General features: G+C 41.1%; 1 long non-coding RNA gene across 1 annotated transcript; it reads right to left on the bottom strand.

The window, feature by feature from the left end:
- Positions 1 to 26,690: 26,690 nt before the first annotated feature.
- Positions 26,691 to 64,677, bottom strand: LOC115609024. Its single transcript, XR_003991715.1, has 3 exons — positions 64,607 to 64,677; positions 61,334 to 61,424; positions 26,691 to 26,746 (listed from the first exon to the last, which is right to left on the bottom strand). It is a non-coding gene; the product is annotated as an uncharacterized LOC115609024 (long non-coding RNA).
- Between the last annotated feature and the right edge of the window lie 827 nt (positions 64,678 to 65,504).

Raw genomic sequence — 65,504 nt, 5'->3', positions numbered from 1 at the left:
TTCATCTTGTCAGACAGAATTTAGGAAAAATTAGCAAAGATTTTTTTTAGGCTTTTTGCTAGGTTTGTGTTTGCTTAAGAAAAGAAAAATTGCTTTACACCAAGGAAATGATGATTTACATTTCTGCAAAAGTTTTTCCTTCTTATTCATGCAAGGTGAACTGCAATTGAAATGCTAAGAAAGGTGGAAGAAGAAAGAATTTAAATGGGCAGAATGAAAATAGTGGAAGAAGAAAGAGTTTAAATGGGCAGAACGAAAATAGGATTGAGCTGTAGTGTATGTTTTAAGCTTACTCATCAATTAGTTTTTTAGAGCCAGAATATATCAAATAGGAAGTTTTCTCATTAAAAATTTGCAAAGCAGTATGCATTACATCAAAGTCAGATATTTTTTGGGTGTTTCAGTATCTCGATTCCTTTTTACCTAAAAATGGACCTGATCTGAATGCAATAGAAACTGACTTCCCTATTGCAAGAAGCTGGTGTATTCATTTCAACCCAATGCAAAATGAATGCAAATCACTGCTGTTGTGAGAAAACAGATTTTCAGCATGTTTTAGAAGAAAAACTCGTCTGGAAGGGATCCTGAGTTGTCATCTGGTTCTTTCTACCTTAGATCAACGCTACTTGAATTATTCCTTGCTGATGTTTGTCCTACTTAAAAGTGTTCTTAATAAAACTCCAGTGATGGAGTCAGTCAGTAGCAATGGCAAAATGATTGGGAAAGTTTACTAGTTTTCATTATGGCTTAATTGTTTTGAAAGACAAAGTTTGTATTGCCTATAATCTTGACAGAAAATACACACCTGGGGAATTGCTAGAGAATATTAATTGTGTTGTCATTCCACTGTTGCACTGATTTGCAGAAAGAGTCTCACAATTAAAATGCTGAAAACCTGATCTATTTCCTGATTAATCCTGATGCCTCCCAGTGATATCAAAAGCACAGTGACAGGCCACTCCTTCCCAAGACACTCACTCTTGCAATCAGCCTCAAGTCAAGGGAGTAAGAAAGGAACATGCTCACCCACAAAGGTCTGAGCCCTAAGAAACTGCCACAATAACGTCCTACAAATGCTACAAAAGACAGTAATACCATTCTCTCCCTGCAAAGCTTGTGTTTTCCCGCATTCCTTGTACACATTGGCAGCCTCGTTCACATCAATTGGGGTACACAATCAATGGCACAACAAAATATCTTTTAAGGTATCTTGTCAGCAAGAAAGCAATGTTTAACCCTTCTCTCATTCCGTAGGATAATGCAATGAGTATTTTCTTTCATGGCATTCACTAGGGCATTCAGGGTGTGATGTTTCCAGGGCCAGATAGATAATTTTATCTTAACTAAGAATCAATATTTGCAACTTAAAAGTGTACGATTTGCTGTCAGCTAGTAAGAATAGAAGATTGAACACAAAAATTGACAGAGAGGCTGATTGCACTGATGTAGTTGTAAGTTATATAGATTCGTTGACAAAGGTCTAGGGTGATACTTGCATCTTACAAGATTTCATGAGTGTCTTAGGCTTCACATGCAGGTGACAAGAAGGCATGTGGTAAGGATAGAAATAATTCTTGGTGGTAGAACAAAAGACAGTGCAGTGCCAAGTCATTGTTCTAGTTATTACATGCTATAAGATTGTAAAACAGGCAGTTGGTAGCCCTGGTTTCATTGCAGTGTAAAATTAGCCATATGAGTCAAAAATGAATGCTATGAATGGAGCAAGTACCACTCTCCTCAACTCAGACTAAAAAAGCATTGTTGAGGGGCAAATGTTAGGTAAGCAAGAATGTGCTCAAACACACTATAGAGATGTAGTTAGACGTTCCCCATAGTCTTTAACAATACTGCAGTCGTAGGTGGGAGCACTGATGCATGCACAGGTGCAGTTATGCTACTATTTATCTTTACATCTGTAAATTTTCTCTGCGTTTTTTGATATGTTTCATTGTTGGGTTTTTTCCTGAGAAATTGCTTTTAGGAAGTTACAAATTGCCCAGTTCCTTCACTGAGTAGCAAATGTTCCACTTCAATTCAGAGAAGCAATTTGCTGTCCGCTCTGCTGTTACCACTGGAGCACTGTCCATTACATGGCTGGGACTTACTCCTCTTCTTGACATCGGTAATATTTTTTGCTCTCTCAAAAAGCAAGGTGCTAATCAAGCTCCATTGTCAATGACTCTCCCCAGATGATGCATTTCCACCCTCACTGCTTCCTCACAACACCCCATAGCTCTTCCACTCACAGGAATCCACCTTCTTCAAGGAAGAGCTCTCTTCTCTGAAAGACACTCTTTTGTCACTTTTGTACCAGATGAAAGTTCAAGCAGGTCTTTCAGAATAGCATAGGAGGCTAGGTGAGCAAGGCTGGGAAGACTGCACCTTGCAATCAGGGAGTAACATTGGAGAGGCGTGAGTACGTGAAAATCCTACCACATCCTGGATTTTTCCACATGTTCTAATATAAGTCTCCTCCTTCTCAGCATCTGGGACAAGCAGGGTGTGGTGACACCTGCAGAAAGATGTCTTATTTCCCTTTCCAGCATTCGGCAGCCATATTGATGCACAGAAAGACATGGAGCTGGCTTTCATGGCCTGAAAATATTTCACCTGAAATGCTTTTACTCTAATGAATAATGTTTTACTTAAGGTAGTTGTCCAGTCTTTAATTACCTCTTTCATTACTTCCTAGTGAACTAACTGCAAGCCAAATCACATTCATTGAATTTAAATTGCTTGGATCTGAAAGGCTTTTTCTCTGGGCTGTTTCAGAGGTCTGGTACTTGCTGTGGAAGTTAACCTGTAAGAACAAAACACGTGTGCTTCCCAGGAACCGAACCTTCTGATTACTGCAGCTCTTTTTCCATTTGATCATTAGGTGAAGACAGCAGAATCAAATGTAGAATTCAGCTTGACTCTTGCTGTCTGTAAGCAAGGTCTTTACCACTGAGTTCAACCCACTGCTTATAAATGGACATTGTTTTTTCCTCTTATGAAATCTCCTGCATCTTCAATCTCTCCTCAACTATAGTCTTCACTCCAAATTGCAGTTGATCCCAAATCATACTAGCATGAATATATTTCCTCCTTCTGAATGGCAAGGGCTTGAGCACATTATGGATTGTGGGTTTGAATTCAGTCACTGCAGAAAGTAGAGAGAGATCAGGGTCTTACCCCAGGTTCAAATCTGAAGACAGAAGTTTGGAGGGCGGTTCCATCTCATGGCGTTGAAGTGCTGAAACTTGAAGTGTTTAGGAATGCATCAGCCTTCCGACCCTCCTACAACTCCAGATGCCTGCATGTCACACTTCTGTTAAGCAAAAAAACTGTTCAAGGGGACACCACGTCTCAGGAAGGAGGAACAGCTGCTAATTTCCTCCTTGTTTTGCACCAATTTCCTTCTTGGCTTCATGCAGGCAACAGCCAACAGAGTTTATATTGTGATTGAAGTATGCCCAGCTTCTCTTGCTTGGCTGAACAGAACAGTTCAGTCTGACCCAGAGTTGAAGCCAATTAAGCAGTAAACTCTACAAACACAGCATTAGTGATAGAAACGCATGTTTCCTCAGAAGACAACTATTACTACCCACTGCTACAGGCAATGCTTAACCAGCAAGGAGATGGTTTAGAAGTTACAGTTCCTTTCCATGGGTATTACTCTACAATACTCAGTGGAGACATTTACATTGGCCATAAACATGCACACACATACACAAAAGAAAAGAGCAAACAGACTTCACTGTTACCTGCACAGATAGCTAAAAAAGTGCCTGAAGGGGATGGGTTGTTCTCCTGTGATGTGACCAAAATATGAGGCAGAGGAGGCAGCAGGAGGTATCAACACCTCCTCATAAAAGAAGGCAAAGCTGAAGTTCTCAGGACCAGTGAAAACATTCTTGATGATCTTATATGAAAAACAGGTGAAGAATAAATACATAAAACTGCTGGTGTCCTGAAAGATTCTGCTGAATCCCCTGCTGCTTAGTCTCGTGCTATGCCATTAATACAGAAAGCTTGCAACATACCCTGTGGCAGTCCACTAGCAGAAGGCAGGCTTTCAGCAGTAGGTTCGTGCAGCCAAGGATCAGCTCTGTGATTTTGGTGAGCTAGCAAACATCACCAGCCCAGCAGGAGCCCTTCTTTGAGGGCAAGGAGAGCAGCAGGGTCTCAAGGCTGCAGCAAGACTAGCATCAGAAAGCACATGCCATCAGCCTCTGGCATGTGATCTGTCTGCCAGTGGGCTGGAATACCAACAATGCAGCTTTCTGTATCTCACAGCCAGTGAAACCAGTGGGTTTTGGAGTAGACTTGGACCTCCTTGCATGTGGCACGCAGATCACCTTTAGTTTGATTGAATTTTTTGAGTTATCCTGCTCACAAGCAAAATTGGGATGTTAAATCCAATTTGACTCTCAGCCACACGCAGTTCTTACAGACTTCAGGACTGCATTTCTGAGTGCTGGGAAAAAAATAATAAAGACTTGGCTTACAGAACAATAACACAGCCACCACTCAGTGGTAAATCATGACAAGAGGCTGACATGACCCTGGTTCACTGGGTCTGAAATAGGGCATTAAACATTCCTTTAAACTGCTCACTTGAATTAACAAAAGAAAGAGAGAATGTGGAGGCTGAAGTTAAGAATAACTGAAATCTTTCTTAGGTGTATAGGCCCAGACCCACAATTATTTACGCACTTAGCTCCAATGAAACCTCTGGGATATAAACATTGTGGACCTGATCTGTAGGGTCATGTTAGCATGTCCGACATGGCCTCCTACACCTTTCCTTGCACAAATTGAAAGCTATGCTAGGGCAATAAAAGGTGCCATTGTGGTGTGAAATGATAGTGAAAGAAAACATATTGGCCCTGAGGCAATTGCCCCTCCAACTGGTTGCTCATTTCTAGTAGTATCTTGACAAAGAAGAGTTCCCTCATTCCCCACTTAGAAACCAAAGGTCAGACCTTAATTTAGGAGGTGAATTAGAGCTTGTTTGAAAAGGTGAGTTCTGACATGCCTTTATTTCCTGAAGCCTGAGAAAACACAGGTTGGCAAACACTGCCATAATGCTTTCTTAAGCAGATAGCTCTGGTTCCCAAAACCATTGTGTGGTTGGTCTCCTTGAATGGGTCTCCCTGAATGTAAGTCAGAACAGAAATCTAAACCACCACTGAGAAAATAAATTGCTCTAGTGGAATTAGAAGTGTTAGGAAATCCTTTTCCAATTCTCAAGGTACACGATGTGGAACCAAGGACAGAGTAGAAAACAGAAAGCACAGAAATTCCGACATTCACAATGCCATTGAAAGGAGGGTGCTCAGCTTCTGGGCAATATGCTACATTGTTCACTGAATAAGACAAATGTGGAAGATACTGTTACCTGTACAATGTAGTAAAGGAAAGCAGTGGCATGGATCTCCCTCCCCCAGATATTTAATTGCACAGCAGCAAGGCCCAACTCAGTATGAGAGTTCCCAAACCAGTGCAACTCCAAAGACTTACCTGCAGAGGGCATCTACCCCCTTAATATCGCACCCTTGGACATGGCAAGGATTTGATTCTTTTCTCATCTAAATTCCTTTCAGGTGGAATATTGCCAGCTTTTATAGACACTGTGTTTACTGACGGAAGTTGTCATTTTTTAGCCTCTCAAATGTCAGGGAGAGGGTTAAGCAAAAAGCTAGTTTGTTTACAGATATTTTTAATGCGATGAGGGAGAGCAGTCAGCATAAGAAAGTTTGTCTTTCCTACCCATTCTCATGTCCCATGATCAAAATTGGAATCAACTAGATTTATCCCCAGGAAGATATGTAAGGCTTTATTAAATGAGGACAGTAACTGGATCATTCAGATGCTCTCAGTGTCTGCTGGTGACAGCAAAACTTCATGAAGAACACACACGCTTTGAGCATATCCAAAAGAGAGAGCTGAGTCCCTCAGTTTGGTGGTTGTGCTTAACAGCCTGCTGGAGCACAAAGTGCCCTTTGCAGTGCCACAGCAACAGTCTGCTGCATGACCTCCATCAGATTAAGGGCAATCACACAATGGCAGAGAGGAGTTGTCATCTTTGTGGCCAATACAGCCAAACACTGGAAATCCCAGCACAGCTCAGATAATCAGGTCTCAGTGAGTGGCATAAGAGAATGCCAAATGCTACTCTAATCCTTGGAGATTAGCTAAATGCAGCCCTGTGACCAAGGAAGCATTTGCCCATCCTTCTGCAATCTGCATACACACACACACACACACACACACATGAACACAAACATACTCCATTTTCTATGTACTCATCTGCATGCTGGACTCCAGCTTAGGTAATTTAACTGAATACATATTTCATCACCCACCCTGCTTAGAGGAGGAATGACCTGTCCCAGCTCCCAGGGAACATAATGAAAGTTGACACTAATCTGAGATATGTTATTCTTGAGAATTTGGGGTGGGAGAGAAGACTGGCAGATGGATTGAGAACCTCATTAACTCCTTCAGAAAAGTACTCCCTCTGAGCAACTTGCAGGGATGAAAACCACCCTCAGAAGTTGTTTTTTAAGTCACTTAAAGGAAGAAACTGCAAGGGAAAAGCACGACTGAAAGTGATGTATAATTCTGAAGACATACTGGTTAGTTTTGGTTCATTAGTGCCTTTTATTTTGAAGGACTGCTCTTTACAAGTTGAAATATAGTCTGTGCACCAGGATCCTTTCACCTGCCAACCAAATACAGCAGTTTAATTGCATTCATGTACTAGAAATGAGGCTTCAGGACTGAAATTAGAGAAAACTATTAGGCATGATGGAAACTGAAGACATACAGGTTATACTGTCATATACAACTGCAGCTTTAGAAGCTGAGCTGAACTATCAGAGGAAAATCCTGACTGTCATGGGGAATTGCATAGTATGAATTGATTGAAAAGTGTTTACAACCATTAATTGACATGACCCAGTGAAACACATAAGCTCCCAGGAAAAGTGGAAGTGCAGATATGCCTCCCGGAAGCTGTTTGCCACCAGCTTCTGCTAAACCTACACAGATTCCTTTACCAGACCTATGTCCTGAATCATGACAGCACAGAAAGTCCTCTCCCTAACTTTTTTCCTTATCATTCCAGAGGGTTGTCACTTGATTTCTCCCTTACAAGACTCAAGACAGATGTCATAATTTCTTTTCTTGATCTGGTCTTTTATTGGGAGCAAGAACTCAGGAAGATCATGTAGTTCAACGATCATCATGAATTGCATAACTTCTGGTAGCAGCTAGATATGTATCTATTGCAGCTCACTTGCAGGACACATGATTTCCAAGCTGGAGTCCATGTACTCAATCCCCTGTGATGAAGGCTCTTATAGCAAACCAAAGGCACCCAGCTGTGAGACATTACTGTTCTATGCCCAGAAATTATTAAGAAACTGTAGGATCTACCAGACAAAAGAGATGTTGTTTGCTGAACCATAAGAACTCAAGCTGTTTAACTTCCATCCTGAATTCTTCTTGGAGGCCAGCCAACATCTCTTTATATCACAGTTACTCAAAACGTTTGCATATAGAAAAAGCTACTGGAGTATGATACGCGTAGTCCTTGCTTACAACACAAACTACACATTTTGTAAGCAAGTGAGAAGGGTTTCCTCATGTTGTTTGAATGATTAAACCAAAAGAAGGAGCAAATGCAGCAGATATAAACACTATATATTTTTTAGAGACTAAGACATACTGGATTTACCCTGCCTCATACACTGAAGTCACTGTGACAAAACTGAAGGATTTTCTTTTGCATCTTCCTGATCGAAGCAATGAAGAAGCTGGAGGTTGATGTAGCAGTTGCCATAGTTTGGGGTAGTAGATCACTAGTTGCATTGCAGATCGCAACATGCTTTCAAACAATGTGGATCAAAAGGCAGAGATTTTCACACAGTCCTGTTATTGTCTGCTTGCATTGTCCTTGTTAGTCTCAACCAGTAGCTCCTGAATTAGCTACATTTAGGGAACTTAGAGCAATTCCTCTTAAAACAAAAGCCTGATATTGTATTTATTCTACCTTCCTGCCATGCTTCTGGATTCTGGGGTAACTTGGTTGTCCTGATATTTAAAGTCAATTTTGGATGCAACACACTTCTCTCTTTTTTAAAATAAGGATTTTCACAGATCTGAAAACAGTTAGGCATTCAAAATCCTTATCAGGCATACTTGCTTGCTTGAACTGTATTTTGGATACTTAATTAATATATATACTGATACCTTTGCAGTCTTGGACAATGATGATCTTCCTTAGATTTACTAGACAAGCCTGTTGCGAAATACAGCACACAGCGTGGCAGAAGCAACTCTCTCCTCTGGCGGAAGGAAATGGTGCAGAAAAATAGAGAAGGTTACAACTGCATTAGCAAAAGTGACATGTTAAACTTTAAAAATCTTTGCACCACTAACCATTTACAATACTGACACCTGAGGGTTCTTGCATAGAACATGAAGCTACCTTTGCAACAGACTTTTGTCACAACACAGATATAGACAAAACCAAGCTTTTCTCCTTGATCACCAGTAGACTCTAGTTCTAACACTGAGATGAGACAGTGCTGATCTCTGCACAGCAAACAAGGGATCTTTATGGGGGGGGGTTGTGGTTGGATTTTTGGTGGTGGGTGATTTTTTTGTTTGTTTAGGGTTTGGGTTTTTTCTTCTTTTCTAAATGAAACTGTATCACGAAAAAGCAAAGTTATGGAGAGACAAAAAATAAGGGCTTGGTGGATGTTCTGCTTTCCCCCACCCGTGGTAATCAAGCAAGTTTTCTGGGTAGTGCTTTCCTGAGTGAGAACCAACAAAAAAACTTTGGTCATGTGTTCAGTTAAGTGGTCGTCTGGTCCAGAACCTAGTGGTCTATGCAGGCTCATGTTGCCTATTGGGTTTGGGATTTGTACTTTACACTGGTGTTACACCAAGATTCATTGGCAATTCTTGGCTATACAAGGAATGCAGAGCAGCAGTCCCTGTCCCTGGTTCTAGATCCTCTGGGAGGACTTTGGGAACATAGCTGTTGACGTCTGTGGGAGCAGGATCATGTCCTGTGACCTTACCAAGTTTCCTATGCTCCTTGTTCTCGCCTCATTTAAAAGCCACTTACAAGACTTTACTCAAACTTTCCAAATTATTTTGCTTTAGAATATAACAAAGCCTGGGAAAACTTCTTTTCATAATGGGAAGTTTTGGAAAGTTGTATTTGTGCAGAAAAAAAAAAATACAAGATGCTATAATGCAAGCTGTTACAAACCTTCACTCTAGCCTTTCTGTTAGCAACTGTTGCAACGACAAAAACAAAACCAGAGAACTATAGGCAGAGGATACTTGCAGGTATGAAGAAGGAACATCAGAAGGAAGTCATTTATGGGTTTTGTGGGTTGGAATTATTCTGTAGCAAGCGTGTTTGTTAGACTGCATGAGGAAACATTTTGACTGGGTGTCAGTATCAGATGCACGCACAATACACAGCTACCTGGGAATAAAAGGAACTGAAGTCATCAGCATGAGGTTATTTTCTATTGCTATGCATCTTGCTTGAATAGGCAGCTGTTAGCATGCTGTGTGACTTATAATACCATTGGTTAGACATGAGGTAAAATTAAGGCCACACATTTGATCTCCAAACACTAAGCTGTTCGGGTTCTTAGCGCTCAACCCCGACTAACATAAATGGCCTTCGAGAAAACAGTCACTATTTCATCTCCAGCTGGGGAAGTTTGACGGTTATTTGAAGAGTCTCTTTTCCATTTTATTTTGCTTCTCTTTAGGGAGAAGGACCTAATCCTGATGCAGCATTTATTTAACTCTTTTAAAGCGGCTTCTTACAGTTTTCAGGTTTGCTTGAGATTTAAAAATGTTAAAGAAAACAGTGTAAAGCCTTTCATGTTCTCTGTCACCATGACGAAAAAGTCACGAGATTTAGAATTCTAAATGAGAAGATATATCAAGGAGAAAACAGGCCACTAGTCTAAAGAAAAAGAATGCTTACATTCTTGGAAGGCCTGTGGAAAAAATTAAAAGCATTCCTCATACACAAATGCTTTAATGCATTATGAATGGATCTTTTAGAAGTTCATATGAGTTGAATCCAGGCTTTCAAATTCCAACCTGATGTGACTTAGATTTCTTTGTAATTTACATTTAAACAAAAATCTTTTTATGTTCTCCTGAGTTACAAGAATGTAAGAAAAAAGATTAGAAATGTGTAATTGCAAATGCTTTTGACCATGAATTTCTTCAACCCTGTCTTTAAAGAAAATCTAGCCAATACCCTTATCCAAAATTGGTGCAATCCACAATGAAGAGAATAACAGGAGCTCCAGCAATAGTGGTTTTGTATAAATGGATGACTTTTTTGTCATTACCTTTTTCTTACTAACTCAGACTCTCTTTTACACCAGGACCCACTAGAGTGAAAGGAACCGAAGTTATTACTCTGGCCCTGCAAGCTTTCTTTCCTTAGGTTCCCAGAATGTCTAGAAGCTTGCATATTGGCTTCGGACCACAACAACCCAAACGGCCCGGAAGCCTTCAAATCCACCCTGAGGCAGTCAACGTGCCCTCTCCTATTCCACACAGTTGCAGTGGGAATGTGGTGAGAGGTGACAAGCCCAAATTCCTGCTCCCACTTTTCCAATGAAGGCAGCATGACCCCACACTCATACGCTATCAGCATAGGCCCTGAGTTCTGCTCCATCTGTCCCATCAAAGCTGCTAACCTTTACCTCTCAAAATAACTTGCATAATACTTTGCCATGTTGAGGCAGTGTGTAAAAAGGCAATTTTTTAAAGGTTAGAAAGGCCATGTTCATCATCTCAACATTTCTGTGATTGTTGCAGTCCAGTCTCAGCCTGCATACTTCTCTCCAGGAGGAAAGATTTAGGATGGGATTTCCTGGCTGGAGATGCTATGTCACCTGACTTTGATTGCCGAAGAGTCCTTATTGCTCCAGTCCTGTACTTCATCATAATGTCATAGCCAAAATCAAGTGCTCAGGGATGGGGAAAGGAGACATGGTGTCTGAAGGAGGTGATTTTTCTCAAATCTTACTGTGCCTGCAGCTCCTCGTTAGCTACTAGGTCATATCCACCTGATGGATGGACCTGACATGGACCTGATTTGATTCTAGACTTTAGATCCGATTTGTACTAGACCTTAACTTAAGCTAACAGTATCGGTCTGACCCAAGTCTTGCACTGAATCTGTAGGAAACAGTTCGAACAATGCAGAGCTTCGGCTGCTGGCCAGAAACAGAAAACATGAAAGTAATATAATATTGCTTTGCTTCAGTTTCCTGCAGCAGTGACATGAATAGATGACTTTTCCCGTGGCAGAAGCCAACTAAAGCAATGAATCAGGAGTCTCTATAGAGCACATTCCCAGAGGACACTGCAAACCAACAGCAACTGGCCTGCTGGTTTGGACCAAGAAGGAATGGTAATTTTGATGGGGTTATAGCTGGATTCAATTAAAACATTTTCTCTGTTATCTGAATATAATACTATCCCACATACCAAAAGGTCCACTGAATCCCACTAACCCTGAATCCCTTCTGGACAGTTTGCTCAGTCAGAGGCAAGGCCTGGCAGTGAAAATGCAAGAGAATTTATTTCATTGCCTTTGCCAGTGTATTGCAACACACCCAATTGGCAAAAAAATAAAAAAAGTAAATAAAAAAGTAAATAAAAAAATTAAAAATACTCCCAACATTTTCCCTTTTATTTCAATAGATAACAACAGTTTTGAATTCTGGTGATTGTTATCACAGGCCTTTGGGATATTTCCAGAAAGGAATTGACTTGAAATCCCAGAATATGGTTGCTTAGAGGCTTTTTATCAGTCCTTTTGTATCTTATTTCTTAAAAGCTTTCAAAGAACTTTGCTTTTGAAATGCCTTTTGAAAGAAATTTCACTTTCTTCTCCTACCAGATGTATGAAAAAAGCTTCCAGAATTTAACAGTTACTTCATGTAATCATTCTTGCATGTTTAACTGTGTATTTTTGTATGTTGTTAAGATTAAAAGCAAAAGTTTTTAAAAAAAATATATATTAATATAGATGTCTTTAGTTGCATGGGGGTAAAACCTAAAACCAAACAAGCTTTAGCTTGAAAAGATCCAAAAAAGGAAAGAACCAAAATTTCTTTTACCTGCTATTTTGTATGTGGCAGTAGCTAATAGCAGATCCTTGGTTAAAGAACATTCAGAACTAGACATTACATACCGGGACTCTCCCGCTGGCACTTCATCTCCAGAGTGTGGGTTGCAGCCCCCTGTGGGAATATACACCAGAGAGATGCACAAATCTGTGCTTTACTCTGTCACTGTCCATTGGGAAAGATCTTCATTAACTTAAATTCTCTGAAGGGTTCAGAGAACTGAAAGGAAAGCAACATCCTTGGAAGGGTTTTCTCAGATGCATGGCGTATCTACTTTATCATACCAGGAAGTGCACTTATGTTTTATAAGGTATTATTAGAGATGTCTTAGATATTAAATATCAGATATACATGTTACAGGCAGTTTGTGCATAGACACTAAACTCCCACCTCCCATCCTGCAAGTTTTTCACAGGCCCAGCTTTCCTCCTTCTTGAACCGCTCACCTTAGGGAGTAGCCTAAGTCATACATTCAGAAGGAAGCACTGGTTATGTTTACAACATTAGCTATCTACATATACATCTAACCTGGCTACCAGAGTTACTGAGGCATACCAATGATAGATTTCAGGTTTCACCAGTGATGTATCATGGTGTTTTGTAACATCTATGATTCTACCTCCACTTTTTTCTAGAAAGGCATTGCCTCATCTGTCACATACAGGGATTTTGCCCCAGCCTCATGCAGGTTGTGATATCATGGTTTTTAACATAAGGCATTTTTTAAAAGAAAAGGAAGGTGTGCTTGGATTACAAGCAAAATTGATTTTCTTCTAAGAATAAAGTACAAATTGAAGTAGAAATGTTTCAAAATATGAAAGTTTCAAAAGTACTATTGAAGAAGCAGGGCCAAAAAAAATGGAAAGCAGTCATTTCTTTAAACTATATATTACACAAAAGTTCTAAGCCAAAGTTTAATAAACAAAGAATTGATTCATGATAGAGAAATGGCTGCCTTCAAGGTGAAAGTTAATAGAATAAGGATTACTGTGATATTACTTCAATATGTAATAGCCAATCCACGTTTATGGATGGACTAATTAAGACACTGAAAGAAAATGCCTGACATTCAATAGAAAATAGGAAAGTAAATCAAGGAAAGTGCCTGAGAAAGAGATGATGAATAATTAACTGGTTTGAGGTTGACTCCAAATCCTTCTTATGTTGTCAGCACTACTATTATTATTTTTAGAGCTTCCCATTCAAACTGTGCTAAATCAATACATGAAGTCTGCTGAGAGGAAGTGCTACTGGCGCATATTAAGATGGGATGAATAAATACATGGAACTGCCATTATGGGGACCCTATATAACTAGAATTTATGTCTCTCTAAATGCTGATGGGATTTTAGGTGTTCACTACTTTGCTAACCACCTCTGGAAGAGCATTCCAGAGCATACACAATCACATACACAAACTCTGCACATGCAGGTAACAGGCATGGTACCTGAGAACAAAGCAGCCATCTGGAGAGCTCTGAATGGTTTGAAAGTGTGAGGATGTTATTTTTCTGTTAAGTGCAATGAGGAAGTGCAGTTTACATTCATTTATGTTCATGCAATACGTATACACAGCACCAGGGACACTACCTCATTGTATTGGTAAAGTTATTACATCTGAGAACAGTTGTTGAACAAAGTGCATCACCTAAGGCTAGATGTACAGAGAAATGTAAGTACCCAGGACCTCCAGGACATTTCTGTGATGCTGCCTAACCCAGAGATTTCTCATCGCTGATTGTTCAGACTCAACAGAAATGAAGTTCTGCAGCTTCTCTAAATGCTGGTGCAGGGCATGTGAGCTGTTGAGCAGGATTAACAGAACCAGCCTATTCCAGTCCAGGCATCCTTCAGGACCTAGGGGACCATCTTAGAGCAGGACTCTCACCAAGAGGTGGGCTCAAACTCTGGCTATAATTAGAGCAGGCAGGGCGAGATGTTGAATCTAAGCCCAGGTGACTTTACATTCCTGGATAAGGGTACAGTATGCAAAGAGTCTCCCCTGTTCACTGAATTTCACCTATGGGAAGAGATTGAGTTCAGACAATTCCCTTCAAGGAGCTACACATACTGAATAGGGTGTGGGCTCCTTCTTAGCCTCACATAGACATCTGAGCTGCTGACAGATAACACTGAGTCCACACTTGTCTGCTCAGTGTCTCTACCACTATAAGGCAATTGCCCAGTAAGGGTGTTGTTGATTTCTAGCTCATTTTTTCCCTAATACATTTTACAGGCAATTATGTATGTACCTAATTCAGAAAGCTAGAAGCACAAGAATAAGGCTAAACAAAATAGTTTATGGGGCTCTACCTACAGATCCTTCATTGATTTTCCACCTGAAATGTTCTAGAAGCACCAGAAATGGTCCGTCTGGCCTGGCTTTAGGGCAGGAGCTCTAGAGCTAATCCACAAACCCTGCCCAGCACTTCTCCATACTGATTCAGCACTAATTACTGGAGCCAAAAAAACTGTGCTTGACAAGATCCATCAGCTCGTCTTGTTAAGACAAGACCCCTGCAGAAGATCTCTTCAGAGAGAGGTCAAATAGTGGCCTCAGACTGAGTTCTTTAATTCCTCCACCTTAAAACTGCACTGTGCAACAGAACTGCATGTCCAAGAAAGTTCTCCATGTTGATTTGCCCTTTGAAAAAAGGACTTAATGAGAAAATCAAGTGTCCCTTCAGTGGAATTACATTTGAAAATGGAAGCACAGCAAGGCAATTTGCCTCAGTAACTAATTTCTGATGTCTGTAGCTTAGAAGCATCAATACTTTAGCAGCCACTGCTTTGGGTAATTGGAAATAAGGGTGATTCTTTCACAGAAACTGATGTGGAGGCTGAATCAGCCTGGATTTCCACTCTGTGGGTTCATTTTCAGTGTGAAACTGAAAGATTTGAGGAAGTATTCTCTACCTGTGAATCAGAGGAAATAATATATTATTGAGTCCAGCCCAGGGGGAAAAAAAAAATCTATTGCAAAAGTAAGAAGAGGTAGGGGAGTGTGTTTAATTTGAGTAAAGGTTGCTCAAAGTTTGTTTAAAAAAGAAAAGCTTAAACTGTTCTGGACTTTTCAACCATTAAAAGTTCATTAGCGTTGCCAAGGTAGCCTGAAAACTTAAGAGTGCACAGTGTCTTAATTTGGTTATGTCTGCACACTATTGGCAAGCTATGTTATCTCTTAGTGACTTGCTCCATTATCATTTATTACACACTGAGTGGAAAACATTACACAAGCTGGCAATGTGTGAAGCAGTGTGAGTCCCACAGTGTTGTTTTTTTCAGAGCATATATGAACTTTTCCCTCAGATTTTAGTATGTGGAAGTTCAAATCCTTATGTTCCATGCGATTTTGCTAGAGTGAGGCTGAGAAGGATTGCAAATCAGACTCTTTGTGTTAACCTTTATTTCTTAAAGCATAGAGAATTGCCATACCAGAATAAGTCACTAATATTAAAATGGAGGTAATTAGCAACATACATAACTGCTAAGAAAACCACATTTCAGATCATCAGGCAATACATTCAAAGTACTATAAAACTGACACTTACTGCTGTTACTATCCTGCCTTTTTGAAGCAGCAGAGCAGAAGACTACACACTAGGCTAGGTAACAATTACTCTATTGCAACCCTGAATACCCGTAAGAGGAGACAATTATTTTTCCTAGCAGCAGCTTTCTTCCTGTGACAATGTCAGCACAGCTCCTGCACAGAGGGAGATCTGGAGACACTGACTTCAGAATGCTCCCATTCTCCAAAGATCAAGGCTGTGTTGCTGGATATTTGACTGGGCACTTGGGAGCAGCCTCAGCAAGGAGTAATGAGAAACATCAGTACTGTGTTCTCTGTTCTCCTTTTCTAATATTTTATTATTCACGTCTACATTACACCATGATTTGCAGATCTGCAGTTTGGCCTGGGGGACTCTGTCTTACAGCTTTTCCAGTTAATGAAATTTTGCACATTGACAGTTTCCATCTTTGGATAACTGAGGTCTGTTATAGGCAAACACAGATTTACCCAGAGGGAGGTGGCAGTCAGAGGTCGGTGTCCTCCACACTAGCTCTTCTTCAGGCACCATGTGCTTGAAGTCACATCACAAGGAAGGGGCTGTGCTGATTAACAGTGGCCCTTACCAATAATGAAGTGACCCCCACCCTAGTACAGGTGTCCCATACATATCAGGTGCTAGGACAAAACTTACCCTCTCAAACAAATCTGCATGGTCCAGTCTCACTTTAGGATCAGAGGCCTTTTCTTATCATCCCAATGGATCCCTGGGTTACATTTTGCTGACATTTCACAGAAGACACCTCGGTTACCACTGACATTTCAAATGTAAAACAAATGGTGTTGCAAAACACTCAGAATAAATCAACCTTCAAATTCAAGTGACATAAAATTGAATAAGACATTGCTAAAGAACATGCTGCACTAAAAAAAATTTCTCTGCTCATTTTTTTATGAACATTGTCTGCATGAATGTCTGTAGATACATATTTAAAGTAAATATTATTTAATGATTTCACATTTATTTATAGAGCATTATCCTTTATATCTGCAATGAAGACACAGTGTGTTTTCCCCTTAAAACCATATCATGTTCAAGAAAGATCCGAGAACGTGTAAGAGAACTTAATAGTCATAGGCTTGACTCCAGCAATTTTTCAATCTGTCTGTCTCCATCTGAGTGTTTATAAAACATTAGTCATGGTATGCTGTAGATTCAGTTCATGCATTTTTGGACCCTACATTTTTCTAAATTTAAAACCACTTCAAAATAAGGAATACAAGAAACAAGAGTACTATTCCGTCAACACTTTCTTCTTCCTATAACCCTTGTGATTTTGCTAGTTATCACGTAAGCAATATGCTAGCTATCACATAAGCAGTATCTCCACAGAAGCTGAGGTAGGAGAAACAAGTGAAAATGCTCCACTAAGCATAATGCATGGATAGAGAATATCACCACCAGCAAACAGAGCAGATACTCTTTGTAAAGATACACAACACAATAGATGGCTGCAGGGCCCTGATTTGGTGGGGGTGAGAGCAGACTTTGACACACTGAATGCTGATAAAATGTAATGGGAGAGCTAGGAAAATGATTTTCATACTGGATGATCTCCATTACATCAGTGCAGGGGCTTGAAGCTCACTGAAAAGCTCTTGAATCAGTGACCACTGGTCATTCCCAGGGCTACTGTGGAGAAAGAACAGTCCAGCCTGGCTGATGGCTCCTGTATGGCCACATGTAAGTTGTCTCCAGTGGGTCCCAGCTGCTTTTGCCAGCCCATCCCTCAGCAGCAGTCCTGTCTCCATGCACTAGTGTCTGCACTGCTGTCCTGAAGCCCAGCTTCCTCAATTATTTTGGCAAAGCTCCTTAGCACATAATTTGCTTTTCCAGAACTAAGAAAAGAGATGAGCAAATCCTACAGGCTTTCCAGCTCTAGGACACCATATTTCCTGGTCCTTTCCCCTAAAACATAAGAAGGAAGAAATTTTTTTACAGTGACGGCAGTGAAACACTGGCACAGGTTTCCCAGAGAGGTGGTAGATGCCCCATTCCTGGAAACATTCGAGGTCAGGCTGGTCGAGGTTCTAAGCAGCCTGATCTAGTCAAAGGTATCCCTGCTCACTGCAGGGGGATTGAACTAGATGACCTTTAAAGGTCCCTTCTAATCCAAACCTTTCTATGATTTTATCCCAACAATCCTTCTAGTATCCCAAAGGCTAGATCCTCTGGTCATACATTTCACATGCATTGCAGCATTACACTACACCAACAGGGATGCAAGATGGGCCAAGTTCCATGTGGCAGTTACAAAGTTATGGTGAAGGGAAAATGTCAATATCCAAATTCACATCTGTGTACTCAATGTTATTCAAGCCTTGCAAAAGCAGGATTTACCTTTTTATTTTGTAAGGAGATGACTAACAAAATCACACTTTTTGCTGAAATTTTATGTTGGATGCATCCTTGTAGTATCTCTTAAAAACAGCTCTCATTAAGCGAAAGCATGAACGGACAAATGCCTTAATAATAGCTTGATTTGAAGTGTAAAGTGGGTTGAAGTACTCAGCATGCCATCTTCTAATCAGGAATGAAGATTTTAATGCAAGGCTTCCTGACAAACACAATTTTGTAGTGCTTACATAAATGGCTCTGTAGATATGTGTATGTTTTTTTTAATTTATTGAGTGGGTAAAGGAATGCATTTCCTGGTGATACAAAGTAGGATCTGACTACAAATGCAGCAATGACTACCTGCTCCTGTGAAAAATGTTAGGTGATCGCACCAGAAATCTCCCGTTACCCTCTCCCCCATTTACAGAAATACCTAGTACTCTGGAAATTAGTCATCCCACCAAAAATACAGCTGAGGATCTGTTGCCTTGAATGCCATGTACGCTAATCTGTGCATATACCAAGACAGCCTTCAGCCGCTTGTACCCTAAAGTAACTTCCATTCACCTTGAACTCTTAGGGACAACTTGTGACTTGCATAAACCACACCAATTAGGTATGAAAAAACTGCTCTTCCTTACATTCTATGTTCCATGCTAATGGAACAACCATTAAGGATGGGGAAAATAGGACAGATGTCGCACCTCAAAGTGTTTTCAATCTCTATTTCTGCTAGGTTGATCTAAATCCCTTCTAGAAGTCCTGTCAGGTTTAACTGACTAATATTCTGGAAGCCTTCTAAGGGTGAAAGGAGCAAGGAATGTGCTATATGGTTGTCCATTAAAGTAACTCAAGAAAAATCAGTGGCAGCTCCACAATGTTCCTCCTGGTTAATGATTAGTCAGTGGGAGAAGTCTGACTGCAGGGTCTTTGATCCAAGAACATCTCTGTAGTAATTGGGGTCATGGTACTTCCTGAGGCTAGTGCATTTTAAAAGGCCAAAGTCAGTAACCCCTGAGTAATTGGGACTGTTATTGAGCAAACAACATGCTTAAAAGCAGTGGCATTGTATCAATATGTGGGGTGAAATCTAGAGGTGAAAGTAGGAACAAATCAGAGCTAGAAATAAAATTTGGGATAACCCATTAGAGATTAAGTAAAAAATCACAGATTTGGTCAGTTTAATGCTCATCAGTAACCTGAGCTCTGGAAGGAGCCCCTGGAGAAGCCACTTCTCTCACCCCAAGCCATGAAGTGAAGCTACATGGCAGCAATGGCAACCATTTCTGCCAACAGGAGAGGGGAAAGAGTGCTGCTAACACAAACCCCTCCTCATGGAGTGGAAGACTGATTTTAGTGAAGTCTGGGAGGAAGGGAGTAGGAGGGAGCACAGCTTTTGGTCCCAGCTGCACCAAGCTAACACACCCTGTGAATCCAGGTTCTCCCCCGCTGCATGCAGTGTTGCACTTCAAACACCCTAAAAGAGCAGTTGCAAGAGGTGTAGGACACCACTGATTTACCTTCAGCTCGCTGCTGGGGGGACATGCTGCGTACCAGAGCAAGGAATCAATACAGCCTTTGAAAATCAACCTCCAAAAGAACAAACGTGTCTCTAAGGATATGTTATTATAAAGAAAGTAGCCATGCACTTCCATTAAGAAATTTAATCAAACCAGCCCAGCAATGCACTATCAATATGACACAGTATACATTCCCACTCCCAGAACCTGTTTTCCTAAATTTTTGCAGAGATGAAATGGTACCAGAGCTACTTTGATAAATGACCAAATAAAGAAAAAAAAAAAACAACTGGGGTCACCTTTTTTCAAGGATTAATTATTAACTACAGTAAGGAGAAACTGCAGCAGCCAACAATTGTTTTATTCTCCCAAGTCCTATTCACAGTGAAGATGATATTGTATGGAAATTTCACTTGTATAATAATAGACATGTGCTGTTTCAAAGGGTTCCAACGCACTTTGGAAATAGCACAATATTGGCTCAGGTTCAGGCCAAACCATGCCCCTTCTGCATCTGCACAGTAGCCACCGTGGCTTTACATCACTGTTCACACATAGCTATGTCTGAAAGCAGTTTAGAGCACTGCCAAATCTACAGAGGAGCTGTAGTAGTCCTTCCTACAGAGGACTGTCACTCCAGGCCCTGATGCATTTGGGTCCCGCAGCACACTCTGTTGTGCTGCAGCAGGTGAGCACACACTTCAACAAGCCATTCCCATCTCTCACCACATGACAACCAACCATTACTCTGTGGGTAGCTACTCTACAGACTATGATTTAAGGCATCGGATTCAAGTTGCACAAACGTTTCTTGTTCAGGGTCTGCAGTAGAGCTCTTTTCCTTCATCTTATGTATTTCTAAGTATACCGGAAATTTTTAGGCAGAAGGCAGGTGCCAGAGGAAAGATCACTGCGTGATGTGCAATGGAAGGAAGATGGAACATTATATACCTAAAGACGCATGAATATGAGCACATGATAAAGAGGTAGTTTGCAGACAGATTTCTCCACAGTGCGTATAGCTCATTGACTGACAATAGATTATTGATGTCTTATTCTTTGAAAGGATCCTTTTTACTTGCATAAATTGTCCCCTTCTGACTGAATTGAGACTGAATAAAATCTCCATTCTGCCCAGCTAATACAGGCTGTGGATAAAAGCAGGGTGAATCATCCAGGGTCCATCCCTGCACTGGCCTTTCCATGTGGCTGTGCTTTGCTGTGGCCTTTGCCTCAGCAAACGCATGCTCTAATGGGGTTGGTTCAGAGCAGCCCAGACACACTGCTCTTCTTTCCCCTCCTTTTTGCTGATAGATTGGCCTGCTGACATTCACCTGTGAAGGAGGCAGCAAAAGACCCTTCATATTACAAATGACCCTCCATCTTCCAGTTCCAGCTCCGTGAGTTTTAACATCAGAGCTGAACAAACACTGGTGAGATCTGTTTTTACACATAGAAGTACTGACTAAAGTAAGGTCATTGTTTCTCTACTTTTCCTCCATAAAATTGTTTGAGGGTAGTAAAAAGAACATGCCTGAATACGTAATATTCATAAGAGGTTCGGTCGTCTTTCAACAACCTTGAATAAATGATAAAGAATGTGATAGTACTGTAGTGGCAGCTTATTCTAATGATCAAAGCAGTCCATCATTGGGGAATAAATGTTCTACCTAAGCAAAAAAAATGTTAATCCCTAAACAAATTTATTACTTAGATGGAAAATTCACTTAAAATTGTCCCATTAACTCTGTATAAAGAAAGAAGGTGGTTTATATTGTATCATAGGCTTTCTTACAGTCCTGCAGTATATTTAGCTGAAGTGGCTTCAGTGAAAACTGGGAATAAACATTAGTTCCTGCAGTTTTTATATCACTGTGGCATTTCCCAGCTATACAGTGCAGTACACAGTACACCCTGTTCACAATACTTTGCAAGCTTCTTCCCTCTGAAACAACACATAAACTGGGAAAAGAACTGATCTTCGGTTTAATTTACATAGACAATTGATCCATCTTCTCCACCTCAAATCATTTGGTTTTTTGACCTACCAACCCAAACAGATCCTTTTTACATTAATCAACACTGATATCTCTCCTCCAGCTCCCGAGTGAAGTCACAACTCATCTTTCTGAGGGCAGCAAGCTCTGCAGATTTCTTTCATCCTGGCAAGTTCTTTAAGCTCCATTCCCGCCTTAACAAGTGTTTTAGAGCTCTTCATTCCAGAGAATCCGCTTGCCTAAACAGTGACCCCAAAGAAGCATACACTCTCCTAAGCCTTCTGAGATACACTTCCAATTCTCCTCTTAGGAACAAGCACCTTACAGTGCTCCAGCTATAAAGCACTGAAGCTCACATTTCATTCTTTCGGGGTGACACGTCCTTTGGGGTGGCATGTCCTTTGGAAATGTACCATTCCTCTGTTTACAGGCATGCCTGCAGCACTGGGCATTGGAGTGATTTCTCCTTGTATCTCACCTAGATTCCTATCTCCTATAGCGAAGCAGTACAATGTTTTGTTCAGATAGACCATATTTCGTGAAGGTGAAAGCTCTACTACTGGAAAGCAAAATAACATCTGAGATGGCTGGTGTAGAGTCCTAATCACTTGCCAAATCAAATAAAAAGTACAGTTTGGATTTTAGTCCCTCTTATTTATTGGGACTGAACTGAACCCAGTTAATTTCATACAAACTGCAAAATACTCGGCAGATCAGAAACACTTTAAACTCTCTGAGATGAGTGTATTTCTAGCCAGAATGTTTTTTAATCAACAAGCGGATGGATGGATGGATAGATGGGTGGATGGATGGAGAAATGGAGGGAAGGAAAGATGGAGGGAGAGAGGGAGAGATAACATCATGCAAAAAGCTATGAACTTCTGAAAATCTATCCAAAAAAAAAAGGCAGATTTCTCTCCACCCGATAGTTTTCTAATCCACGTTTCATGCAGCAGAAATCCCAAATAAAACCCATGCATCCAGAATTTGTTCTTTTGTTTTTGATATGTAGAGCACATACAACATGACCCGTTCCTACCCATAGCAATATAGTTGGCTAATGAAACATTGTGTGAATTAAGGAAAAAGATGAAATTAACCATAGTAGAGCTGTAAAGAATTTCCATAGTACATAAGACACAATTCATGGTTCTTTACCACTCATTTTCTACTTTAACCAAGCAGCTACTGCCATGCTATTAAATTGAACTTACATAGTATCTTCTGTTTGATTTTTATTATGCCTGTTTTTACTGATGCTGATCTACCCTCCACTGTGTTTCTCCAAGAAGAAAATACGGGAAGAGAGGAGCCCATGAGAACAAAGATAAATTACTGGAAATAAATTATCCAGTTTTGTCTGTTGAGTTTATTGGAAATAATAGGAAGAACATTTATCAAAAGGCCTGGAGAACATGTGATCTGTGATTGTCAACCTCTAGTTATTTAGACAAGTTTTATCATTCTCAGGGGGATTAATACATTTTTATGGGCACTTGACTAGCTAGTCATTAATCATCGTACATTGTCTAGATCCTAACTAAACCAGAAATTCAAAAAGTAATTATTAAAAACTTTTAAATTATATCCTTAAAGGTCTTGATTCATAGGGGCACCTGGGGACATGCCAGAGTTTGTTGATTTAATAGGTTTGCTTATCTACTTGATTGAAGTTAATCACCTTTCTGAAAATCAACTGCACCTTTCAATTTCATTACATAATAGCAGGCTGGATCCAAAGACTCAGTGAATTCACTAGTTCCTTTTCACTGACTTTCATTGACTCTCTGATGTTTTCAGTACAGCAAGTGGTGTGGCCACCCACCTCACAGACTGAGCGGTAGCCCTAGAAAATGAACAGAAAAGGCTAAGAAGGATGGGTGGTTTCTATGCAGAGAGGATGATTGGCCCAGGGTCTCTTAAGCTTGGGAAAGAAATAAGAATGTACTGAGAGCTGCATGAGTCCTTATAGGCACTGTTGTTAGAATGTTTCATACGCATCCTTCCCTGGCTCTGATCAGAAGCAGGATACAGAGCTAGGTGGACCTCACTGACTCTTGCTTGTATGTCTGCAGCCATCATTCCTGCAGAAATCTGTTACTGTACTGACCCAGGAATTATCCAAGAAACTTTCTCCTTGGCAACAAGGTTCTTGACTGATTTGTAATAGATTTTGAAGAACTATGGGGAAAGATGTTGTGCTTTTTTATTTTTTAAGTATTTTCTGCGTTATTCCTCTATCTTTGCATGCCTTCAAAATGTGAGCAGTATTCCTACCAATGTATGACTTCATTCTATTATTATCTTCCCTGATGCTTATCCCAAGCAAATAGAAATCAAATCTATTATTATAAACATGATATAAATGATAATCATAGCTGAAATAAAAAAAAAGGAAGCTGTTCAGTGCTACACACGACTAAAAGGTCCCTACTATTATTAGTTTGCCATGTAGGGAAGAAGCAAAAATTATCCAAAAATACAACAGAGCAGCTTAGAAATGAACAAGAGACAGCACGTAATGATGCTTAGACGCCAAAATCTTTCTGGGCAGAAAGAACTGACGCACTTCTGCGTTTTGTCTAGGGATGCCAGCTGAAGTCAATCCAACTGTTTTTCACTCTTACCAGTATATGAGGAGAGCAATATAGACTTCACTGGAGTCCATCTCTGGTGGACGATTGAGCTAAGAAACTGTGCACCCAACCAGCATTGAACTTGACATAAACTTTAGGCTTTCTACAAGCAGTTTTTTTCATGTCAAAGCCAATGCTGGGTCAAGCAGCTTATAGTACTTGAAGTTTCATCTGAAATTCTGGAATTCACATGACTGTGTTTGTCAAGCCAAGACAAATTAGAAGAACTTTATGAAATTTTTAAAAGCCATTTTCCAGAGAACTTCTGGTTGCCCTATTTGCCACTCCATACCTGGCAGATACATACTCCATAAGGCAACAATGTGAAAAGAATTTCTTTCTTTTTGAGGGGTTTTTAAATATTTAATACCCATGGACTGGGTTCTCTGAACCCAAAGTTCTCTGGATCCTGTAAGAAGGAACATACAGTGGAAAATCAATGCATTTCAACTTTGTATACGTAATTGCCCTTATTATTTTCTAGTTTAATTGCTCTGCTTGATTGCAATTGCAACACACACACCACTTAGTAGCCATGTTGGCATTACAAAGAGCCATCTTTTGGATTGCTTTTTTGATTAATCACATTTGTATGCTGAACTCTAAACCTAGTTAAAGATTTTCTAAGGAAACTTGTCTTTCTGTCAGAAAATGCGCCAGATTAAATTTCATTCATAGGAACACATTGATTTAAGTAAAAAATTAGCATCAAAAATGGAAATGGAACGTGGGACACCTTGTACAATAATAAACCAAATGATGCAAATGTAAATTTAGAGATAATACTGGAAAAGCTGAGATCCAAAGTAATAGATTTTCAAAAATGCTGTTCTTGATGAAAGATTCAAGATAAAAAGTTGTCAACATTTCAGAGCTTCCCATGAAGTAGACATCCATTCCCTTTTAGCTCTCTCGTGCGTAAAGTTTATCAAGACTCGGTGTCATGAAAACTCCTACATTTACTACCATCCTCACACTACTTGGGGTTGTTGGATAAGCAGAGCCACTGCAGATAAAACACTGGTACTCTGGAGTGAGCCACATAAATGCACTGGGCTCTTAGAAACCATTTAGCTTCAAGTCAGAAACAAGGAGAATAACTTAACTTATGTAAAAGATCTCCCAAGTACCTCTCCAGCTGTCTCTGCCTTAGTCCATTTTGAGATTTAGATCCAGTAATAAGTATTCAAGCATGTGCTGTACTTTAAGCACAAGTAATAGCATGGACACCTACTCATGGGCTCAGTGATGTGTATAGTTATACCTAATTCATTGAGAAATTTATTCTAGAAGGTCTTGACAAAGACACTGTTTTCCAATGTATTTCTTAAATTCCTGGAACATTTAGGTCCCCAACTAAATGAGAGGAAGAAGGAACTACACATGACACAAGTACCATTTGCTCAAATAATCTCTTAACTAGGATTTTTTTTTAACCATGTAACTTTACTTTGTGAAGAGGAAAATGCAGATACTATTTTCTGTGTTCTTTAGGGTTTCTGCTTTTCTTTTAGATTTTGTATTTGTCACTAACCTTGGGTTAAAAAAAGACTCATTTCTGCCTATCCAAAGTCCTCACTGTGACAGCTTTACTGCCTAAATTCTGTTCCTGTAGACTCTCTCTCTGTGCTAAGTTGTTGACAGATACAAAGAAGCAAAAGGCTCTGATTTGCAAAAGCCAGTTATTTGAAATTCTTTACATTCCCTTTCACATAACCCTATTACACTGCTGTCAATTTTACCAGCATTTACTTTATTTTCTTTCCAAGCAAATGTAATTTTCAAGGAACATATCCAACCAGCAAATGTGGAAAATGAAACACGCTGTCCAAACAACAAGGTTAGCAGATTTATGAACTTCATATATTTGCATAAATTAACAATGTGCCACCAGCCACAATGACCTTACCACCCCATACCTGGGTGAACCTCTAGAAGCTTTTCCATTCCTGGCTTCCCTGCAAAGACCAACAGACAACACATTTTCCATTTATGTTGGGTCCTGTCATCTTGGCAGACCTTTCTCCACAAGTAACCAGAGCAACACTGCGCACCTCCTTCCAAAACACTCATGAGATATGCAGTGATTTCTGATGGTCTAATCCTTCTAGACATTGAGCTCAGAAGGATTTCAGCTCCTAAAGGCTTGGGAGAGCACTCGATATCTTTCCCAACCCAGTTATACTGCTCTGTGACTGCGCTGTAACTGAGTTCAACATGATACAGCACTGGGACAGTTCATCACTTGTTTCTATACTCTTGAGCCAGCCATGTCTTATATCTTTGATAACACAACATATTTGGCAGTCCTCCCCTACAGGATGCTTAACAACAAGGCTGCAATGGCACTTCATCACCCTGCTGTGAATCTGGTTTGGCCACAAAGCAGTTCTGCTTCCAGCTCAAGAAGAAAATCAAAAAAGTAATGAAAAAAAGTATTTGTACTTACTGAGAAATGAAGCTGTAACCATGGTGCTCCCCTTCCTGTTCATTTCTTCATGAGAGCTGTGGAGTTTAGACAGAAGGAAATTTAAGAACTCAAATGGCATGCCAAGATCTCTCTGCAAACACATTCTTCCTTAAAGCAATGAAATTACAGCATGCAAACACCTTGGGCAAATGCAGGACTAACAGCTGTAACAATGCATAGAATCACAGAATCGTTTAGGTTGAAAAAGACCTTTAGTATCATCCAGTCCAACTATTAAAGTAACATTGCCAAGTCCACCGCTTAAACCATGTCCCTCAGTGCCACATCTACGTGGCTTTTAAATACTTCCAGGGAAGGTGACTCCATCACTTCCCTGGACAACCTGTTCTAATGCTTGACAATGCTTTTGTTGAAGAAATAGAAACAGTGCTACCAGTATCTTTGAAGATCAGCCTGTGCTCTGTACCAAGATTTGAACATTTTGTCAAATATTCCTGGAGAACGTCATTCTGTGTCCTGTCTACTGAACCTGCTCAATCACACAACAGCCCTGATTTCAAAGCAGGATCTGACACATACCTCATCCACCAGAGACAGGTTATTTAGTTTGAACTTATTTTGGCCACAGTTTATGGCTTTTGTGTATTGAAAGTTATAATCCTTGGCTGAGCCATTTCACCAAATATCTTAAGGATCTTATCTATCCCTTGTTGAATGGTGACAGAACTCCCACTGTCACCATGAAGACAGAATCAAGCGGTATCTTTCAAACAAACCATGAATGCATTTTTTTTTTAGCTCCTAAAGTGCAAACACCACCCAGGTCACTGCATTTTTCTGCTCTGTGTTGTTTAATATTTGCTCAGTGTTGGGTTCGCTACAACTTGTATTTAAGTCCTTTAAAACAAACAAAAAGGCATGAGGATGAGAGGAAAAGAGAGGAGATAGAAGTGCAGCTTTCATGACTGTTTTAATGATGAGAAAAATCATGAGTTCGTCCTGACTCTAAAAACAATTAATGTAGAAATTATGACAAAAGAACATGCAGACAAAACCCCAGGGCCTTTTTTGCAATGAAATTTGGAGGCCAGCACAATGAGTATCATGGAAAAGAAAGGAGGACAATATAATGCTAAAAGTAAACACGGGCCAGATCATATCTAAAGCAAATTAGCCCAAGTCCATTTGACTTCAGTGATATCATTACAGTCTACCTCAGTTTTGGCCCATCTACTAACTGCTCAATTTATGAATTGCAATGGGATTTGAGCATATTATGTTTAAATTATGTTGTTTATGCAAATATTGGCTGGATTTTGGAAGATAATAACAGTCTGAATTCATACCTACCTTATCCAAACTGCCTGCAATTTAGCATAAATACTAAATTCTGCCTGGAAATGGGAACAAAGAGATGAAAAGACCTACATCTTTTTGAAAATCCTTTGGAATGGCATATAAGAAGGAATAGGAATTGAGGTAGGAGTGTGAACTCAGCTATAATTCTGAGTAATTTCAGTAAAATTAGTTTAGATTTTCAGCTTAAAGTCTTTCTCTGGACTTTCTGACACATTAAAAGCAAAGGTGGTTAGGAGTTTTTTTTAGATCTGCAGTTGTGAAAACTTGGGAAATTGACACTGGTAGCAAATAGATGAAAGCAGCTGATCTTTCATTTTAAAAGTAGTACATTTTATTACAGCTGATGTGCAAATTACTCATCAAATAGTGTTTTATTTCCTTTCCTGAATTTTCTTCTGAATCTTTAGTTTAACTAATCAAGCACTAATTGACATTTCCTGGCAAAGAATAGAAACCTTCACAGCATATAAGCAACCCATCCCAGCTGCCTGGGAGTGATATCTGCTCTACAGCATATGGGCCCATCCTGTGGCAGTTACAGCCTTCTCACATCTATGGCTGTGGAGACAGTAAGAAACACCTAACAAAGCAGACTTTGCCAGTTCAGTAACTTCAGAAAGTTGTGTGAGGACACTTGAAAGAGCAGCAGAGTCAAAGACAGGAAAATACTTACCAGATGCCTATGGCTGGCAGTGCACTGAGATTGCCCAACTATGTCACGCACCACTCCTCCATATCGTACTGCACTGGAGCAGGAGCCTGATTCATAGAATCATAGAATGGTTTGGTTGGAAAGAACCTTAAGCTCATCTAGTTCCAACCTGCTGCCATGGGCAGGGACGCCTCACACTAGACCATGTCACCCAAGGCTCTGTCCAACCTGGCCTTGAACACTGCCAGGGATGGAGCATTTCCCACTTCTTCCTATCCAGCTGTCATAGACTTTGTCCATCCACTAGGGAGAAAAGTAGGCACCCAGGTACCCCAGGTATGTCTATGACTCTCTGAAGAGTGATGAAAGCTCATGTTGAATGCCACTGACTGTCTGTGCAATTGTTCCCGGGTTCTGTAAAGTCCCAGGAATGGAACACAAGGTCAATGCCTCCTCCTATAGCACTCCCATCCACCTCACCTATTCAGAGGACCTTTCGAATAACTCTGTAGAAGCCACCACTCCAGGATGTTTTCTTGGCATAAAGAAAAAGGGAAGTCACTTTTTGGTATCATTCCTTCTCTCTTTGTGGATAGGTCAGGACCCTATTGTGGCTTTTGAAATGCCAGTTGCTGGGCATTTAATCGACCACCCAGCTCTATTCAAAGTGAAAATCATAAGAACAGCTCTTGAACATCTCTTCCTCTTCAAATGAAGTGTTTATGTCTATGAATGCTTTTTCCTGGCTTTTTGTGTTCAGACAGAAGGGAGATTTTCTGGGGAGGCTATGGATGCAGAGTGAAACTCGGGGCATGTTTATGTCATGTCTGGTAAGGAACGTTAGCGCTCTGTCAACTCATTTCTGAAAAGAAAGGAAGAGAAAATACCAATCCGGTCCTAAAACACAGCTGTAACCATTCTTTATATTGCACCTTAGGTCAGCAGTGGTCCCTTGCATGTGCAAATTGGCAGAATTAGTGCCTGATTCTGTGATGACACCAGGAAATTCCCTAAAGTCACTGGTATTCCCTTAGAATAAAAATAGCAGGGAGAGAGGAGGAGGCCTACAGCGTGCTTTGAAAAAGGGAAAGCACAGCTTTGTTTTCATTTGAGCCAGTAAAATAATGCACCCCAGCTCACAAAACACCCCGCACCCTTGTTTAGTCAAAAACAGAGAAGACTCAGCTTAGGTAGGAATTTCACCCGTTCAGCTGTAAAAACAGCAGATTGGGTGGCACTCTGTCCACCCAAGCAAGACCAAGAGCAAGAGTCCTCGCTCTTTTCCTGGCATGTTCCTGAAATATTACTGTAACATGGTTCCTCCTGGGGACCGCAGCATTCCCTTCATGAACGAAGGAAACGGAAGCACATGGCTGACCTTGGATGGACAGCAGGGTTTACTTCTTGCCTTTTTTGTGTTATGCAGGCTGTTTCCAAAGGCATGGATTTAGTGCTGAGATCCAGTGTCCTCAGGGTATTTTCTTACTGGAAGGGGAAGTTTGTGTATTTTGGGGAAAATATGTTTTGATTTAGTTTGCTTGTTGTCCCTCCTTCAGGGTCTATTTTTTCCAAGTGTTAAAAAAAATAAGATGCTGAGTTTCAAAGGGTCCTACAACTGCACCAAACACAATCCAGATGCCAGAGAGAAGAAAACATCCACTGTATGAAAAGGTCAGCTTTGGTTCACCAGCCACAACTGCCTCAGCAGTCTTCCCCATAGCTCACTTTGTCCTCTGCAGCAGATTAATAAAATGCCTGTGGGAAATGATTTGCTGATAAGATAATGGCACATCTTCCTTCCAAAATACGCTTGCCAACACAGAAAGCCACTCTGACCACTGTACTCAGGTTCCTGGCATTAAAAAAAAGGAGGGAGTGGAAATCTTTAAGCAGAAAGTGGCATAGCAAACCAGGGCTCACCCCAAGCAGAAGCAGCCATAATGGTGAAGCAAATGTTATGGTTCATTACTCTGGGAGCTCCCTGGCACACTTCTGAAGGCCCTGCCCTGGTGTTCCTCTGCACAGCGATTAAAGAGAGGCAAGTGGAAGTTAATCACTTTGCCCACCCTTAGACAGAACCTCAAGCAGCATGTGACAAGCAGAGTGCTTGGGAAGAAGGGAGACCAAGCCACATCCATGTGCCAGGCTGCTCATAAGCTATTCGTGTGTTCTTCATAAAAAAAAATGCCCCAGGTTTGTTTAATTTCATACCAAACTTCTGAAAGCCTGGGGTCCTGATACTACACACTCATTCATTTCACAGAGATGGATGAAAAACAGTTTGCTGTGTACAACTTTCCCTGCCTGTCTCTGCAGCTCTCCACCTTCAGCTGCAAGCTCAGCAACCCTAAGGCTTCAAGCACAGAAAAGCACTGTGCTGCAGCTGTGCCCAGCAACGTAGGAAAGCAGTTCCACTAACTTTTCCTGTCAGTCTCAGCACTTAATGCTGCTGTTGCTTCCCTCCCAAGAAGAGCAGAGCTCCCACTCAGCATACAAGAGCCACCTGCTTTCCCTTCAGCAATCTGCCCATCTTCTGCCATGCATCTTTCTTATAGATGAGGTTTGGCCCCCCAGCCCTTGCTCACCCAGGTCAGTTTGCATTGTTAGGGTAATGATCTTCCTTCCAGATGGATCCAAAGCATTTCACAAACTGTTACTAAATTAAGCAAGCCAACCTCAGCAGGGAAAGCTCCCCTCAACACTACACAACAAATCCCTTTTGGATATTGGGAAGCAGATGTTTCACCAACAGCCCAGCACAAGTAATGTAAGGAATTGGTAAGAAAACTCAGACTGGGGAGGAAATATGCCAGTGTATCACAGGTACCAAGCTAGATAGTTTATGATTTCATCTAAACAAGAAGCACTGTAAAAGGAAGGCTGGTTCTTTTTCTTCACTGCTCCCAGGGACAAGTTGTTCCAGACTCTCACTATACTCCTAGAGACAAATGTCCAGGTTCTTGCTTCCATGTTCTGAGACAGAGTAGTTAATGGGGAATAAGTTAAAATAAATTAATAAAAGGTTTTTCTTTATTTTAATGTTTTCATGTTCCTTATGGTTTGTCTTTTTCCCAGAGACTAAAGCCTAAGTTCTTAAAGGCCCCCAGACTTTGAGCTAATGATGGGTGTCAAAATCCCTGAATCCTCCATAAGATTTTTGAGACTGTATTGCTGGAAGAAGAAAAGTATCACTAGAAGAAAAAAAACAAAATCTCTGCAGATATAAAATACTCTCATTCCATTGGTCATGGCATGTGAGTTATACAAGTGCAGAATGTTCCCTCAGATTATCTTCTGACTAATTCTTTAACTTTGCTGGTGATGAATAAGGCCTTTGCTTACCAAACACTGTGCTCTTACCTAATGTAATCATACAGGCAAAGCCTGCCTGGATTCATGCCCAAGTTCAAGAAAGTCATGGAATCCACTACATAAGAAAACTGGAGGACATAGCCATGTCTCCCACTGCTCCCCATGGGACTGCCACACATGAAATGCTGGCCAGAAAGACTGGATTGAGGTCCTTCCTGCAACATCAAATGCAAGGAGGGCAGCAAGATTACTGTAAATCAGAGTACAGAGGTTAGCTGCCCTTATAACACTGAGAAAACCCTCACACAAACTGTGCCTGCCCCAAAAACCTAGTGTGGAGGTAGGTCAGGAAGAATGATGGGATTTAGCTAGCCACCAGATGCCAGCTATCGAGATAATGAAGGACTTTTTACCTGTGCCATGAGGTCAAGGACAAGTGGAGGTCTCTTCAATTTCCTTCTCTAGGAGGAGTTAGAACACTGACAGTGCCAAACTGAAACAAGGTTCCTTTCATGCCAGGATGGGGCTTTACCAATTATGCCTGTATCTGATTTTGTTCCACTTCACATTTTCCAGGCACAATAAAAAGCTGTTGCTAAATCTGTAACTTCCCTGTGGAAATTTCCATTTTAAACTAGCATCCTTCCAAAAAAAGAAAAAAACTTTGGAAAACAGACAGCTGCCCAAATGCTATCTTATTTGCATAATGAGTGCTCCCCATCAAACAGAAAAATTAAAGCCTTTTGAGTTTAGATTTAACATTAGCTACATTCTTCAAAACTGCCCCAGGGTGCAGAAATATGCATAAGTGTTGCTACTCTGGGGCCAGAAGTGATTGTACCTTCAGGAAATGCTTTTTAAACCAGTTTCTGACTCTCACTCCAACTACTTAAACACCACCTTGCAGTTCCCATGCTGCGTTTTGTTACAGATTCCATCATAAACGCTGAATCCCAAACACCTCTCAAACTACACACTTTGAAAAGCATAGGAAGTCACACAGGCATAAGAGATGCTTATTTCCAATAGGATCTGCCACAGACCATAGACCTCCCCCTATATCTGATGGCTTTCTAAAGTCCTCTCATTCATATAGCAATGGCATTGATCTGCAAAGCTCTTTGATACCTGGGAAGCATGAAGAATGGTTGGAAGTCTTGTTTGGGAAGTTTTTTTAAGTTTCTTATTTTTGTACTGTTACAGTTTGTATAAATGCAAGGTAAGAAAATTGTTCTTTGTATTTCATTACTGAGAATGCAGCCACCACTGAGAAGCCACAATTTCTCTCTTTGGGCAGCAGCCCACAAGATAAATTTAAGTAAGTCTGTTATTTCTGCAAAGTTCCCATTTATATGGGATATTTTCAAATGGTCTCATAAGCAGCAAATTTTAGAACAAGACATTACAAAATATGAGGGAAAAAAATGCGACTCCTGTCTTGTTTCACTGCAGTATGCAATTTGATTTTAAAGAAAAATAAAAAAACACACAAAAAAATCCACAACAGAAAAAAACCCATAGCTCTGTTTTTCACAAGGATTAACAAGAAAAACAGATAAAAACTAGTGGTTTGACTTGCTATTTACCCAGAAAAATCTGTGTATGAATGTCTAAGTTCTAAGTATATCAAGTATGAAGAGAAAGAGAAAATGCTTTCCTATGAAACTTGATGAAAATCAAATGGTCCTCTTCTTCTTCCATTGCATCTCTCTCTGAAATGGCATAGAGAAGTCTGAGCACATGATGATCACTTCCACCTTTTGCATTGTCATCTGAAAGAAAATCTAACCAGAAAGATGACTTTGGTTAGGAACAGGGGTATACTCCTCATCTTCCTACAAAACATCCGCTGAAGTAGGAAACGACATCTTTCCCCTGGTAAAAAGGAGGGCAGGTACATTTTACAAGCTACAAGTATGGACCAAATATTGTTCTGGTTTTTAGTGGTCCTCCACTGCCTAATCAGTAAAATACACACAATTATTTAACAGTAAGAGTGACCTGGGATAATAACAATCAGCACAGGGAATTGGTGGGCTCACTATGTATTGGTGTCTTCTGGCTAAAACAGAAGCAGATCTAGAAGCTCTGCTTTGATGAAGACATGATCTGCTGGATTCCAAACAGAGGTAATCAGAAGAAATTCTGTGGTTGATGTTATAAAGACCTTAAATGTCCATTTTGATCTTAAAATCTCACTTGACACCCATTACGTTAGCTTGCAACTTGAGCTCATGCTTTAACTCAAGCCCTAGACTTTTGATTCACATGATGGCTCTAATCTGAAACATGCTAAGTATCTGCCTTGAAGCTGAAACAAACAGATAGAAGAAATTGGCTTGAACTGAATTTGCCCCCTAGCTGGGGTACATGGACAGTAGAGAGGATTCGGGTATATATCATGTTGAAGATCACAGCTTAAGAAATCCAGCAGGTAGGAAAATGTTTGCCAAAAAATCTCAGTGCCTGCAGTTTACAATCAGTCCTGCTAAATAAATAGATCATCTCTAAGTAGACTGGATTGCTGACTCCTATTCCTTATCACTCATATTAAACCTTTCTATCACTTGACTGAGAAGCAGACTTACTGTCTTGTGGACTAGCTAGCCAGTCACACCCCATGAGTACCAATTGAGAAATGGTGCAGTTTAAGATCTAGCCACTATTTGGTGTTTATTCATAGTAGATTTTTATATAATTACATGCAGTGAATAGGCATGGAAAACAACCACAGCCTGAGCATGGAGAATTTCTGTACAGACGAAATGATTGGATTTACAAAGTATATTATTACTGACACCTAATTTAGTCTGTCAGAGTAGCACTATGAGGGACTAATCAAAGCAAAAGCAGAACAAATGCTTGCACTCAAGAAAAACGCCAGGGAAAACATGGACAGATTTTGCCAATCTGCACAAAGCTCGTGCCTGTCAGTGTGGAGTGTTTCTGAGGTGGAGCATTTTATCTGCTTTAAAGCAGACTCTGTTCCACTAAGATAGCTCATAGCTCTCAATTTCAAAAGAGCAGATCACTGGCACTCACTAATTGCCCAGACTTGCTTCCTTGACCAAGCTTAGGATTTTGAATTTTGAGCCTCCAACCACATCTTTTATGTTTTCTTCTGCTTTTCAAGGTCCCAGAAATCGAAATCCCAACTATGATAAATCTCCCATGCCAAGAAGGAAGAATAATAATTTAAAAAAAAAATTATATAATTAAAAAAAAAACCAAACAAACAGGCAGGATGAGGAGAAGGAGGGGAAAGAGAGATAGATTGGAATTCCCTCACAACTTTTGGATCAACTTACTGTCACTTGCTTGTATGAAGTAAAAACCCGAAACTATTTTGCAGGGCAATAAATTCATTCAATGCAGGGCTGGGGCAAAGGAAGAAAGAATGTTCTCTATATTTGCCAGTATGAATGACCTTTTTTAGACATTCTTCTAGTGTCTCTCTTGTCATCCACACAGCCCTGCACCACCCAGCCTTCATCTCCCAGTGATGATGGAGACAGCAGCCAGCATAAAGCACATCTGCTAGACATCCCCTTGCTGACCACTGGGCAAAAGCCCTGTAGCACCTTCACAGGAGCAATCTTATATGCAAGGAAGCAGGTACAAGAGTTTGAGTACAAAATTACTCAAGAAGCAAACGTTAGTATTTTCCATGCACTTTTGAACCCTAGCAAAATGTTAATATTCGTCACATATTCTGGCAGGACAAACACATCTTGACTGCTCTGGTAAGGCTACATTGATGGGCAGATAATACAGAACGTTACTCCTGCTGCACATCAAGCAGGGAGACTTCTGGGTTGCTGAGGCTGTTCTGTGCCAAGCACTGGGTATTGTAGCAAGCGAGGACCTTTCTCACCAGAGGTCATTATTTTGAGGATGCCCTGAAAAGACCTGTTTTTAAATTCATTGAAGCTATAAGATTTCAAGACCGCTGGCTACAGAGGGAGTTCATCTAGTGACTGGGCTTCTGTCCAGAAATGCATTTCTGATCATTGCCATGCTTGTCTTCATCGTTTCTGGCTGGACCAGGTACTCCTGAATAGCAGAAAATGAGAACTTGCAATTACTCATTTCAGTGCCTAAAATTACCTCTCTTTTGCTATCAAAAGAGAGGTTGGGATGTGGAACGTACAAAGCCTCAAAGACGACAACATGTTTCTGCTTTATGCTTCTGAGGTTGAGACAAGTAGAAAGCCCAGAAGACAGAACACAAAGCTTCACATCCCAAAATCCACTACTTTGCCACATCAGTCAGCTAGGTGACATTCAGTGGCAGTTTGCAGCATGGGCTTTGGCCACAAAGAGGTGCAGCAGTGGCGACAACTCCAGGGGAGAAAAGCAACTAGAATAAGCTCCAGCAGGGACAGTTCCATCTTTTCCTGTGGACAGAGCACTTGAATAACAGAAAATTAGCTCTGTGTGGCGGTTCAAGTCAGGGCAGTGACAGAGGTTTAGTGTTCGCAGAGCAAGGCTTTCGGAACTGAGGTGTGGAAGACATTTTAACACAGACAGCTAGGATCTTAAAGATGATCAGCCCAACGCTGGCTTTCTTAGCTCAGCTGCAGAACATTTTTCAAAGTCTGTGCCTTTCACATGATTCCTACGGGCCCACAGGTTTCCTTCAGCAAGGCAAAGCTGGCCCCCTCTATTGTTCCATTCACAGAGTAGTTCACAATAATGTTATTCCCTGGACAGTTACTGGATCACATTCCTCTCTCTTGTTTTGTGCTAATGATGCTACTAGCAGCCTCTTTGGACAGCTTGATCCATCTCTTAGACTCCATCAACATTGCAGAGGTTGCTCTAATAAGATTATCTTCCTCACTCAGAAAGGCAATTCAGTGAAACTAGCCAGCTCTCATAGCCACCAATGGGGTTGGAAAGGCGCTGTAGCCACTCGACCGTTCATTGGCCACATTGCTCTCTTAAGACCTGGCCATGCTTCCCAGTGCAGTTTTCTCAGAGCAGTACATTTTTACCCACACACAAATAATTCCCCATGATTCTGGCTCAAAGTCCTTTCCAAAGAGAAGAAACTTCATTTTAAAGCTAGGGAAAACAGAACAGCTGAACATAGAATCATAGAATCATAGAATAGTTAGGGTTGGAAAGGACCTTAAGATCATCTAGTTCCAACCCCCTGCCATGGGCAGGGACACCTCGCACTAAACCATACATACATCCTATTTTGCTACTGCTCCTGATGTCCTGGGGACTTTTGGTCCTCTGGGCCTTTCATTTTTGACATGACATGCTGCCAAATTCTGAAAATGTGGCAAATGCCCTGAGCAGTTGGGCAGGTCCCTGGAGGTTGATAATAGAGATGGGTATACATTATTTGCATCCAGGCAATATGCCTTTGCTTTCTACAATATGAGCCCAACCTGAAGGGGCAGTGGCTGTTTTCAGAGCAGTACAGTCTTTATTCAGCTTGAGATGGCTTTCAGAGAAACAGGAACTGGGCTGTCTTAGAAGAATAGTCAGAGGCTGGCATACAATTACACTGTATTACTCTCAGTCAGATAAATCACTTTTGGGGAAAGAGGTTCATAACAATTCCAGACATGCTTAATAGTTCCACTGTGAGTCTCTGGACAAAGCCTGGGACGGGAAACAAAATGAAATCATTACATAAAATTATTTGTACTACCAGAGTGCTTGAGAGCCCCAGCTGAAATGAGACCTTACTTCCTAGCGGGTGCTGTGCAGGGCCAGCCAGAGGCGCTCGCTGCCTGAAGTGTTTGCCATCTCAGCAGAGAGGAAGAGTGCAGGGGGGCACTTGCTCCCTCTCTTCCCGCAGGCATGGGGCTGGAGGAGGTCTGGGGCCAGCCAAGGCCAGTGTGCATGACAGCAGAGAGCAGAGGGTTTTCAACACTGCATAAACTAGCTGGTTTGTTCAGCCTTATTTTTAGTGTTGTTATTACTAAACATATTACCAGAGCTTCCTCCAGCAGTGTAGTTCCTGAAGCTACACTCCAAGAGGCATATTAGACCCCCCACCAAACTTACTGAATTAAGTGAAGTATGTGTATTGCCTTTGCTTATGGTTTTTAAGGCTCATGAATGCTACTGTAATTGTTTTCATAACACAGATCAATAAGTACAGTTTAAAAAAGCACTGCCTGCCGCAGGGGGGAGGCATTAAGAGTAGCTGGGTAACGGCTTTTTCAAGACTTCTTTCTGCCCACCACACAAAAGGAACTCACTTTAACTCTCACCTTCTCAAGAAAAGATCTTATTTGCAACTTGGTCTTTGAATTGGTTTTGAAACAGAACATGGCAAGAGCTTTCACCAGGAATTAAGGAACCAAGTTAACTGGGCAGGGTTTGTTTTTTTAAGAGTTCTAAATCTTAAAGCATTTTTAATTAATCTACCTTTAAAATTGCCTCCCCTTTCCCCCAGTCAGTGTTGGCAGGTTTCATGCGCAACCAGAGATCTGCTAGACATTTCACAAAGCTCATGCAGGTAAAGTCTGTGTCCACTTCACTGGTAGACAACATGAAACACAAAAGATACCAAAGGTTAATCAAATAAATAAAACGAATCCTCACTTCTTGCTGTGTTGAAGATATCTTTGACTGTGTTTGTTATTTGCTCCAAGATGAAATATGCCTTGCTATTTATACAGCAAACTAGCATATTTCTGAAGACATAAATAAAAATATCAAGGTGAAACAGTGAGGAGTTTATTAGCTTAGTTATTAAGAGCTCTTAACACTTAACAACCAAAAGCATACACAGAGCAATTTGTAATCAGCACTTTTTAAGCTTTGAATAATCCATTCCTTCAGCAAGCTTTCCTGCTGCTTTGAAAACATCTTTCATGTCTTCAAACCTTCACTGAGGAAAGCCAAATTCATTAAAGTTACTTCTTAGCTACGCTTTTCTATCTCCCCCTCATTCCATCATATCTCCTGTTCTCAACGGAGTTAATTAATTTGTAATTGGAGCTACAGAGCCTCCTGCCAAGAGCAGGGTTTAGCCCTAGGAGAACATCTCATAGGGATGGGATGCAGCTGGGTCAGGGGCCAGCACAACCCAGGGATCTGACCACTGGCAGAGCTGTTAGCAGGAGCCTGAGACACTTGTTCCCCTTTTCCTGGTTTACACCATCTCCTCTAACCAGAGGTGTCCTCTCTCCGCAGGCATCTCCTCTCCCATCCAGACTGTATTCTCCCATTGCTCCATATCCCTCTGATCCACCAATTCCCATCTTCTCCTATCTCCTTCACCTCTGCCAATCACTGCAGTACATATCTTCTCTCCCTTCACTAGTCAGTTCTTTTCCTCCATCCTTCTTTTCTCTTTTCCCCTTTTCCTTGTTGGCTTTTCCTCTTTTCAACATAATTTCCTTTAAAAATATTTCTGCTGCTAACTAGCATTTGTGAGATGTGCTGTGCTTATTCAAGCCTTGCGCACACATTACTCAGTTTATGTTAATATACCGTCTTAATCATGTTGCTGACTGGCTGCAATACATTGTCTTAAATCAAACTAGCAATAGGCAGTGCACCTAAAGATATCTCATAGAGAGTGAGCAAACCTAGTTTCTTGCAATGACCATGCAAGTGAGACACCTTCTGGCAAGGGTAACATGAAACTGACAGAGACAGCTTGCAAATGCACCCTTTTTTTGAAGTAATTCATGAAAATATTCCCAAAACAGAGATTAGTAGAATCAGAGAAGCAAAATACATGTTCAGATGTAAGTCCTGAAAATCTTTGCCATTTTTACAGCCTTACCTTATGTCTGAGAAGCATAGCATAGGAACTTCAGCTTCTTTCCTCAACTGCCCATTTAAATGACAACTTTCTCTGGACTGGAAGGCTTTATGGATTACTCCATAGCAGCTCCTTAAATTTTCCACAGATTCAAAAGGTGAAGAGTAAATGTCTGTGACACCCACCTGAAAGCTTTCAGGATAGCTACATCAATATCTGGCAAAACAAGATTCTCTGTGACCTCCCCTGTGGGCTTTGCATTCATATGTTCTTGGTGTTGTTACCATTAATCTCAAATAAATAATATTAGACTGAGAGCATATGGTGAATCTAAGAACCTAATACAGACAGCCAATTCAATTACAGTCGGCAGGAGAAGGGGTGACTTTGTAAAAAAACAATGAGAAAGAGAATCAGTAAAAAGATGAAATATTAACTGTAACTACCATGGGGCAGGCTAAGGATCTGTCTCTTACCAAAAACCATAACTAGAGTTATACCAGAGAATGCTCTGGGCAGCAACTTGTTTGTCCTGGCACAACAATGCAACACCAAAATTTCACGCTGAAATACTCAGCTATTTTAGTTATTTTTCAAACCTATATACTTTCCAGTCTTTTATGAACACACATTCTGAGAATGAGGAAGAAAGAGACCCAGGAGCTTTGTTCTGAAATAATGCAGTATTTCCCAAATCTGCAAAGATTTTCATGAACTAACTTAAATTTTGAAGAGAAGACCTTTAAAAAGAAAAAAAGGTAAAACAATTCCAATCCAAATATTTTGGTAAGATGCTAATGCAACAGTTCATGTTAAAAGTGGCATCAATGTAAACTAAAAGGACTCATTCTTACAGTTTTGTTGCCAACACAGACCAATTAGGATCATGCTGGCAGCAATGTAGAGAAAAAGAAATTGATATCAAAAATTCAATCCTAAGCAGCCAAAGTACAAGATACATTATTCAAATAGAAGCTGACACATACATAGCATCATCTTTGCAATGATTTTATTTCATTTCACATCTTGAATTATTAGGAAAATCTGGTTCAGTAGATAGGAAATTGCAAAACGCACATCAGCTTCTGAACCTCTCACAACCTCCTCCTAACCTCCTGAACACATTAGACATACACAAGAAGAGTCTATGCAACAGATTAGAAGTAGGAAAAGAACGGATTCTGACACACAGCTCTGTTTGCCATTTATGGACATGACTGAAAACAAGACCTCCCTTGCGCTGTATTTGGATGATTGTGTTGTATGGTTGTTATCTGTATTCTCAGGGTTGGTCTTAGAGACCACTGCATCTGAATGCAGAAAATAATGTTCTCCCTGTTCAGATTCATTGTCATTTACTGCAGGCAAAGGGAAGGACAACATTTACCTTTTTCTCCAGAATGGGACAGATTTTCATAAGCATTTTCCACCTTTTCATCTTCCCATAGTAGTTTTAAAGCGTTCTTAGATTGATGGCATTTTATTTCCTTGCTGGTGGTATCTGCTAGAGATTAATGCCTGGTTAACACAAGACTACACAAAACCATCAGCAAATTAAAATGTTCTAATAGTCTTTTCTGGCTTTGCACTTTTTGAAACCATTAAAAAGAGAGACAAGCATACCTGTGCCATTGTAAGGAAAAAAATCCTGTAATATTTAATCTGCTTGTGGTTTCTGGGAACATGTCCAATGACGAAGGACTGCCAGGAGGAGACAGTGTTGTCTCCCTGGGGACTCCATTGGAGCAGGGCTCCCTGGAACTTCATCAGCCTCCACTGCACAAAGCCCTTGTGCCTAAAGTGGCTTCCTAAAGGGACATTGCAGTCAAGGGCGTTATTTGCAGCCTTAAACTTAGGCAGAGACTTGTGTGTTTTTCAGGAGCAGGAGGGAAGCATAGAGCACCACAGAAGGGAGTTCATATAACCCCTATTTTATAAAAGAAAATGCGGCTGGTAAAAACCTTGTCTCCTTTCTTCACCTCCACTAACCACTTTTCCTTTTGTAGCAATGATTGCACAGGTCAGAATAATAAATGTGGGGTGGAACAGCCCATCGTGGCTCTAATATTGTCTGAAGGAAGGATGTGTGAACTTTTAGTCTTCAGAGATTTGACAGTTCAGCCAAAGGGTGTTTTTTTCCCTTTACTTTTGAAAAAAAACCGAGCTATTTTCCACAGGAAAAAAAAAAAAAACCAAAAAAACCCCCAAAAAACCAACAACAACAGGATTTTTATAAGAAAAACAATTTTTCATAGATTTCTTTTGGCTGAAACAGTAAGTTCTTGGTACATGGGTTTCTGCAAGAAACCATAATATTGTCTGGAAAACCAACCAATTTGTTAAGGTAACACCATGGGAACAGCTCCAGAGTAAATCTCTCCTCCTGGTATACGGCTCTTTAGAAGTTGTGCAGAATATATCTCCTTGTCTCACAGACAAGGGGGAGTTGGATCATTTCATTCCTCCTATTCTTGCCTTCTAGAAACTGCAGGAGCTGGAAATTCCTAAGGCAGGGTGAGGGACCTAAACCACTCGTGTTTTGCCTTCCTTGGTGTTGCTGAAGGAAAAGGATCATTTCTGGCTGGTCTGCAGCCCCGCAGGCAACACAAGAGGGCTCTGTGGCTGCACACAGGCAGCCCCACCACATCCCACTCCACTCAGTGATGGTCCTTCTGAACTGATCACTGCTGCTGACCGCTGGCTGGTGGCAGCCCCTCTCCATGGGCCCAGCGTGAGAGCGAAATCTCCCTTCCCCTGTTTCCAAACTGCTCCCACCTCTTCACTTAGCTTGACTGGGGTCTGGGATGCCTCTTCCAAGCATTAGCTGGGGAAATGCCCTGGCATGGGCAGCAGAGCAGGCAGCTGACCTGCCCTGTGGGGTGATGTGCTTCATGGACATGCCGTGTTGGAAGTGCTTGCCCTCTCTTTAAAGTCATATTTACCTCTTTCTAAAGAACCTCAGAGCAGGCAAAGCTCTTGGTTTCATTTTAGCTCTTTCTCTTCTGAGATCATTAACACTTCGGTTGCAGGCAGAGCTGGCCACGTGGCTGGAGTCTGCAGTGTGTTGCTAGGAACAGTTCCCTTTCAGGCCTGATCTCCATCTCCATGTCCCATCCTGGGGTTTCTCCCAGGTGCTGCAGCCACTGCTCTTGCTGCAGGAGCCATAAGATGACCTATGACATGGTTCTTCATCTTCACCCTTTTGCCACCATGGCTCAGCTAGTTTTTCTCAGGAGACCTTTCTTGAAAATTTCCCTGCTTGTCTCACCCATCTGTGGGATATGTTCCAGTGAGAATGACCTCCCCTCCCCACTGACAAGCTCTGGCATTTGCTGAGGACCACACTCAGCCCTGGGAACACCAGGTAGCTGCTGGCCCCATCACAGCTTTGGCATTGAAGGGTTTCTCCCTGTTCCTGCAAAAGTGTCAGACACCCAATAGCCTTTTCTCCTCAGAAAATTCCCCTGTACCACGTAGCCACGGCTCTTCCCTTGCTACCTTGCCTTTGCCAATCGCAATGTGATCAGAATTCATATATGGCATTTTTTCCGAACTTTTCCTTTGCTCTTTGGAAAAGGACTCCAGAGAAAATACCAACCTACTGGGGAAAAAAAAAAATCAGATAGAAGCTAAAAGTCCTTGGAGTATCTCTGTGGAGTATGGAGAGTGCTATTGCAGTAACTGCCACAGTTTATCAAGTGTTCCTGGCCTGCCAGAGGCATTTCAACTGCCCCATGTCAATGACAGGGTATTAGTACATGCAACACCACCTCTATTCAGATCATGCACACACATTCATCCATATACACAAGAGCAGCAGGAGCCTGCAGTGAAGAGCTTTAAGGCATTTACCTGCATTTGCTCAAAGGACAGACAGGCTGTAATAGGCATTTCAGTGCAGGGCACTAACTCTTATCCAGTGCTCCTCTGAGTGTGTGGCTGAGGCCTGGCTATCAAAACTCCCTCATCTCCATCTGTTCTCATCTGCACACAACACACATGAAGGAAGACCTAAACACCTCTTCTGCCACAGGTTCTCCAGGGACAACCATTATAGAGTAAAAATGTTTGATCACTACCGCCTTTCTCCCTGGGCAAAGAGCAATACAGTACACATAAACATCTCCAGCTGCATGTTCATAACCAGGTTACTAAATGGCATAGTCAGGGTAGGGCAGGGGATCATAGCAGGCCTGCATCCTGCCAGCCCACTGCCCCATCCTACCCACACACAAGCCATTTCCCTCTTTGCTTCTGTGAACACACTCACAGACTCACAGAATGGTTTGGGTTTGAAGGGACCTTAAAGTTCATACAGTTCCAACTGCACATTCATAGGCATGGACACCTTCCACTAAACCAGGTTGTTCCAAGCCCCTTCCAACCTGGCCTTGAACACTGCCAGGGATGGGGCAGCCACAGCTTCTCTGGGCAACCTGTGCCAGCGCTTCACCACCCTCATAATGAAGAATTTCTTCCTAATGTCTGATCTAAATCTACCCTCTTTCAGTTTAAAACCACTGCAGGTTTTGCAGAGGAACACTGGAGCCTGCTGCACTGCCAGGACTTGTGCATTACAACCATAACATCGACTAACAGTGTCCAGCAGGTCCCATAGGGTTGAGTCAAGGGGTACATTTGCCCCCTGGGTGACAAGTGCAGAGAGAGGCACAGCAAGGGGAGCAAAGACCTGGCCCGTTTGCAGACACACATTCCCTGTTGGCCATGTCTCCAGGTGGCAGATCAGAGGAGCCAGCTGCTCTGATGTAAATTAGACCTGTTTTCTCCCTCTTGCACACAAATACAAGCCACAGATGAAAGAAGTCATGCTGGAAGCTGCTATTTATGAGAAGCAGTTTAGCACAGATGACTTACAGAGCAAATGGAAACTCAGGCTCCAGCTGAGATCCCAGATAAGAGAGGCAGGGGGAGAGTCAGTGATTTCTAGACACATATCTCAATGCACGATGATGAGAGAAATGCAGAGGCAGCTCAAGGCTCCTGGGAGCAGAGGCAGTACTGAAGTGTCTTCCCTCATGGCTGGAGGGAGGCAGCGAGGACAGACATGGGACTGCGAGAGGACACTGGGAAGTACAAGGAGCTGGGGAGATCTCCAGTGGTGAACCTGCCACCAAAAAGCCAAACATTTTACCAGTGCCTAAGCTCCAGCCTAGGCAAGACTCTCACAAATATTTCTAAACTACAGGAACACAAATGGCAGCAGGACTCCTAAGGCATGGAGTGGTTTGGAGAGCAAAAGCCTAGAAGAAGTAGATCATGTTTGGAGAAGAGCAATGCCGTTCCCTTTCCAGATTGACAGCACATGAAAAATCCCTATTGTAACTAGCTCAGAGCCCCCTACAACCTGCCCTCTGCTCAGGCACAGCCTCCTTCTCTCCCAACCCCTCTTGCTCACCCTGCTCCGTGTCCGTGACTGAGCTCTGCCTGCAAGAGACAATTCCATTTCAGTGCAACAGATTCAAACTCTAATTGAGTTTTCCCATTTAAATCAAGGCAGGAACAGCTCTGCCAGCCTGCAGTCATGAGAGCTATTTTTGAAGAGAATTGCCAAACTAGCCAGGAAGTCAAATACGACTTTTTTAAGCCATCTTAAGAGTCTGTGTGCGCACATGCACACACGTGTGTGTATTTCCTTCTGCAAGTAAGAAACAATTGCTCCCTGTTCATGAGAGAGTTCAGGTTGCTTTAATTGTCTGGTTGCTGAGACGGCTTCTTAGTGGCAGTTGAAAGAGAAAGGAAAAAAACATTCAGTTTAAGTGTACTCCTGCTTTACGTGACTCACTGCAATGGAAAAAACCATATTGCTGCTTCTCTTCTTTTAGCCCCATCTCATCCCAGACACCATCTATCTTCATGCCGCTCCACAGCTGCTCGTGCAGTGGTGTTCACTCCTTTATGTTCCCTAATTCAAGTGCACAGTCCAGAGGTTATTTGGAATACAGATTGTTCCCTTCTCTGTATAACACAAGGAAAGACTGTTTTATGATGAAGATGTCAGATTAGGACTCACATCCAGCTTTCATATTCAATACTGATTCAAACTTCTGGTGTAACTCTGTTATTCACCTTCTATTAGGCAAAGTGCAATAAAACTTTGTCTTTCATCTCTTTTCACATCTTTTCTCTCTCCAGGCAAAGTCCAAGGCATTTTCTCTTCAGCAGAATTTAGTACAATAAGCACCCATTACACTTCCGTTAGAAATTACATAGTAAACCTATATTTTCTATCAATTTCTTCTATTCTCTTCTAAGTACTGTATGCTTTTATAAAGCCAACTCCTTGGCAGATGCTCTATTTTAATAGGCCTTTACAGTTAAATCGGTGTTAGGAATAACAGTCAATATATGCATACTGAGGTAGTTGCAATTTCATTGATTTTTTAGTAAGGAAATAGTCATGAGAGGTATTTGCTGGTTTTTACCATCTTACAGATAGAATGACTGGCATGTTTTGAAGGTTCAAATACTTTAATAAAGAGGTTTTTCCCAGGATAAAAACATTTGTAAAAAAGCCTGCAATTTGGTGGAGAACAATTAACATGTGACCATTATAATTTAGTGTTATAAACACATACTCTCAGCTACAGTGAAGTCTTACTCTGAATTTCTCTCAAAGTAGTGTTCAGGATTTATCAGTTCCTTGTGGCCTTGATGATACTTGACATTACAAAACATACTGTTTTCTCCGACGTGTCTTGCAAAAATCCTTTGCGCACTCTGATCAAAGCACCACAGAACGGGTGAGGTGTGCAGGCACTTTTGGAGATGGTCCAGATCCTTACTCAGAGTTGAGTCAGCTGTAGCAGGTTGCTCAGGGCTGCATCCAGTTGGGTTTTGAACAGCTTGAACGATGCAGCCTCCACTGCCTCTCTGGGCAGCCTGTGCCAGTATTCAGCCAGCCTCACAGTAAAAGTGATTTTTCTTGTTTAAATGGAATTTTCTGTATTTCAGCTTGTGCCCTTTGCTTCTTGTCCTGCCAATGGACATCACTGAGAAGAGTCTGTCTCCACCTTTTTTAGTCCTCCTGCCAGGTGCTTGCATATGTGAATAAGATCCTCCTGAGACTTTTCATGTCCAAGCTCAATACCACCAGGTCTTTCAGTCTCTCCTCATGTGACAGATGTTCCAATTCCCTAATCAACTTTGCTGGACTCAATTCAGTATGTCCATTTCTCTTTTGTACTGGGGAGCCCAGAACTGGACCCAGCAATCCAGATGTGTCTCATCAGTGCTGAATAAATGGGAATGATCACTTCCCTTGACCTGCTTTCTTATACAGCCCAGAGTGCTATTGGTTTTATTTGTCTCCAGGCCAAATTGCTAGCTTATATTAAACTTGGTGTCAACCAGGACCACCATGACCTATTCTGCAGAAGTCATTTTCAGCCAGAATTCCCCACTCTCTGCTGGTGCATGTGTTTATGCAGGGGCAAGACATTGCCTTTTGCTTTACTGAACTTTATAAGAGAGCTGTTGGCCCATTTCATCCAGCCCTTTCTACAGTCCCTCTGAACAGCAGCACATTCATCTGGTGTATCCTCTCCTGCCAGTTTTGTATCATGTGCAAACTCGCTGAGGGTACACTTTGTCCCATTACCTAGGCAGTTAATGAAAATATTAAACATTATAGAATTCAAACTCAACCCCTTGAGTACACTACTAGTGCTGACCTCCAGCTGGACTTTGTACTGCTAGTCTCATCCCTTTGGGTCCAGCCATTCAGCCAGTTTCACGCCATGTCATTTCCACTTCTTGGCCCCATACTTCATCAGCTTGTCTCTGAGGACCTTAACAGAGAACAGTGTTGAAAGTCACTTCCGAAAGAAAAACAGCATCCGCTGCCCTCCTCTCATCCACTAAGCCAGTCATCTTATTGTAAATGCTATCATCATCCCTCTGTGCAGTGAGGAAGAAGGTCTTAAATCCAAGGTCATGGCACTGAAAGGCCAGTTTTATTTTCCCACTGTTGGGAATTGTTATTCCTGGGATGAGTCAATTCTGGCATGAGAAAGGTAGATGTGATTTCTTCATTGCTGTTTTACATTAGCAGATCTTGTTTACCCTAGATTTCAGACATTGAAATGCATTGCAATATTCTGGGTTTAAAATCGTGCTGTGACCTTTAGAAGAGAAAAGGATCCTGAGGCTAAAATATCAGTTGTGCCATTGCAAAGACAGCTCATTTCCCCATATAGAGATTTTTGTGTTGCTAACAAGGAGCCTGGTTTTTATGCTGTTCTTCATGAAAATAGAAGCTCAGCCTTGGCGTCATCTCTCCTTGAGGTAGCCGAGATGTGAAATTCGCCCATGCTTTATGCCAAATGCAGATGATAGCTTAGTTGAAAATTGGATTTTCTTTAGAACAGAAAGCAAAGTGGACAAAAGTCAATGGAAATATTCTTTTTGGCATCCCTGGGCCTTGAAGAAGCTCTTTGAAGATGGGTTTTCATGAAGAGAGATGTAATGTTGAACTAGGCTCTGGAATTACTTCCTTAGTCTAATCTCTTAAATATTTTAGAGTTGCATTAAAGAGGAAGACTCTCCCTGCCACACTTAGCCCTTCAAAGCCAGTTCTCTGCAGAGAGTGAAAGAGCAGGAAATGGGTAATATTGATACAAACTTATTCAGAGATCTGGGGAAAAAGTATATATGTATCTGTATCTGGCCAACATTGCTCAGAGCTCAGGCACACCTGGGTGTGTCACTTGAGCTGCAGTAAAAGTCCACACTCTCGTGTGTGTATGTTGCACATACATTTTCTGGCATCCTGCGGAGGCTGGAGGGCCCAGCCAAAGGCCATCAGTGTGGTAGGGTCTGGAGCACACACTGCATGTGGAGAAGGTGAAAGCACAGGGGATGTTCAGTCTGGGGGTTAGAAGCTTAAGGAGGAATTTGGTTGCTGTCTTCCACTACCCGAAAGGAAATTATGAAAAAGAAGTCGGGCTCATTTTTTAGAAGCACAAAGAAGGGATGAGGGACAACAATCACGAGGACATAAAGAAAAAAATCTTCACTGTGAAAAACATTAACCACTGAAACACAGGACCAGTGAGTCTGTGGATTTTGCACCCTCAGCCCAAAGTCCTGAGCAACCTGCCCTGCTTTGGGCTGGAGATTGGGTGGACAACCTCCAGAGGTCCCTTCCAGCCTGAACCATTCCTTGAGTCAGCCAGTGACTCACAAGGGAGTTAGCACAACTCACATTACCTTGGGCTAGGACCCTTCCTCAGGTGTAGAAATGCGCAGGAACATCCTAAACTCAGTAGGATACTTTCCTGCATCAGAAAAGATACTGAAAACTAAAGATTCTTTCAAGAGGCATTGAAGTTTCAGTAACTTTCTTGAATTAACTCCAGAGCTGTTACTGATATATGTGAACATTCAGATTCTATAAGCATTTTCAAACAAGCAGAAAACTGCAGAATTATGTCTGCTCTTAACTTAGTTTCTCTGACAGCAAAGCTGTGCTTCCTAAATATGCAGGACTTTCTTCAAGAAGTGCAGTCTGAATACACTAGTATATTTTTCTCTTGGGAGATATTTTTAACAGATGTGCATATTGGTTACGGATATACTTTGAGAGAAAATGCTAATTTTTTGCAGTAGCTTGTGATATCACATGAAGCATCCAATGCTAGGCAAGCATTCATTATTTCTGATAGTTGAATATTAAAAGTATATATATATCTCTGATATTGTAAAAATATCTGTTTGAAAAGCATCTCTTGGATACAGAGCACTCTTTCTTTGCATCTCCTGCTGCTTTGTCAATAATTTATCTGTAATTAATTATTGAGATACATTTTTTTTAAAATATAAGTAAAATCTTGACAGCATAAAACACAGAATCATTAATTCAGTGTTGAACTGCTCAAGCAGAGACTGAGTAGAAACAAAGAAGAATTCTTATTAGCATACAAATAGATGAGATAATGGAAAAGGGAATATACTGTTCAGGAAGCAGTTTTACAAATGTTATTTTTCAAGTGTTCTACAGGATGGAAGTCCCTGTTTAATAATGGCATTTAAAAATTGTCGTTAAGGCCTTAATCCTTTAATGTGCCACATGTGGGTGACTGCTGTCCAGATGCCAAGCGAGGCTGGGGAGGAGGTGGGCTTTGCGAGAAATGGGAGCTCTTCGACTGAGCATCACATTGTCCTATAGGCTTACAGATCCTCCCTGCACCAACCCCCAGAGACTACAGAGAGAATTTTCAGCAAAGTGCTGAAACACTTCAGCAATATGAGAAATTAAAAAATCTGAATGAGAAAAAAGCATCTGAAGTGTCTTCCTTCCAGCAACAAACTTGGATTTCTAAGGTTTCTCGATACTGATTAGCAAAAGTATAGTCACAGGTCCAAAGCAATCAACAACCATTGTTTATATTAATGTATATTGAATTAAAATGATAGGATAGGGCAAGGGGTAATAGCTTTAAACTGGAAGAGGGTAGATTTAGATTAGGTATAAGTAATAAGCTCTTTACTGTGAGGGTGGTGAGGCCCTGGCACAGAGAAGGTGTAGATGCCCCCTCCCTGGAAGTGTTCAGGGCCAGGCTGGACAGGGCTTGGAGCAACCTGGTCTAGTGGAAGGTGTCCGTGCCTATGAATGTGCAGTTTGAACTGCATGATCGTTAAGGTCCCTTCCAACCCAAACCAGTCTGTGATTCTATGACTCTACGAATTTATACTGATACTACAACATATTTAAAGAACTTACTTACCCTTAGCTGAACTGCGGAGATTGAAGCTAATGTGCTTCCAGCATCTTGCAATGCAAAATAAAATGGATTATCTTAAACAACCTTTTCTGGAAATGGTCTGCACAAATGTATGCAAGAAGTTGCCTCCTCTCACCTGGGAGACAGATAATTTCATAGCTTGCAACTGTCTGACCATAATTTTAAGGAATTCTTGTGGGCCTCAAAAGAAAGCTTGCATTACAGTTTTATGCCAATGAAGTGGATAGACTTTTCCCAAGGAAATTCCTCATTAAAGCACTCATTAAAAGGAAAAGAGCTGCAAATTCCACCTGATTTCCTATATCCTTGACCCAGTCTAATCAGTGTGGCCAGTATTTTAATCTCAGGAAGCTGTAGAGATGTCTGTGGGTGAATGTCACATTGGCAATCGCTGCAGGATATCAGGATATTTCTCGTCTCTGCACACAGGCTAAGCACCATAAGCCAAGACATTGAAGTCTTTGTAATGGAGTTCAGCATGCTTCTTTTCAGGCACAGAGAGGTTAAGTTATACTACTGCCCTCAAGATTAGAAAAGAAAAACTAAAAGCTTACTTCAAGGACCTAAGCTCTTTATAACCTTTGAAGCAGCAAATTCTTGACAATACTTCATAGAGTGAGTACTGGAAGACAAACAGCTGCACCAGTAGAAGTTATCAGTTAAATTATCAGATTCCAGCTGACACAAAAGTCAAGTCAAGCAAATAACACAAACTTCCAAGAGGAGCTATATGCATATGGGGTTCATCCTGAAAGTCACTAGAGTGATTCACTCACGGAAGTCCTGATGCCTGATAATTACCTCTTTTCCCAAAAAGAAGATATTTGCAACTAGGGTGGTCAGTGCTCAGATTTTGGTCAGAAGATTAAAAGGAAATTGGACTAACAGAAGGCTCAGCAAAATATACATCATATGTCACTGACCTACATATTTACAGCAGCTCTGTATCTTTGATCTAGCGGTTAAAGCACAAAAAGTCCCAGGAGTCCCTGATCCTACCTCTGGTCTTAACATCTTCATTACAACTGCCTGGACACTGTAACCTAGACAGGGATGTACCAGTAGTTGAAATTATTTGTGTTATTTTACATGTCAATGTGGCTTTCGAGTTGGTATCAATAGAAGAAATTAAACTTCATGTAAATAGACCAAACTACCTGAAAAATGTCAAAGAACAGGAAGCTGGCAACCTGCTGGGAACCTAAGGGAGCAGAAGTTCTTTCTGTGTTGCTGGACAATATGACAGCATTCAAAGAGATCTCTTTGTGATAGATCATTGTAATTCTTGCCCCAATTCCCACCTTTTTGATGAAATATTTCCTGAGTTTAAATATCCCCTAAAACAGGTGGAAAAAAATCTGAAAATTGGGTATTTTAGTCTTCTGTGCTCTCTCTGTTGTCAATGGAGAGACATCCTTAGGACTTCTCCCCATGGCAGTTTGGAGGCAAACTGGGAACACAATACTGAAATAATCCATTTTCCACAAATGTACACCCATACCAAAGGTAACAGGGGCTATGAAGTGGACAGATTTGGGGACTGTAACAAATGAAGCCCCTGGAAAGCAACAATGCAATCTGAATGCACCAAAACCAGCTGAAACTAATGTTGAAAAATATTAAATGAGAGAGAGTAAGAAGGGAAGCAGAAGAAAAGGAAGAAAAAAACAAAAGGACGGGAATGGAGAAAGAGAAAAAGACCTCGGCAGGAGAACTTCTCTAAGTCTGAGTCACTCTTTTAATAAAACTTTCTGTAAAGTTCAAAAACCCAACTGCATTTTATCTGTGAGCCTGAAAAGATGAAAGGAGCAAGGAGCAGAAAGTTGTAACTTTCATGTTTATACACAAATACTTCGAAAGAACCTGCTTCTGCCTAACACCTTCATTCAGTACTTAGAACTGCAAACACAAATTAAGTGAAGGCTTTGAAGTTCTCAGCTATGCAGAAGCCCCAACAGAACAAGGAGTTCTGAGCTGAGGCAGAGGAAGAAAGGTACATACAATGTTGGAGAAAGAGTATGAGTACAAGGAGACATAGACAGAACAGATGTGTATTTTAATCCCCTGAGTTTTGCTTGTAAAAGAGTTGCATTAAACCCATAGCGGAAATTTGGCTTGGAATGCCAGGCAAGTCCCTGTCCTGGCTTGGCAGCATTGTCAGAAGCAGCTCTGTCAGCCACTGTTCACCTCATGGGCTCTCACCAAGCCCACTTGGCGAGAACATGCTTACCACGGCTGGAAGGCTGTGGATGGACACAGAAGGAAGGGAGTGGCTCTGCTCATCATTCCCAGTGCTGCTCTGCACAGGAGGAAATATGGCTGCAATTGTGATAGTAGCTGTACCAGTGTCTTAACTGAAGGTATTCGACACCTTCCACTCCACCTCTTGCTGAGCAAGGGGCCAGGGGCCTAGCAACCCTCCACACCTTCAGCAACAGGGTCACATAGTGTCCCAAGAGAATTCTCCAACAATAAAGCTCAAAATACATGGAATTCAATGCACTCTCTCCAGCCTGGATTGTCTCCATGGTCCATCTCCATCCCATCTTCACTTTAGCCCCTCTGGCCCAAGAAGCATTTTTCAACTAGATGGCTCAACTCAGCAGACACACTACAATACTGTTCTAGTCCTGCACTACATAGACTTTATCAAGAAAGAGTGCTACTGAGCTTTCAATGACTGTCAACGCAACGAAGGAACCAGAGAGAGAATAAACAATTAACTTCTGATCAGAGGAGATATGCCATAAATATCTAAGTTGGTAGGATACACTGAAGAGAAAGTCAAATTCCAGTAGAGTTGCTGTGCATGCAAGAGCCAAAATACTACATCCAAGATGGAAAACTAAAACAGAACCAAAAAGTTAGTTCTTATACTTGTTTTTGGACCCTGAGGGCTCCTTGTTTTGTGTACAGAAAAGGAATATTGACTTTGGCAGCACAGTATGCACCCTGTAGGGCTCTGAGTCTCTTCCCGCTGCCTCTCGTTCTCTTCTCCCATAAATTCCTCTTAGGAATGAAAGAATTTTATTAAAAAACAAAAGATCCACTTAATAAGTTTTCTCATGTATGGCCAAGAGCAAAAAGCAAATGTTTAACCTCTGACCTCAAGGCTAAATTACAGCACGGTAAGTGATGAGGAGCCACTGCTTACTGTTTGCCTTAAGAACGGTAAAAATGACACCATTTTCAAAGCGCAATTAGCACTTCTGCTGTGTTTCGCACTGAAGTGTTTTTTCTTGGTGGAATCAAATAGTTCAGGGGGTTTTTTTGTCCTCAAGTTTACAGAATATTTCTGTATATAAAAATCCTCAAATTCCTGCTGAACACCCAGATGTTGCTGTTAAAATACATGGTCATATATACATACATGATAGTTTATATATTTACACAGATATAAATGAGCATATATAATATACATGTCAGCATAAAAATAAATTAATGTGCCTATGTGTATATGAATATACTTATCCAACAGAAGAAAACTTGGATCCCAACTTGGAGATATTAAAAAGCCATCTGGACATGGTCCTGGGCATCTGGTTCTAGGTGGCCCTGCTTGAGCAGTGGGGGCAGTTAAGAAGACCTCCAGACTTCCCTTCCCACCTCAATCATTCTGTCACTCTGAGATTCTGGTTTTCTATCCAAAACCAATTATTTGTGCTGAAGTTGGATGTCTTCTAATGGCACCCATCTCTAGAGTATATGAACAATTTAGCACCATGTTTATTCAGTTCCTAAGGTCCCAGAAGAAGTCATTCTTCGTATTTCTTTTTTCTCTTTTTGAGACCTGCTGTGAAAAGCTCATTGGTTTACTGTTAGTAGTTCAATAAGCTTCAGACAGGAACACTGAGCCCAATGACAAAATTTAAATGCCCCTACATTCAACAACTTCATGAAAGATTTTAATCCCTAAAGTAAAATGCTGCTACTGTTTTGCCCAGAATGACAGATTCTGCAAACATCATTTTTATAGTTTTTTTCCACTCAGTGGTGAGCTTTTGGTCCTTACAGCTGTCTCTAGGTCAAAATTAGATGGAAGAGAAAACTTTTCTAGGCTTGGCATGAGAAACGTTGTGTCCCAAGTTACTGAGAAATATTAATGAGTGTACTAATGGATAGAATAAGGAGCTTTAATGACTTACATCCAGCTGGATGGAGCCTTACAATCTATGAAGGACTGAAGGAAGGCTCCCAGAGGGTCTCATGATGTGCTGATTCTCAAATAAATCCTTGGATGGGTTTCCTGGGAGTGCTCACAGACTTAGTAGTTTCAGGCACCAATTCAAGAAAATTGTCTTATTCGCTATCTATCTGCCATTGCAAGCTATTCAAGGGTTTTCAGCACCTTGCAACTAAAACAAGGGAAACTCCCAATCCCTAATTGGAGTTGAACTTAAACAACTCCAAAAGGGATCAAGTCCAGTGGACAGAGGAAGGCCCTAAAGAAACAGTTGTGTCATACTGCAAGGTGATTCCAGCCATCACTGTTTTCTGTCAAATAATACTGTATTTGTCAGAAATATATTTGTTCAAGACCCCTGAAAGGCTTTAAGTTTCACCCCAAATGAGTCAAGATATTGGCACAGATCTTCCATTGCATTTTACATGCAAAACATACTTTGATTATTTTTATTTGTAATATTCTGTGAGACAATGTAAGATGACATTATTGCATAAAGTCTCCCACGTTCTTAACACTGAATAAATGTTAGCTTGGAACAGTATTAGCTGCTGATTCCCTGAGGCAGTCTGGATGGAGCAGCAGCCGTGAGCAGCAGAAAGCCCAGTTGTCTCGTCACTACCTGCTCCGAGCAAAGGCAGAACGGCTCCTAGAAGGTGGTATGTCCTTGCTAACTGATATTGCTCTAAGCAATTGTTGCAGCTACTTCTGGTGCAGGACTGTTGTTCATGCATCACCAGAAGCCTGCAGACTTCCTATCTCCAAGGCATACCTCATAGCAGGGGCTGACAGTGGCCACCAGAACACGTCACTGGCTTTGGACAACATCACAATGGTGTGAGAATTCCTCCCAAAGTATTTTTCTCTCTATAATTTTCCCGTGTACCGGATATGAAAACACACCAAGTGTTAAGAGACGTAAAAGCCTCAGATACGCCTTAGCTGCTTCTTCTTCTCTATTTGTGCTGTTTGCCTGCAGCCAATTGATGCCACAACAATCTTCTCTTCCTGGCTAGTGACTGCAGCCTGCTGTGAGGTCCAGGCAGTCTAGCATGGTGGCAAAACATTTAAATGCCCCACCACACACAAAGCCCATACCCCAATGCATCTAGAGGGGCTGCACAAAAGTTTCATAGTTAAGTCTTCTTATCCTATTTGTAAATGGGTGGGGTTTTTTTGCAAAATCAAATTAGAGCCTAAAATATCCAACAGTTTGCATCTTTAAATCAGGCCAGGCATCATCCCCTCTCAGGTTGTTTATCTCGCTGGCTCTCTGTTATTATCAATATTTTTTTCTCTTGATTAGACCTTGACACTTCCTGCCTTTGCCTGGTATTATACAGTGCCCACAACCAGGGAACAGAGGTGATTAGTGATTTTGGCCTCTCTGCACCACAGTGTGGGTTACAGCACTCACAGCCCAGCCACCCACCTGTCTTGTGAATAGGGACACATCACTCCTACACTCATTGCTGCCAGGCACAATGACAGCGCAGACTTTGCAGAACAGAGTTCACTTCAACCAGTGAAGGGCCTCATCTCAGGAGGGTTCTGCTGAGCCTACCCATGGAGAGAGGGAGCTCCATTGCAACACAGCTCTTCCATGACAGACCTCAACACAACAGCTGGCCAAAATGGCACCAAAACATATGTAGTCAGCAGCAATGTTATTCCAACCACCTACACATAAAGTGGGACCACAGCTCTGCTGCAAGACCCCTCAAACCTCCAACAAGAAGAATGCACGCCCTTGAGTACCACTATGCCCAAGCGACAGAGGTGCTTTAATCTTTCTCTGTCCTTATCTCTAAAATAGTGGGTAACGACAGCCCTTGACTTCCCAGGGCTTCTGTGAGCACAAAGACTGCAAGGTGTCCCACTACCATTGTGTTATAAAGACATGGACCTTCCCTACAGAGAGGGGCACGGACCCACGTCTTTAGATCTAGAGCAGGGTCCAGCATTACAGTAGAGAAGGAGGAGTGACTTGTTACATTGAAATAACTTGTTACATTTTGGAGGAGATTTTCATGTTTCATCTTAGCTATTTGAACCCCTGTTGTTCACCACCATGAAAAAAGATATCTTGAGTTCCTACAAGAAAGTAAGCCTGATAGGATACTTGCAGGTAGAAAACCAGGTAGTCTCAAACGTGTTCTTGCAGCAAGTGGCAAGAAACAAATTACACAGCAAAAAGGAAACAAAGATAATCTTTATGTGGTTTAAAGAATCATAAGTCTGGCGCCGGCAGATGGAGAATAGTACAATCAATGGCACCATTGGCCTATTGAAATGAAGAGTTGATTTTCATAATGGTGCATAAAGAGAAAAGACTGGCTGATGGCTGGATTTGTCATTGCTTGTGGTTTCTTATACTGAGGAACATAAGAAATGCCTCTACTTTTCCAGCAACAGCATCCCAGGTCTTGGCAGGCAACAACTGAGCTAATTATGAGGAAGGTCTAGCAAAAAAAAATATAGGCCCTTCTCAGCATGCCACGACTTCTCTTAATCAGGAGCTCTCGTGTCATGAAGTAGGAGAAAGAGGCAAATTTTGCTCCCTCAAGTCTTGCTGCTGTTTAGACCCCTGGTGTCCCTCAGATAGCCTGAATCTGCAGTTCTGTTAGAGGGTCAAGCTATTCCTCAGTCACGCTCCACAACTTTCCTAAAACACTTTCTTTAGCAAAAGAAAGACATTGACATTAAACACTATGGGAAACTGCCAGCATGCAGCCATTCTTGCAAGTTTGCTGCAATTTCAGCACCTGGTTTGCTTTCAATTCCTAGAGATCAGAATTTCACCCTCTTGGAGGGTCAGTGGAAAGCTCAATCCCAGAATTTCCCCTATTTCTGCTCCATATCTACAGGGAGACCAGATACACCCCTCCCAGCTTCACTCTTCAGTTTGCTCTCAAACCCATGGCTCCTCTGAAATCCACCCATGCTGGAGAAGGAGTTCTTAGCTAAGTTTTCAATCGGCAGTTGAAATCTCTCAATGTCTTCCTCCAAACCCTGGAGTATCTGATACTATTTACCAACAAAGAACCAACTACAAAGGCTTGTAATGAAGTGAAAATCTCTCTGAATTATTCTCTCTTGCCCAAAATGAGACATTTAATATTTTCCTTTTCTCCCTTCAGGCAGTAAAGATGAAGAAACAGTGGTGACATATACAATGAAAACAAAAATACAGCAGAATATACTTACTTCCATGAGGTGGAATCTGTTTGGGAGTTTTCAGATCTGCACAGTGCAGACTGGTGAGATCATCACCCATGACTGAGCTCCTAGATGCACAGGCTATACAAATAATGATGACTGCAGAAAGACTGAAGCTGCTCATTGACCAACACATCACCCTGACTGCAATTTAAGGACTGAGGATATGACTCACCCCACTCAGGCTGTGCTCCATTTCATTTGAACGTTTCATAGTCAGTTTTGTTCTATCTGTACTCAGTTTCTGATGTTACAAATATGTCTCCAGTGGAGATCACTCTCCTGCTTTACTCCGTGTTTGTGATATTTTACAAGACAGAATGTAGGCAATGTAGAAAAACTGGGATTCAATTAATCTCACAAGTAGCGCTGCTACACCATTGAAGCACTCTAAAGTGACTTTCACCCATACCAGAAAGCTAACATGGCTCTAAGCCTCCGGCATATCAGCTTAAAAGCATTTCCTGTGGTCTCCTCATTTCTTTTGAGAATATCCTGTAAGTGATGTACAACTAAGGAACAAATACAATTTCTCAGAGTGCTTAGTTTTCACTTTGGCACAATCTGTAGTTGCTATGTTCCAAAAATCTCATAGGAATTCAATTATCCCAAGTCCTACTGTCCTGGACCCCTTCATCTGATTTAGCTGAAATTGGCTAATATACTCAGAAGTCTAAGACACGCACAAGCACACAGAATGAGACTGTACAAACCATACTGTACCAAGCAGCTGCATGATTTAAATTTAATCATGCAAATTCATATCTACGTTAGCATGAATTCCCAGTCCTACCTGTGATAGTCTTTTGCTAAACCTGCCAAATGGTCTCCTGCAGTGATTGTCTCTCAGCCACAGGATTCCACCCTTTTTATTTTCTCTTTTCTCTCTCTATTTTTTAATTACCTTTTTTTTTAAATGTGACTGGTCTGTGTCTTCCTGGGATTCCTGTTAGTGGTAAGATTGTCATTGTCAAGAGCCAATCAAAAATTGTGGGGAAGTCTTTTCTAGAAAAACAGCATCTCCCTCTGTGCTTCCGGAGTGATGCTCAGTGCTCGCCACAATCACCCCACCTATTAAATGTCCTGACACCCTGACCCATGTAAGGAATGGGTAAGCATGTCCTTCAGATCAAGGCACAATACAGGCTGAATGTGTTTATTCTAGCTCTTAATGCTTTTAATTATTAGAATCTATTAGCATGAATCAACTTCATTTCTCTCAACCCTTGCCCAAGTGATAGATTCCACTGGAAAGTCCCTGTGTTACCCCTGTAAGAACCGTCAGGAGACACCAAGTATGACATGAAGAGGGTAAAACAACACAGAAGAAAAGAGAATAACATTCTGAAAGCTTCTGGCAAGTCTGGCAGCTCTTTGGGGCTGGGACTGTGAATCAACTCTGGAAAAAACCTCTGCCAGTAATGGCCAGTTCTACCTTTCGCAGGCAGTCTGGCTTTTCCCATGGGTTCTCCCAGCTTTGAGAATCACCTGGATATTACAAAATATAATGTTTCCACCAGCATTAGTTCAGCTGATACTTTAGTAACTTTTTTTAAGAGTCCGCAAATCTAAACTTGCTTAGTACTCACTCAGTTAGGTGAATTCCACCGTGGAACTGGAAAACAAATTGTCTCATGCTTAATACCTCTGCCCAGAAAGAGGGCAAGCCAGGGAAAATATAATTTCATAAAGCAAAACTTCTAAGCTTTCTTGCTTAATAAGCACTTTTCCCCAGGAGCTAATAGAAAAACTTTCATCTGACCTTTCCTAATTGCACAGAATTGACCTAGATTACCATAAAACCTAAACTCTGGAGGAAACTGAACTTCTGACAAAGCAGTCCAGATTTTAACCCGAATAACACATACTTGGAGGTCCCCTTTGGACTCCATTTAAACACTATTGTCAGTCTTCATGAATTGAAGTGATAAAGGCGTTAATTTGACTTTTAACAGTACTGAGAACTCAGGGAAGTGTGGGAGTTTAAATTATAGATGCTTTTGGTAAGAAGTACATCATTATCGTTCATTTCATCAGCCACAGGAAAAATGAAAAATTTCACAGAAACCCAACAAAGATGATAATTTAATGGTCTAATAGGATGTGTACTACAAGACACTGAAAACACAAGGATTATTTAAACACGGAATGATGAATATGTCCTTGTCTTACTCAGGAAGAGTCAGTGCAGCTGCATCTTGATGCCAAATGTAAATAAAAGCAAGGCAAGCTACGTAGTGAATGATTTGGATTTGCTTCTCTGTAGTCAGCAGTGGAAAGTAAAGCACAACAAGGACTTTAGACAGTGAGAAGTCTCTGATCGTTTCCTAAAGCTCTTCTTCTCATGACAGTTTTGCATGCAAAAAGATTAATAGCTAGTGCTGTGTTATTCCCTTCCTACTGTTTAATTTCAATAGTATAGTTATAGCATTTGTAACAAATCTGGTTATTGCTGAAGTAACTATAAATGCTTGTGATGAGAAATTCATATGCATTTACTTATCATCTGACATATTTTAGTTTATCCTGTATATGAATATGGGGCAGGATTTTGCGCAGGTGATTGATTGAAGCTATTAAAATGGACATTGGACAACTGTAATATATGGAGGACAATCAGAATTAATCTGATACAATATCTCATCAAAGTAGAGGAAAAATATTCAAAACACAGCACAGTTTCCCACCTCTCTTATATCAGTGATACAAATGTAATAAAGCACAGCCCACAATTGTTTAAACAGAGACACAAATACTTCACAGAAGCTTAAGAGATGTACTAGAAATATTTCCATAAAAAGAATACTCCAAAGCAGACAACGTCCATTTACGTTAAACTCCTCAAAACGCCCAGCTTTACAGCTTCATTCAATGCTTTTTCATATGCAGGAGGGTATGACTAAGAGATTGGTCCACAGATTTCAAACTACTGGGATTGTCAAGCCCTATCTCTTCATAGGTCCATTCACATCACGTTCTCCAGCATATCCAATACTCCGGCTTTTTCCCTTCTTTTAGGGAAGTCCTTTAATCGTGGAAGATCTAAAGTGAAGGAGTGACGCTAGCATTTCCAGTGACAGGACAGCTCTATTACCAGGCAAACTATATGCTGACTCTAGAGAGGGAGAAGAATGGAATTTTAATGAAAAGCTACTGAAGACTGAGATTTGTTTGTGATTTGTGCATGGCCAGAAATAAATGAACTGCCTGGATTCTGTCCGTCACTTCCCCATGATCTTTCATGGTGGTCTTCAGCATGGTATAGCATAAGGATTAGGTTATAGTTCCTATCGTGGATGAATCTATTCATACTAATACTTGAAAATAATCCTGAAGTTCATAGCTACCTGAAAGCATCCTGGGAATTTCAAAGAGGATGTCATCTGTGATATAGAATGCAACAGGGTGATTAAATATATGTAAAACACTCACCATAAACATGTAGATGGTGATTTCTTCAGGGTGGCTCAGCTCTACGTGGATTAAAATCAGCTTTACATGTGTTGTACTGAGGTCTTCTTTCCTGGTAGGAGATATCATCAGTGAACCATGTGGCCATATCAGATCAAGGCTAAACAACATTAAAGATTCCAGAAAGGAGGATGCAGGAAAGGAGGAGTCCATTCACTTACTGACCTCTCTTATCAGTTAAAAGCACTGAGAATGAGAGCTTCCTTTAAGGGTCCTGACCTGGTCTAGTAGACTCTAAGGTTCACCTGAACTAGATGATCTTTAAGATCCCTTCCAACCAAAACCATTGCATGATACTATGATTCTATGACCTGAAAGAGAGCTCCCTCAAGAGCAGAGGTTCCCCACTGCCATCCCCACAGTGGTTTTTCTAACAAGTTCTTACCCCATCACAAATGTCCCCTGTTTCCTTTTATTATTATTTATGAAAGAGTGAACTGAAAAGCAGGAAGGTCAATGAGTGCAGAATCAAATTAAAAGCATTCTAACTATAGTAATGGCAACAAGGATTCAAGCCTTTTTAGGAAGGAGAAAAGCAGAAGATGAATCTGAACATCCTAAGAAAACCTAATGGGAGAAAAGAAAAATCAGAAAGTCAATCAAGGAGTATGATTGGGTATCAAGGAACAAGCAATTTCTTCGAGATCTAATGTCAGGCCACTAACTCAGGAGGGTTTTGAGAGAACTCTGAATCAGACCAGAGACATAATAATCATCATTTGAGAGACAAGTGCTCTAAAGAGCCTTGAATAGAAGAAATTTAGATATTGACAGGAGATGCACACAGAAATCTTGCCACAAGCAACAACTCCAAGGCAGGGATATTTCCCAATCAAAATGTTCAGAATAATGCCAGAAGCTATGTGAGGAAACAGATTGATAGGCAGCACAGAGTGAAGATTAATGATGAGTCTCTAACCACCTAATTGCAGCTGAATATCTAAGTGCAGCAAATCACACCAAATATAGTGAATATAATCAAATGTGCTTCCTGGGCCTTGATGTGAAGGGGAAATATCTCTCCAGTGCTCCTGTACATGCCTGGTTCCCAGATGAATCAAAGTCAAATGCTTGTTTCACGGTACTGTTGTTCAAGACCCAGCCAAAGATGCTGCTTATATGAGGGTAATTCACAGAATAGCAAAGCCTATTCACCTGAAATTCTCCCACACTGGGGGTTATTTGTGCTCTTGCTGCTGTGGCTGATCCCTGGCAGAAGTCTGTGGCTGCAGTGTTATGCAGAACCAGAGGGCACAATGTTGGCTCCTCCAACATAAGCTTTTCCTGCCCTACCTCTGCACTGTTTTCTACAACAATCTGATTACTACCATGAATCCACCTCTCCATGTGTGCCACCAAACCACAAGAAATGAATGGTCCTGGAAATAACCTCTATAAATGCTGCCCTTTATGTGGGAAGACTGAATGATAGCATTGACATTGCTCTTGGGAAAGAGTAAAGCTCACACATTCTGACTGCTGAGCTCTGTACAATATACCAAATTATATTTGAAATGGGCTCCTATAAATCCTGCCTGCAGTTTTTATCTAGAGGCATCCATCTGGGCAACGGAATAGCTGGATCCAGAGCTCTTCAGCAGTATAAGGCTTCCTGAGGACCTGGTAGCCCACCTGGAGAAGGAGGAAGGCAGAGCAGGTGTTGTACAGTCAACATGCACATGCACATCCCCATTCCTTGGGGTCAGTACAGAAGTTTAAAGCACATGCTCTTTGTCCTGTGAAAATTCCATTGCTGACTGGGTACAAACACCTATCACAGCTTGAAGGAAGACTGCATCAGCCCCTGGTCTCTTTGGAAATAAAGAGACCTTCACAGTATTTGCCATAAAGGGGAAAAAAAAAGCAGGATGGGATCACTCTCTGTTGCCATCCTCTCTCCAAAAAAGGAAGGAACTTTCCTATAGCACAATTCACGGAATATCAGTAGAGTTACAGGCAGCTTTGTCTCCAGGGCAGCCCCTGGCTTTGGAAAACCATAATTCTATTGCCCTAGTTTTCAATATAGTGGTGATTGCTAAATGATGAGTTCACATAAAGGAAATGCTTTAGGTACAGTGCCTGCCTGTTCATTTCTAGGAATCTAAGTAAAATAGATGGATTGGCAGCTAGTTCTTTTAGTTCAGATATTCCGATTTGTGTTTCCCTGACTTTCAAAGTATTTTAGAGCCATGAAATGGTTAAATTTAGCCCAGAGGTATTCTGCCTACTTTGGATAGATACAATCCTTAGGTGTTTCAACACAGTCTGCTTTGGACTCGGATCTTCAACTAAGACTCGAGGCATCCTGGCTGATGCAGGGATTATACTCTAGTTTGCAATGCACATCTAAGGAGATGGTTGGCAATAATCCTTGTTCTGACCCATGAGCAGCTACAAGATAGCCCTAATTATCAAAGAACTATAGCCTCTCTCCTATAAAAGCCACTAAACATAGAATTCCTCCAAGGTCCTCTCAATTTACTCTTGTCAATGTTTTAGACCACCTTCAGAAAAGTTACTGAAAGACTAATATATACAGATGCAGTGATTTTATTTGCTACTGCACTATTTTATGAGTGTGTACTGCAGAGTCTAACTTCATGGCAAGAAGATTTATGGTGTAATTACTTTCGTATATTATTGTACAATTTGCAACTAATGGAAAATAAATTTACTGGCTACACTTCAGCTGTCAGAAAGTCTGTCTGCAGAATGTTATGAGAGTGGAAGGAATATGTACTTCTCTCCGTGAGTGGGAATGTTAAATGACAGGCATCGCTTAATCTGATCAAACATTTTAAACTTGATCAGCTACTCATATCATAATAAGTAAAGTTTCTTGCAAAGAAAATTAATTACGCCTCATAAAGGAAACAGAAGCATTTGATCTTAAGAAGCAAATAAAAGACTGCCCAGCACACCCACTCCCAGGAGAGTCAAGCCCAGTCAATCTTCTTTCTAGCCAAGTGTAAGAATTAAGAATTCCACATCCTCTTTTAATTGCTTTAACTGGCAGTGTTTCCCAATGGACTTTCATGTTTCACTTGGCCTTTTTTTTGCCGAGTTGAAAAAAAGGCATCTGATTATTAATCATGTAATTGAATTTCCAGTTCAATGATTAATGTCTAAGATTCAGTATTTAAGAAGAACAAAAGCAGAGACTTGCCTTCACTTTTGACATTAGACTTTTTTGATGGAGAAAACTTCATTCATATCAAATGTTTTGCAACTTACATTTCTCAGCAGCTTGCCAGATCAGGTTCAAGTTAGATGCCTGGTAGTAAACATCCCTTTCATCAGAAGTACTGAAATTAGAAGCATGAAATTGTATGGGAGAGGATGGAAGAGTTTGGTAACAGTTTTCAGAGGCCCTAATACTCAAATAACCTAATTTAGGAGAAAGCCAAACTCAAGTCTCTAGGAAATCAAATGTAAGTTTCCTGTTGCACTAGAGATGAAAAAGCTGGGTGGGTGTCTAAGTGAATTCAGCCTATATCAAGTCACAGTGAATGAGAAAAAAATTTGTTTGATCCTTGTATTTGGAAGGGACTGAAGCAGTGCAGGCAGCTATGGCTGTATCTGTTTCTTTCCTCACTTTCTACCCTTTGCTCACAACGACTGGACAATCCTACTTAATACGTCTGGACTCTCACCAGACTGTTCATGTATAAATAGTAATATGACATGTCCACATCATAAAACTTCCCCTCACACAAATAGAATTAGATCTGTAAAAAATAAAAACGAAACAAACAAAAGCAAAAAAAAACCACGATGACAACAAAAACCATTAAACATACAAAAATTCAAAAGTACCTTTGTTTCATATTGAAAATGCAATGGAACCAATGCCAACTTGGAATGATGGTAAGTCGGGCTCCCATCCAGGATCATGCACAGTGGGCAGGCCCCCATATCCTCTACTTCAGTCTTCTTCCTGGCCAGTTTAAAGTAAACATGAGGATATTAGGCAAATCTTTAAATAATGCAGACTATGAAGCTCCATAACCATGTCCATATCAGAAGGAAACAGTGGTAAAGTTGTCAGTCCCAAATAGCTCAAAAAATCCTTTAAGTCACTCTAAATAGTGACATCTCATTACATGTTCTGCTAATGGGAGCTGAAAACACT

Source organism: Strigops habroptila, chromosome 5, assembly GCF_004027225.2.
Source record: "Strigops habroptila isolate Jane chromosome 5, bStrHab1.2.pri, whole genome shotgun sequence".
NCBI lineage: Eukaryota > Metazoa > Chordata > Aves > Psittaciformes > Psittacidae > Strigops > Strigops habroptila.
This window is presented reverse-complemented; position numbering and strand designations above follow the sequence as displayed.